The 71,327-nt window shown below is 42.6% G+C and overlaps 1 long non-coding RNA gene across 1 annotated transcript; it reads left to right on the top strand.

The window, feature by feature from the left end:
* The first annotated feature begins 11,047 nt into the window (after window positions 1–11,047).
* Window positions 11,048–27,899, top strand: LOC134555091 (uncharacterized). The gene is made up of 3 exons (XR_010081369.1): window positions 11,048–11,181; window positions 22,676–22,780; window positions 22,888–27,899. It is a non-coding gene; the product is annotated as an uncharacterized LOC134555091 (long non-coding RNA).
* Window positions 27,900–71,327: the final 43,428 nt, after the last annotated feature.

The following is a 71,327-nucleotide window of genomic DNA, read 5'->3' as shown; positions in this document are numbered from 1 at the left end:
TATTGGGGATTGTTGCTCCTTATAATTTTCCTCTGGTAGTGTTTTGAGCCCAAATTTAAAATCTAGATTGTTCCAAGCCAAATCCAACCTGGCCTTGGACATTTCCAGGGATCCAGGGGCAGCCACAGCTTCCCTGGGCACCCTGTGCCAGGGCCTGCCCACCCTCACAAGGAAGAAATTTTTGCTAATATCCCATCTCAACCTACTCCCTTTCAGTTTGAAGCCATTTCCCCTTTTACAAGCTGTTGTAAAAAATCCCTCCCCACATATCCTGTAGCTTTCCTTTAGCACCTGATTCCAAAATAACAGATCTTGCAGCTAAAACTGTTGTATCTCTGATGGAACTCAAGGGTGAATGAGGATGTCAGAGTCAAGTCAGGAGCCTGGAGGTCCCTGTGAGCCCCTGGCCACCAAGGTGTTAAATCTCTGAACTATTTTTGCTTTGCCATTGCATCCACTGTCTTCTTTCCCCTCCAAGCTCTTGCAGGATGAATTCCCATTGTCTGTCACTCTCACTCCAGAATCCCTCCCTCCTGAACCCCAGTGATGCCTTCAGTTTTAGTTCTCATGTATTTCAGACTCTGAGCTCACAGTCAGGGTCACTCAGCTCTGCACACAGCAGGGACACAGAACAAATCCTTCTCCTGCTGCACACCAAGGACAACTTTCAGCCCAAAAGCACAAACAAGGGTGGCTGAAGGGAGGAATGAGAAGGATGAGACCTCACAGCCTGGAGCTGTAATTGGACAATTAAACCCCAACATGCAAATGGACCAAAACTGATAAAAATGTAAGACCTTGTGACTGGTCAGCCATTTTGTGACCATTTTAGGTCCATTTTGGAACCATTTTGGGTCCATTTTGTGACCATTCTAAGTCCACCTTAGGTGTATCCCTGGTCAGACCCTGTCCTGCCCGAGGTGTTTCCCAGAGATCTTTTACTCAATACCTACTTTATATTTTAGCTGTTTCAGGTCAGCCTTCCCCAGGCACCCCCAGAGCCTCTCAGTGTCTGGGCTGGTGGCTCAGGTTGAAGCCCTGCTGTGCCTCTGCTGCCTCAGAACCTTTCAGAACCTCTCAGGAGACCTGTGCAATGCCAGGCTGTGCTCCTGCAGTGGGGCAAGCAGATCCCCAGCCCCCGAGCCAGCCCTGGGCCAGCAGGTGAAGGTTGGGAGCACAGGGCATCAGCCAAAACCTCTCTCCTCATCCCCAGAAAATCTTCCTCTGAAGTGGTTTATTCCCACTCCAGATGGGACAGAGCCAGAAAGGGAGTGCTAGCTCGGAGGAATCCACGGTGTACACTTAATAAAAAGAAGCTTTCAAGAGAGGAATGTGTGAGCTAATGCAGTCCCAGAGCAGCAGTAACTCGTGCTCTGACAGGTTCTGTGTCTGAGGCCCAGTACCTGCCCCTGCCTGTCCATGCTGATTGTCTCCTGCCAAAGGAGTGTTCATCTCTGAGTGGTCAAGGGGTTCAACAGCTCGGGGCACAGCTCCCAGGCTGGCAGGAACAGGAATCCATCCCCAGGTGTGCAGGCAGGGGGGCAGTGCTGGAATCACACCCATTTAACACAAGGTCAGTTGGTGCCCAAGCTCCCACTGCAGAGTGCACAGGCAAAGAATGGAAAACAGAGCAAAAAAAGGACACATTTCAAATAACAACAACAGCCAAAACTATCAGAGCATTTTATAATGTCCTTGCCTCTTGAATTAAAAATTTCTAAGGGAGGTTTTGGAATCTATACCACAGAACTTTTATTTTTAAAGAAACCAAGGTACACATTTACTGGGGGCAGCACAGATTGATTGTCCAAGGACAGAAGGGTGACTGGCATCTCATGGTCTCTTACACTCCAGTTTTATGTCTGAAGAACACATTTTCACTGCCTGTGTAAATGACATTCTCTAGTTTACCTAAAGAGATGCTGCCTTTCAATTGGCATCCAGGTATCCCAACGTGCTCAGCCATAAACTCCTCCACACAGATCACACATCTGAGCTATTAGAAACTCCTGTTAAGAGGGAAAAAGTGTGCTCCTGAGCTGTTGGAACGTTCAGGGGGTGTAAAATACTTCCTGCTTCAATGAACATTTGAAAATCAAGTGTTTCATTACAATGGTCGTTTGGAAGCTGGAGCTGGCAGCTCTCACTTTGGGGGGAGAAAATATTGTGACAGTAATGAAATAACAGTGAAAGTGTGAGATAGCAGAGTGTTCATAAAAACGTTATTCCCTCTCAAACTGAACTTTCAATTCAGTGTCAGCTGACTTCCTGGAGAAAATATTAAGGCACAAATGAAAATATTCCTAGAGAAGGCTTGATTTGGGGGGCAGAAGGAGTACAGGGGAGAGAAGGAGGATGCACTCAGGGCTGGAAAGGATGCCAGGAGAACTCTTGTCCAACCTTCTGCTCTGAGAGGGTCAGCTCTGGGATCACACTGGGTTGTGCAGGGCTTCCTGTGGTCTGGTCTTGGAAACCTCAAAGGGTGGGGGCTCTCAGCCTGCTCCCCTGACCTTACCAGGGAGAGATTTCTGATGCCTTGGGAAGGCTGAGCTGGAACAGAGACTGGACAGAGCTAGAGAATAAAATAGAGATTTATTGAAAGGCCTTTAGGATCCACCTTGGGCAGGACAAGAGCCTGGGCAGGACTACACCCAAGGTGGACTGAGAATGGTCCAAAAATGGCTAAGTCACTAAGTCTTACATTTTTATGAGTTTTGGTCCATTTGCTCATTGGGGTTTAATTGTCCAATTCCAGCTCCAGGCTGTGAGGTCCCATCCTTCTCATTCCTCCCTCCAGCCACCCTTGTTTGTGCTTTTGGGCTGAAAGTTGTCCTTGGTGTGCAGCAGGAGAAGGATTTGTTTTGTGTCCCTGCTGTGTGCAGAGCTGAGTGACCCTGAGTGTGAGCTCAGAGCTGCACCCAGGGCAGCACAGAGCCTGAAATACAGGAAAGATAAAACTTCAGGCATCATGTCTGTCAGGCATTTGACTCTAGATACTGGAAATCAGGAGAAAATGTGACCAGTGGTGGTCTTTGAGGCAATCCTCTTCCTGTGGAGAGGCAGGAATGTACAGCTTTGGTGTTTGGGGGCAGAACTTTGTCACTTGCCCCCTCTGTTTTGGGTGAGTGTTTATCCAGCCTGTCCCGATGGAGCTAACCAAGACATCTCTAGGAAGAGTCTGGGCACTTTTGGGAAGACAGCAGACAGGAATTGTGGCTGGTCTGGTGTGGAAACACTGGGCAGGTTTACTGTTTGTTTCCTATTCACTGCAAAGATGCAGCAAAGGACAGAAACAACACTCAGGTTTCAATTTTAATCACTGAAAATTGCTGAAGAGCAGCAAGATGAAGGTCTGGGGGAGCAGCCTGAGGAACCCAAGTGTTTGGCACAGTCTCAGGATGCTCCAGCACTGCTCTTCACACATTCCAGATTCAGCATCAGTTTAACCACTGCTGACCAAAGCCAAGAACTCTGAATGTTGTATAATCACACCTCAAGTTGGTACCTGTTAAAGCAGGTGTGTATTATTAATGCTGGATGTCTGGAAGCAATTTCAGCTCTGTTGATAAGTCCTCAGGGTTTGTTTTTCTTTATTTATGCGTCTCTTAGAATATGCTTAACTGTTTGTATACAAATATCAAAGTTTATTTGTCAGTGGGAAAGTAGGCAGTAGGAATTTGGGGTTTATTTACTTGTTGATGCTGACCTCTTTTGGGGATTTAAAAGTAGTATGTAGGCATCCAAAATATGATTAGCTTTTCAGAACCTACCAGGCATTAGGTTAGACTTTATGGCTATTTAATAATTTCCTTGAGGAGAAGATATTTTTAATATAAATTGTCACAATGTGATGGTTTATTTTGATGGGGGTTTTTTTCCTATGCATAATACATACTGAATTTAATTGTTGTTTACACAAAATTTCATACACTTTCACAAAGTCTGCTGAAATATCTATTACCAGGGTAATAGCTGCATTTATGATTGATTTTTATATGTGAATTTTGACCAGCTGGGAATAGAGACTGGTGTTTTAAAACCTGTTTCTCATATCCAATGCTATTGTAAATGGAAATTTTTAATTTTAAAGCATTTAAGGGAATAACAGCAAGCTTTAAAAGTGTGTACTCAACTGAGTGGTCTTTACCTTGAAAACCCAGTTACTATGGATGAGACTCTCATATGACTGGAGGTTGCAAGACAAGCTCCACAGAAAATACTTGATATATTGAGAGAATATTCTGAGTTCTTCAAAATGTTATTCAAGATATCCTAAAGCATATTTATAATTTACTGGGAATATTTGCTGTTCCCAACTTATTCTTCTTTCTGTATTGATAGTATTTGATGTGTACTTACTTAAGTATACATCTTGCAGTAACTCAGTGTGTAACAGATATTTTCCATTTCCTTTGGACACTTTCAGGTTAAGTAACCAGAGGTTAGGATATATTCTCTATGGAAATCCTTGGCTTGTGGCCAAGGAGATTTTGGGGACACTTCTTTGGTCCCAGTCACTGTTGGTTCAGGTGGATGGTTTGGGTTGGGAGGGACCTTAAATCCCACCCAGTGCCACCCCTGCCATGGCAGGGACACCTCCCACTGTCCCTGGCTGCTCCAGCCCCAGTGTCCAGCCTGGCCTTGGGCACTGCCAGGGATCCAGGGGCAGCCACAGCTGCTCTGGGCACCCTGTGCCAGGGCCTGCAACCCTCACAGGGAGGAATTCCTGCCCAAGATCCCACCCAGCCCTCTCCTGTTTCAGTTTAAAGCCAACTCCCCTTGTCCTGTCCCTCCATCCCTTGTCCCCAGTCCCTCTCCTGCTCTCCTGGAGCCCCTTGGGCACTGGAAGGGGCTCTGAGGTCTCCCCCAAATCATATTAACTCCTGGTGCTTGGTTTCCTGAAAAAATGCTTGAGAAACTCATTCCCTACAAAACCACTTTGGGTCACAACACTGAGCTATTGACTCCTTTGATAATATTTAAACTTCTCTCTTGAGAGAGCTGGTTAAGAACCAGCTTTGCAGTGCTGGGCCCATCCATGGGTGCAAACACATGAGCCCAGCCAGCATTTCTGTGTCTGTGCCTGTGATTAATGGACCTGGGATATTTCTGCCCTGGACTGGGCTGAACCTGAGCTGACATATATTTCAAGCAGACTTATCAAAGCAAGGAGCAGCCTGGTGTGGGGGAGAAGGCACAGAATCAGACCCTTTACCTTCATCCACCTCACAGCAGACTCCAGAGATTTATTTTATTTTGACTGTGCTGGTGAAAACAAATTCACTGCTCATGCAGTTTGAGATCTTATCAGGCAAACCTTAGTGAAAAGCACATTTTACATTCAAGCTATGAATGCTTGAAAACAGAGGCTTATAAGGACATTGCTGCCAAGGTTTGGCATTGCAGCAGGGTTGATGCCAGCAGGGTTGGTTAAAACAATCTTGTTTTTAAGGTAAGGATTTGTATTTGGTTTTACACAGTAATGCCTTGAAAAAAACAGAGGGAAAACATTACTTAGGACGAGCCATAAAAATGCTTTAAAATGCTATTAAGATTTAAGGCATAATGCAGATCCTAGAAATCTGCTCTGCATTCTTTCACTGGGAATGACTGACTTTTATGAAAACTAGGGGCTGTAAATCAGGATCCTAAGTAAGGGGGGATTTTGACATGTAAATATAGATTATACATTAGCTGAGCCCAGACTTGACTGCCTCCTGGTTCCAGGGGGGCCACACAAAGCAGGCATTTATTCTCCTGAGCAACACTTTCACCTTGTAAAAGCTGCTAGGCAAAAATATAGTTTATCATTCCTCTGGGGAGAATTTTTTTTTCCTAATGATCTGGGGAGGGGATTTGCTTGCTCTTTCACTCAGCCCTGATTTTCTGCCTCCCTGTTCACTCATTTCTTGTTTAGGGCTGTGTGTGTGTGTGTTTTGAGGAGATGGCAGTGTTTCTGAAAGCACTCCTGAGGCTCTCTGAACACAGGTGTTGAGTAGAAGGATAAACCCAGCTGAAAGGATAAACCTAGCTGTAAGGTTAAACCCAACTGGAAGGTTAAACCTAAATGGAAGGATAAACCCAACTGGAAGGATAAACCCAACAGAAAGATTAAACCCAACTGGAAGGTTAAACCCAGCTAGAAGGATAAACCCAATTGGAAGGTTAAACCCAGCTAGAAGGTTAAACCCAACTGGAAGGTTAAACCCAGCTAAGAGGGATAACCCCAACTGGAGGGATAACCCCAACTGGAGGGATAACCCCAACTGGAGGGATAACCCCAACTGGAGGGATAACCCCAACTGGAGGGATAACCCCAACTGGAGGGATAAACCCAACTGGAGGAATAAATTCAATTGGAAGGATAAACCAAACTGAAAGGTTAAACCCAGCTAGAAGGATAAATCCAACTGGAAGGAAAACCCCAACTAGAGGGATAAACCCAACTGGAAGGATAAACCCCACACGTGGGCTCACACCCTCTCCTTTTTCAGTCTACACTGGTGGAGTTTGCCCTTTCTGAAGCCACTTGAAGCAGCAGCTTCCACTCTAAACCATCTTTCAAAAGTCCAAGAGCCTTCTACCACCTTATCACCAGTGCACTTGGCCATGTGCATCTTTGGCCTCAGCTCAATCCCTTTTGGTGTTCCTCTGGTCTCCAGCCGTGGCTGAATCTTGCTCAGGGAACTCTCCCCTGTCCCTGCAGCTCCTTATCAGGGCAGCCCTGGCACAGCAGCCAGCCTGCCTGAGCCTTATCTGCCCCTGGCTGCTGTATTTAAACAAGGAGGGCTCTTTGTGGCTGAGCTAATATCAGGCAGAGCTCGACTGGAAGCCTGGCTTTTAAGGAAAGGGCATCTATCACTTTTATGTGGCATTTCAAAGCAGAAGGCATTTAATAACGCTGAGAGACAAAGGAGGGATTCTGCCTTAATGCCCAACCAGCCAGCTAATGATTAACTTCTCTTAATACTTAATAGGTTTATGTAGAAAGAAAAAATCCCCAGCCAGCCCAGTGCCATGGCACAGCTCAGAGTTGTGTGGAGGAGTTGCTGCCCTGTGTGCAGGGATGTGAAACCTGCCTGCAGCAGGTGGGCAGGAGCACATCAGACACTCAAAAAGTGCATGAAAGTAACACGCAGCAGCCTTTGAAAGGCTTTGAAATTTTTTTTCCTCTGTTGCATCCGTCCTACAGCCTCCAAACTCCAGGTGAGTTTGCTGTCTGCTAAACTGGATTTTGTCTTTGCATACACTTGAAAGCAACTGTCAACACCAGTCCTGAAGTCTTCTACCCCCATTCAGCCCATCAGACACAGCTAAGCCTAAAACCACAGGGCTGCCCTGCCAGCTCTCCTGCATGGCTGGGGTTTTACAGCCACATCAGCCCTGGGGGTGACTGACAATTCATGAAACCCTACAAGCTGGGGCTGGGAAGGGCTGTGAGACAGCAGCTCTGTTTCCCTGCCAGGGTGGGACGTGGCCCAGGTGTTGCTGTGCCACTGGTGGGTGTCATCATCACTGCATTTTTGAGCCCAAGGCTGAGCCCTGCTGGCTCTGAGCTCCACCACCTTGCAGCAGTGGGAGCCCAGCCTGCCCAGGTGTTCCCTAGGCTGGGATATCCTGGTGTGAAATGCTGTGATCATCCCTGTGATCAGCACAGGATGAGCTGGGCTGCTCACACAGGGCAGGGCTGCTCTTGTTGGTGACATTTAGACACCTGCTGAACCTGCTGGGTGTGATAACTTAATCTGCCCTTGCCTGTGGTTAAGCCAGGGAGGATTTTGTTCATTCATTCTGTTCATTCACAGTTGGGTTCTTCCCCTCCCTAACAGTTCAGCACTGTGCAAATCACTTGGGTCTTTTATTATGATACCTTTTGCAGAGGACATTTCAAGCTATTCATTAGCAGGTAGACATCATAACATTTTTCTTCAGCTTGTAGAATTAGGGTTATTAGGATATTTTTTGTCTTTTTTTTTTCAAGCAAAAATGAAATTCTTTTACTATTTACTCTTAACTAACATGTCTGACACAAAGAAAACAGAATTAGAGCAAACAGTAACTCAAGTTTTACCACAACATGAAATCCTGTTTGCTCTCTGCACATCAGCTGTTGACATTAACTGGCAGATATGCCACTTCCATGCCAGGGTTTCATTCTTGGGACATGAGCTCAGTCTGGCTCTGTGAAAATAAACACTAAAGAAAACATGCTCATTAAAGTGCTCAGCTCATAAAGTGCTCAGTGCTCAGGACCCTGGGCAGCTGCTGCCACCCCACCAGGCTTGCTCAGCTCTCAGCTCTCCAGGCTGTGTTTTTGCAGGTAACCAGCCTGGTCCCACTCCTCTTTAGGGTCTCAGGACTCCAATTTCCCCCCAGCACTGTGTATGGAATGACCTCTTTTCTCCACACTGCAAGTGTCAGCTCTTTTGCTATTTTTCAGCTCTTTCCATGTCACGATAACCTGGCACTTCCTTGGCCTGTTTTGTTACAAAGCTGGAGATTTGTTTTTCTGGAGCTGTTTCCTTCTCTTTTTGAGCCTCCCCAAGCCCAGAAATGACCCCACAGCAGGGTCCAGCCTCCTCTGTGCCTACTCCTCCTCCACAGACTCTTTTGCAGAAGTTAAATGTGGCACAGGCTGTCCTTGCCTGGAGCTCAGAAGATGTTGGGACATAAGAAGCAGGACACAAAAAATATGAAGAAAAAGGAGAGGGAAATCCTCTTCCCTAGAGTTAAATTAAAGCTGAATGGGGAGTCCTGAGTTGAAAGACAGAGGAATTAATTTTGTTTCAGGTGGAGCTCCTCTGGAGGGACATGTTGAAATGAGAGAGCTTCGGCGTTAAGTTTTTACACTCAACTAAGTGGTAGCTGAAAAATTGCTTTAAATAATTTCAGTAAAACCTGTGAGCAGGGAAATTAATTTCCTTTCAAAACGGTGCAGCGGAAAAGGCAAAGCCTTGGGTTACAGCTCAGACAAAAAGAAAAAGTAAGTGCTCTCCATTAAACTCCTGGTGCCTGTCATCCCTCTGCAGACATCTCTGGGATTGGCCGTGCAGACGCGCGGGTTTGGAGCTCCAGCTCACCTTGCCTGACCTCCCACACAACCCAGGCCTGGGGCTCTGACCCTGCACCTTCTGCATCTCTGTCTGTGTGAGCTGAAACATGTCCTGAGATATCCATCAGCTCCCGGCTGGGGGCTGCAGGCAGAGGAAATCCATCACATCCTGAGGTAGCTGGGCTTAAATCACTGAGATAAGCCTGCACATCTGAGGCTCTCCCTGGAGAAAAGGCAGCAGCAGGAATTGGCTGGGGCCAGGGCTCGTGGGAGGGTGGGAGGCTGCAGGTCCTGCCAGTGTTTCCCTGAAGATGGGAAGTGGGGAAAATGCAGAGTGTTGCTTTAATTCCAGTGAAACAGAAGTGCAACATCGTTCTGCAGAGGGAAATGTACTCTTCAGGAAGCTGAAGGGCTTTGAAAGACCAGTGGGCTCAGGTTTATTAATTATCTCGTTTTCAATGATGAAGTTGTTTGAGTGGCCAGGCAGTAATGCTGTAGAGAGAACAAATTAAAAACACTCTGGGAAAAGAGAAAGGATTCTACCTGTGAAAACAATTCTATTTGGTTTTGTATTATCTGAGTATAGGTCACCTTTTTCTGTCTCAGCCCTTTCGAAAATTTATTTTGAAAGTATTTTACTTATGGGTTTAGCATTTGAGGGCAAAATCTGGTCTCTATACCAAAGACTTCAATGAAATTTAAGCCAAATTAAAAAAGAACAAACTTGCCTGAGGTGACACTACATGGAATAAATTTATTTCAAGCTGACAACTTCCAAATGATGTTACAAACCCACATCTCAGTTTTGTTGTTCTTTAGATTTATACAACCATAGTCAGAGTTCCTCAGACCTGAACATGAAGTTCCATCTGGGATATTTACATTAATATTTAAGAATGTAGTTTCTCAATTATTTAAGTAATATGGTTTTTACCGAAATTTGAACATAGACACCCACTTATGAGACATCCAATGGCTCTGTATGTTTTTTGTATAAACATTTTGATATATTTTAATATATTGAAGAAGTTTCTTGTATTTTCTCCCCTCTTATGTACTATATCTTTACTGCAAACCTCTGATGTTCCTACTTTTTTGCTTCATTCCTTTTCCATCTCCCACTTTCTTCAGTACAGATCTCCTGTTCCTAGCTCAACATTTCTCCCTCCTTATCCAGAATTTCATTAACAGGGATGTAAAACAAAGTAGAATGTGCTGGGTTTGTTTAGGGGCAATTATTTCGAATGCAGTTGACCTGTGCTTTGCGAGTGAAAATACATTTTTCAGACTTTTAAGTAAGGGGCTAGAACAGTGTGTCTTATCATTAAAACACTTACTATGCCTGAGGGAAAAAAGAATGAAAATATAAGAAAGATGAAAGATGTCTGAGTACCTGTGGTATGAAGACCAAGGTGTCCAGGAAGAAAAGATGAACAAGAGAGATTGGAAAATTATGTTATTCATTAATCTATCAACATGGTTTTTTTTTTTTTTTTTTGGGGGGGGAATTCATTAGGAAAAATTAAGCAGGATATCCTCTGAGGAGAAATAAAATGTAAAAATATATAAGAATTTTACCTTTCAGATCAGTAATGTAATTAAGGAAATATATTTAGTTAGCAGCCTCATTTCAGGAATATGGACTGGTCTCATTAGTCTGAGGCTGCTGCCTTGACCAATCCATTATGAGTGGATTTTTGTCTGCTTAGAGCTGCTCTTCTGAAACTTCTATTATCGCCCCTACAATACTGGGAATCATAAAAAACCAGGGAATTTAGGGCTCCTATGCATAACACATTAAAAGTCCTCATTCTGAGATCCCAATGCTGCTTAAAATTAACCCAACTGGAAGAGAATTACACAGAATTTCTGCACAGAGGAGCAGGAATGTGCCCTTGCAGAGCATTTGGCTACAGAGGTGTTCACTTCAAGGCATCTATTGTACCAAAAATGTAAAGACTTTCTTTTTTTCTCGCAGGCAAGCAGGAAAAAAAATGAGCAGACTGCTGTCCTGTGGAAGCTGCAGAGAACTGAAGGTCAGGAGCACCCTGGTACCTCCAGGGCCACCTGTGCTGCTTCCAGTGCAGAACTTTTCCATGAAAAAGAACTTTTTTAGCTTCACAGCAGAGGTAGGGTATATTGTATGAGCCAATAACTGCTTAAAAGTTGGGATCCTCTGCCAAACTGATTGCCTGGTTTAGACAAAGAGGCAGCAGCTCTGCCCACCCATTTGTGGCTGGGCTCTGGGGGGTTCTCCAGTGCTCCTCAAGCTCTCTGCACGCAGGAGAAGCACAGGACCTACCATGTTGTCAGGCAGAGCATTGGAAATATGAAGTAAAATGTTTATTTTCCAAAAGCAATTAGGTGAGAGTGAGGCCCTGTCTGGTTTGGGCTCTGCTTCTAAAGGAATGGGCTAGAACTTGGCAAGTGAACGACAATATTTAAAAGTGAAAGCCCAGGGTTTGGAAAAGCAGCATCCAAATAACTCCCAGTGGCTTCTAAATCATATCTTGAAGAAAAAAACAACCTTATGCTGCTCTTATAATAAAAGAGATTAAATTAAAATTAGTTTTAATTAAAGTAGATTAGTCTAATGTAATCCTCTGACTTCCAGAATACTTTGGAAGTCCAATTTAGCTATTAGACCACAATAAGGATTCTGAAGAAAATTGTGTACAGCCTCCATCTGCATTAGGCTGGAAATATTTTGGGTTTGTTTTTCTGTGCCCTGCTTTCATTACTGCTTTTATTTTGACTGTTTCTTGGGGTATCAGTAATTATTATGGAAGCAAAATGAAAATAAATCAAAGCTTTTCCAAAAGGTTATAGGAAGTATAGACTCATAGCCTAGGAAACCTTTACCAAATTCATGTCAGCTATACAGCCTGTGACCACAGAAGTGTTTTAGGAAATTTTCTTTCATTTGTCTTAATTTTAGGTATCACGAGGTGCTTAATAAGATGCCGTGTGCAATGCCTGGGTGACCTCCTCTGCTTTTCAAGTGGAATTAGCTGGGGTTTGTGCAGTTGTGTGCTGGGAGGCTGGGAGGATGCAGGTGGGAGAGCAGCCAGTGCCAAGCATCACAGCAGAGCTCCTGGAGAGGGAGGTGGAGGTGGAAAACACCTCCACCTCCCTGGGTCACCTTTCCCCACCACACCTCCTGCTCTGGAGGGAAGCTCAAAGCCTCACATTGTACCCACAGCCTTTGCAAACACCATAAAACACCTCTGCCTCGGTGTGGGTGGGCAGTTAAAGGGAAGGCAAACAGGCAGCAGTGCCAGCAGCTGTTTGTTTAAGCAGTGGGCAAGATGCTCTTCCAAAGGAGCCACCACCAAGATGTGGGAAACACCTGCAAGGCTTTGTTGCATGGCACCCAACAGGGGCCCAAAGCCCACCTGCAAGTTCTCTGCAAAGCAACAGCATCTGTGAGGCAGGAAAAAGTGCACCCATTTATTTATTGGTCATGTTTTGTTTGTGCAAATGAGATGGGCACACAACAGTGTGAGTGAAAATCACCTCCCCAGCATCACTGGGGAGCACAAGGATTAGGAAAAGGGCCAAAGGTGGTGGCTGTCCCCTCCAGAGCAGCCCAGGATGGCACACCTGCACCATGGGTGTGGCACAGCACTGGCTGTGTACCTGGGCTGCTCTAAGGCCTCTGTCTCAAGATTTGCTTGCTGAGAACCCTGCAGGTACAGCTGGGATCACAGATGTCAAGCTGACAGCACATTTTTGTCAAACACACCTTGTCTAGTTTCATTTGATGTCTAGAAAAGATCACCTCGAGTGGGGGAGAGAAGAACTTGTTCCATAGGAACTTTATAGAACAAGAATATAACCATTCCTAGATTAAGGCCAGAAGGGAATATTTGACTTCCTATGTAATCCAGGGCAGACTGCATTATTCCACAAAAGGATATGTTTTAGAAAGACATCCGCTTTTGTTTAAAAATTGTAAGTGATGGGGAAACCATGCACGAGAAGTTCTTGCAGTGACTGACTGCTACCGAGGAAAAGTCATCACCCATTTTCCACTTTGGATTTATGTGGCTTCAGCTTCCAGTCCTTCACTCTGCCTTTGTTTAATATGTTTTATTTTAAAAATCTTCTAGCATGAGATTTTTTTTCTTTTTTTGTGTACATTTCACTCTACATTAGGGTCAAAATAGTGGCAGGTCACTTTTGGAAGCTTAAATAGATCTAGTTTCCACAGTTATTCAGAATTTTCTAGAGGTCATATTATTCTTTCATCTGTGTTTTGGCCTGTCTCCAGTGTTTCAGTAACAGCACTAATACACACATTTCTTCCAGATTAGGTCTTTTAATTTCTTATTCCCCTCACATTTCTTTATGAACTTGCTGCTGGGCTGTAGCATGGTTGACACCTTCCCAGCTGATGGGCTGCCATGAGGAGCAGCCAGGCAGGGGAGCTTCTGCTGCAGCCCAGGGCTTTGGGAGAAATGAAAGGAAAACAGCCCCTTCTCTCTGGGTGTCCTGGTCCTCATGAACACAGCCAAGAGCACAGTAAATTAGAATAAACAGCCCCACACTGAGGGAGCCCTGTGCCCACAAAGGGGGTTCGGTGCTAGGAGAAGGTTTGGTTTTATTTGTCCACATCTGTAACAGCTTAGGAAAACGCCACGGTTACGTGCAGTGCTGGCTGTTAATGTCACTGCACCCCTATAAAACCATCCCAGCAGTGCTCTGGAGCTGTGGCAGGAGAACAGCTCGGAGCTGAGGAGGTCTCAGACCACAGAGGGAGTTGGTTTTGTCAGGAGGCTTTCCCTGGGCTCTGCCTGCAGGACCAGCACGGATTTGAGTCATGTTTTACCCAGCCTCTCTTTCCCCCTGACCCCAGCAAACTGGAGGCTGTTTGGCCATGATTGGTGTGGCAGTAATTCTGAGGGAAATAAAACAACTGCAGAGAATGTGGGGTAGGTGTGATGTTGGGTTCTGTCTGCCCACAAACACAGTGTGTAGTCATGGCCCCCAGCAAAGTTTCTGGGATATACAAAGATCCATCCCTGCCCCGAGCTGGCTGAAGCTTCTCTGAATCTTTACAGGCTTAAACAAACACCTGGTGGAAAGAGTAGGAAATATTTGTAGGATCACTGAGTGCAATCAGTCCCCCAGCACTGCCAAGGCCACCACAAAACTCATGTCCCCAAGAGCCACATTTACAGGGGTTTTAAATCCCTCCATGGGTGGTGACTCCACCACTGCCCTGGGCTGTGCCAGGGCTGGACAGCCCTTCCCTGAAGAGATTTTTCCTAATTTCCAGTCTGAATCTCCACTGGCACAATCAAGAGATGTTTTAATCTTTTTCCTGTATCTCCTATTTCCTTTGGTCTTTAAATAACCCATGGAACTGTTTAGGAGGCTTTCTCAGCCCTGTGGAAGTGGAAGGTAAAAGGGGTTCTGGCTCTGCTGCTGGGAGTGAGACTTTTCAACATTCTCTTTATAAGATCTTTTCAGAGAGTATGACCCAGAAAATACCAGGTTTTACCTTTATTTAGCTCTCAGTGACAATCAGGAGCAAACCCATCCTTTCAGTGCTGGGCTGGATAAGCTGGACTGAATAATAATTGCAGGGTAATAAATAGGGTAATTATTCCAGGATCCAATTTTTACAAGTTTGCTTTTAGCAGAAGAACACTGAACACACATCTTTGAGCTTCTACTGTTTTTCCTCTGTTTTCTCAGAAAAAAACCCCAAAGAACCTCCCTTTATTTGAATAATGTCAAACATACAAAATTAAAAAGCCTAAAGAGATGATTTGAGGCTGAGGAGACATTTTCAAACCCTGGGATTTTGATAGGTTTAAAAAAACAGATCAAATGTCTAATCATTTGAGGTCTTCTTTTGACCTGAGAAAATGGCCTTTGTAGGTCTATGTTGATATTTCATTGTAAGAAAGAAAAGGCAGGGTTAATATCTGTCTCCTATTGTGGTACATGGATTTAGGTCACCTTTTGTGATCTGCTCAGTATTTTCAGTGTCCTACAGGAGCCAGAGAGTGAAAATTCTTCTCAAACCTGTCTCTCTCAGGTGGGCTCCCCTGTTCTGTTCTGCTGCAGAGAGAAGAGCTGTGCAGAGCTGTGTGTCTGCCTCCTGCAGAACATGGAATTTGTGGAATTCTCAGTCCAAGGGCTAATCTTTCAGCTGGCAGAGGCAAATTAAGCGTCCCAGCAGAAATGGGACATTATTCTTGTCCTGCTGTTGCTCCTGGGAGGATGTGACTGTGAGCAATGTTCCATCTGGTGCTGAACAGCACAGCAAAGACAAATTAGAAAAGAATAAAAATTCCAAAAGCATAATAAAAGGTAAGTAAGGGTATTAAACAATTCCCTTTTCTCTTTAGACTCTGCAAAATTGTTCTCAAGGAGCGACATGATAAAGATCTGCACCGTCAGGGAGGAGAAAATGTTTCAGGGGAGGTGCTCAGGGGAAATCTTTGCTTAAGGAGCACCAAAGCTGTGTGAACACAATCCTCCAGGTGTAGGGGCGGCTCTCATGCTCTCTCGGTTTAGGAGACTAGAAAATGGCAGATTTGTGCTCATTATCCTGCAGACACGCAGAGAAGCTGTTTAAAATGTTGTCTAAATTCTTTCAGCCTGACAGGCAGGTGATTGCTCTGTTTGGATTGCTGGGCCATTCCTGCAGGATGTCCCTGCAGGCTCAGGCTTTGTTCCCTTCCTCCTGGCAAGCTGCAGCACGATCCAGGTGTGCCAGAGCCAAAAGCATCGTTTCCATCTTCCCCGTGTCACACAGGCAAGTGCTGGAATGCCAAACAAACAAAAGACATCCCAGGGCAGTCAAAACCCGCCCTGCTGGCACTGGAACTGGGCTTGGGTGAGAAAAGGTCACTTCTGTCCTTTTGCACCAAAACTGGCAGGTTTGTAGTGTTAAACTGATAATGTTCATTATCAAATGCATGAAAGGATCCTGATTAGCAACCAGAGATGGGACAATAATAAAAAAAAATACAGAAGATGACAGCAACACTGACGTAAAAATAGCCAGCTGCCTTCCCAGTGGCTTTTGGATGCTGCTGGTGGGGGCTGGTGCTGTGGCTGGGCTCACTGGAAGCTCTCTGTGGGCACCACCAGCAGCTCCCCTTGTCTCCCAAGGGTGACAGGCCAGGAGCATCCCAGGGTGTGCTGAGCTAAAGCCAGCAGTGTTTCTCCTTTGTGGATCAAATGGCAGGAATTGAAATGAGCCTGCCTCAAATTCTCTCTCAGGATCTCCTCCAGGCAAAACTTTGAGGTTTGCATAGCTCTGAAAAGTAATCTGACCTGACTTTGGCAATGAAAAAGAAGCCTCTTATTTGTGCCAAGGAAAGATATATTTCTGTTTAGTAGCATTTTTCACTTCTAATATGTCACTTCTGTCTTTCCCCCCCTTTTTTTTTTTCCCTTTTGCTGTGACTTTCCCCTCTTTTAAGGATATTTTTACATATACTGTTCCAGGCATGCTGAGACAAGAGTAAGATATGTGCAGTAGTTCATCAGAATGAGTGAATTTGGTGGGGTCAAACAAAACATTGCAGTTGCTGGTCTGATTGTGTTGGTGAAAACTTGAGGATTATAGGAATAAATGGAGAAAATCAATTTTCCTTTGTTTCTTCAAGTACTCCCAGAAGCTTCAATAAGGACAATCCAAAAGAAAGAAAAACAAAATAATATAATGTCCTTTGCAATTAATAGGTAAAAATGTGGTTTTAATACAATATAACACATTGCCAGAAGAGAAGTAAAGCAGCTATTATTATTTTTGATCAAGGAAAGGTTTTGTGTGACACCTTTCATTTTCTCATATGAGAAAGTTTAGTTTGGAGCCAGCTACAGCCACAGAGATGCCAAAATGTTGTAAATTCTGCCTTGAGAACTTTGTGCTACCAGTTACCAGAAGGTTTAGTTCAGGACCTACTGGACCTGAAAGTTTCAAGGGACAACTTGAAATATCAAAAGTGGATATTTATTTACTAAAAACCAAATAGATTTAATAAGAGATGTGCACGTCTTCTCAGCGACAGAGCTGTGGCTGCTCCTTGCAACAGTTCCCATGGCGGGCTCTTTTAAAAGCCTTGGCTTTGGAAAGCTCTGCATGATAATCTCAAATTCCTGGTGCTCTAGTGTGTCTTAAAAGTGACCTTATCATTCTCTACAACTCCCTGAAACGTGGCTGTGGTCAGGTGAGGTCGGTTTCTTTCTCCTGGCAGCAACAGACTGAATGAGAGGACACAGTCTCAAGCCATGCCAAGGAAATACAGGTTGAATGTTAGGAAAAAGGTTTATTACAGAAAGAGTAATAAAGTACTGGAATTGTCTGCCCAGGGAGGTGGTGGAGTCACCATCCCTGGATGTGTTTATAACAGACTGGATGTGGCACTGGTGCCATGGTTTAGTTGAGGTGTTAGGGCTGGGTTGGACTTGATGATCTTGAAGGTCTCTTCCAACCCAGTGACTCTGTGAATTCTCTGAAAACATCACAGATATTCCCTGCCTTTAAGCAATCATTCCCCCCTCATTCACATTGTAATCTTCTTTGGGAGAGGAAAGACAAAACTGTCAAGCTGCACATTACTTATTTAAACCCAGAAATGTCAGAGGGGCCAGGGCTAGAGGGGAGCTGCTCAGCCAGGCTGGGAGGGGTCAGGCTGGATCCCATCCATCACTGGTTACAGCCCCAAGAGCCCAGGGGAAAATCACCAAGGCCCAGCTCAGCCAGGCCCCCTCCCAGTGCTGGCCCTGGGGTGATGGAGCACAGGTTGTGCCCTTGATGTTCCAGGTGCCACTGCCCCTGGAGCTGAAGTTAACAACAGAGAGAGAATGAGGGAACACAAGGGGCAGCCTGATGTGATTTATTGGCAGGGCTGCATTTCCCATGACTGGGTAATGGAGAAAAGGGGGTTTAGAGCACCAGAAGTTTTTAGGCTTCCCATGGCCAGGGCTGAGTGTTTGCAGTGGGATGGACAGGCAGAGGATGCCCTTGCCTTACATTGCATAAGCACTCTGCAGAGAAAAGCACCTTTTCTATTCTGTGTGCCTCTTCAAGCGTGCACACTCTAATCCTGCTCATAAATTAAGAGGCAGTAATCACCTGCTGCTTCTCCAAGTTTCCTGCTCCTGTTTGATGTCATTGTGCTTAATTCATCCTTTGCACTGGGGTTAAGCCTGGCTTGCCTTTTTTATAGTGCTGCCTCTATTTAATCTTCTTAATTTACGTGGCACGCTGATATTTGTTTAGAACTCTAAAATAGATAGAAATGGTAAAATGGAGACATCCCTGAAACAAAGAGAACCTCTGTTCAGAAGAACTGGAAAGAATCATCTTTGTCTGTTCTGAGGAGATGACATCCATGAGAAATTCTGTCAAGGAGAAAGGGTTCATTTTTCCTTAGACTGTTTTATAAAGAGAAAATGGAACCTGGGAACAGATTTTTGGTTGGTTTTTTTTGTTTGTTTGTTTGTTTGGGTTTTTTTGGGTTTTTTTTTGTATTGCATAAAAAATACAAAGAATAAAACCCCCTACAAATAGATTACATCATCTAGAACACCTCTGTGTTATTAGATTTCTCTTATTAAAAAGAACATGCCTTCAGAAACAAAAGCTGCATCATTTATTGACAAAACAAGACAAAATCAGCCATCAATTCCAACTCTCCAACCCACAACACTGACTGAATTAAAGATGTTACTTAAAAGAATAATTCTCTAGATTTTCCTGCAATCTTAGGATAGGCAGCTGTATCCACGGTGTTGTTGGGAGAAATGGAACTGAAAATGGCAGAATAACATCCCTCTACACAGGATCCCCAAAGGATATAAAATAAACTCCCAGAAGTGTGGCTTTTAGGCAATCATTACACTGATTTTAGATTGTTGTTCAGCTGAGCTTTGCTAGTTAGGTGTAGATTCCTTTTCTGTCTTCCTAACTCATAAAGTTCCTGCAGTTTAGACAGGATCTAAATCATCTAAAGGATACTGAATTATCTCAACCTTTTTTTTCTTTTATGTTGTCTCAATCTCACAAATGTCCTTTTCCACACCAATTTACCAAGGCTGATTATGTAAGTTCATTGGACCTTCAACTGGTTTTATATATAATTTTGTACAACAATATCTGCATTACACAGAAAGGGAACCTCATTACTCTGAGTAAATTTGTGTCTTTCAAATACACAGTGTTTCTCAAAGAGCCCTCTAAACTCTGGGGCTTTTTGGTTGCTTGTTTGTTTGTTTGGGATTTTTGTTCATTTAGGTTTTTTGTGGGGTTTTTTCTTTGTTTTGGTTTGCTTTATTGGGGGGGTTTTTGGTTGGTTGGTTTGGGGTTTTTTTTTGCTGTTTTGGTGGTTGGGGTTTTTTTGGTTTTCTTTTGTTTGTTTGGGTTTTTTTGGTTTTTTTGGGGGGGGGTGTTGATGATAATTATTTATGGAAAACACCAAGAATTACAGATTTCTGTGTTCAAATCCTGTGCAGCAGAAATGGAGTTCTTAGAGATGGGCAAAAAAGGAGAATCTTGAAACCGCCTTAAAATATTTAGGTGTTTGGTTAATGGTGATTTATTCAGTTGATAAAATTTTGCTAAATAGAGGATAAATAAGCTTCAAGGAGCAATGGGAGAAATAGATGCCCAGGGATAGATATCAGTGGATCTGGTACAGCTGGCAGTGTTCTCAGCTTTTTGTATTCCTTTAGTCCAAATTTGTGTTTGGTGTCACTGAAATTCCTCCCTGGCAGGATGGGCAGGCCCTGGCACAGGGTGCCCAGAGAAGCTGTGGCTGTTCCATCCCTGGAAATGTCCAAGGTCAGGCTGGACAGGGCTTGGAGCACCCTGGGACAGTGGGAGGTGTCCCTGCCCATGGCGGGGGTGGCAGTGGATGGGCTCTAAGGTCGTTCTGTGATTCTGTGCTGTTTCTGGACAGCCTTGTGACTCCTCCCTGGTTTATCCCAGTGACCATTCCCAGCAGAAAGGGCTGGTCAGCTCCTGGCTCACCCCCTGCGTGTCCCCTCAGTGCTGCTGGCACAGGGGAGCTGTGTTGGCTTTGCCATGGTCTGCACTGCCTCTGTGGCACCTCCTCACAGTGACTGCTCAGCACAGGCCCCAGCCAGCGTGTCCAGGACTGAGAGTGTTTGCATGTCTGAGAGTGTTTGCATGTCTGACAGTGTTTGCATGTCTGACAGTGTTTGCATGTCTGAGAGTGTTTGCATGTCTGACAGTGTTTGCATGTCTGACAGTGTTTGCATGTCTGAAAGTGTTTATCTTAGGCTGACACCATCACTGTTAATGACCCGGCCCTGACTGACACTTGCCTTTGACATCCCCTCCTGCCTGGCTAATTGGATTGTGTCTCCTTGTTCTCACTATTTATTCCTGTCCCTGACCAGCCTGAAAGGCAACTCCCCAGCAGTATCACACTCAAACCAAGCTCACCTGCCACAGGAACCAAGGCACAGGTTCATTTTTACACGTCCTGGAGGAGCTGGGTGAGCGAGGTGGGAGCTCTGGTGCCTGGTGGAGCTCTGGCACTTCTGGTGTCACCCACGACTTTGAGAGTCAGTTCTGCTCCTGCCTTTGCTTTCAGCATAATTATTTCCATCAAGACAATATGGGATTTTACAGGCTTCCAAAGCATTAGCACTGTATTCTCTCAGGATATGTAAATGAACACATGAATTGTGGAATGTTTAAATCATGTTCTCGTTTAGAACATGTAACACGCCCCTCACAATGCTATTTATAAACATGGGGGGAGCAGTGAATGTCTCAGTTAAAACAGCCAGCTGACTCTGCTGCTCACAACACAGAAAGCACTTTCCTCATAGTGTTTGCACTTGTGGGAATATTTCTTTTTCCTACACTTTGTCATGCACTGAATTTGAGTGACTGATCTCTTGCACGATAACTGATGTGGCTGTGGTACAGCTGGCAGGCAACCTAAGACATTCTTTAATTTTTAAATAAATATGTTAAAATAACAGTGATCGAAAACGTGGCTATATTAAACTTGGTATAAATAACCTGGATTACATAAAGACAGCTATAACTTCATAACTTGAATTCATCTATGGATTCTGTATCACTTAATACATTATTTTAAAAACATTTCTTGGGAGAACATACTAGCTGACTCCCATGGCTTTTCTTGGAGGGACTGAGGAACTTTTTGCCCCTGAAGTCACCTGTAATTTCTTAAAAGTGTAAAGAGCAACAGGACATCATGTTTTGCTATATACAGACAGGTTACTGAATAATGAAACCTCTTCAGCACTGAGATTATTTTTTCCACTACAAGAAACACGTAATATTTCCACCAAATGCCTGCATGAAGTCACAGCTGGTGTAAATCAGCAAATTCCCATCCACTCCTTGCTGGATGCAATGCAACTTTAGGAAGTGCCTGGCATTGTTATCAAAAGGGTAAACAAGAGATCAGCCAGAAACCTCAGACACAACTAACACTGTGAATTCAGTGGGACACGGTGCAGAAATTTTGTGTGAATTTATCTGAAACAGCTAAAGTGTGGGTTGGGTTTTTTCCTTACTCCAGAAATGGTACAGCCATACCATATGCACTAGAGCAAAAAAATATATATAATTTAAGAAGTATATATTGCTTAACACAAGTGCTATTCCAAACATGCAGCATAAATCCTGCTCCTCGTTTTAGCAGCTGTAGCAATCCCAGTTCCCTCAGGAGCAATGGAAGTCTTGGCTCACCCTCCCCTGTCCTGCACCTCCCACCCCCACCCTTGGAGTGGGGTGAAAGGATTTAGGAGAGATTTACTGTGGCAAGGAGCCTGAGCCCATCTATTTAATTCCAGAGCTGTTCTCCCTTTGCAGAGGGAAAGCTCACAGCCTTTGTGTGCACAGCACTTTGTGGTGTAAAACTTCCCTTGATTAAAGCAGTGTATTAATTAACTTTTGTGCTCACGTCATTGGCTGGTTACAGTGATGGTCCTTCTGCTTTATCTGCTCCTGCTGGGATCTCCAGGGATTTCCATCGTGGGAAATATTTGGGTGCTGTTAGATTTATATCTGAGTGAGTCTCAGGTTGAGATTTTTCATACTGTTCAGGGGAGTAGGATGCCAAATTCCCACCAGGCTGGTGAGAAAGTGACCTCTCCCCTTCCAGAAGGGCTCTGGTGTCTCAGCTGAGGGATTTCACCCACACTTGGTGAAACCCTTGCAGGTCAGAGACTGTTTTCATGTCTGCTCATCAGATGCTGCTGTCACAGGTGAACAGAATAAAAACAGGTGATAAAATTCCTTTCTTCATAATCAACCTGGTTGGCTGGACTTTGCAACTTCTGAGGAGGTCTGATGGATTCCTTTGAGTGCTGCACTGCCCTTCCCAGTGCCAGCTGCCCTTCAAAATGAAAAAAATCTCTAAAATAAAGGTCCACATGCTGTATCCTGTACATAACGTTGATTTCTGCCTCCTAAACAAGATTAATGCTTGGGTGAAAAATCACTTCTACCTATAATATTCTGTGGGAAATAATGAACTGGGCTTACATGTACACTCTCTTATTTGAGTGGAAAAAGATAAAGGTGGCCTGTCCAATTTTATTTCCTTAAAATTATTTATTTCCTCCCCCTTTCATGTTTTTGTGCAGCTTTTGTAATCCCTGGAGGCTCTGTATCTAACTGCATCAGGCAGAAACTATTTCTCCCCTTCGTCCCTGAAGCTCAGCACCAACGTTGTTCCAAGCACCTGGAAGGTAAGAACAGGTGGTGTCGTTTTTCTTCAGCACAATTTCATTTTTTTTCAGAGTTATTAATAATTAGAAAGGTAAATTTCCTTCCTTGTGTTCTGGTTTGCTTTCAGAGCTCCCCAAAGGTCACAAATTATCTAGAGTTTCAAGAGAGACTCCTGTTTCTTCCACGAAGGCTGTGCAACTGCTGAAGCTGTGAAATTGGGTTGTACCCGGATGGGATGGCAGAAGGATATTTTTATTGAAGTTTCCATGGGAAAAAAAGAGAGAAAAAGAAGGGAACTAAAGCTCTGCTCCAGCATCCTCAACCTGCTGCATGTGAGGCTTTGATTTACTGATCTCTCTGATTTACTGATCTCGTTGTGAGCACCCACACCAACCTTTGCTCCTGTCGAGCAGAACTGAGATGTGCATAAACAACGCAGCTGCTTTCAACACATAATGAGAATAATTTATAGATCAGGGCCTGGGGATGACTTTATTGTACAGTCACCAGCTCCACGAGGCAGAGGCTGCTTGGAACAGCCACAGTCATGGCATGGAACATCTCACAGAGTGACCACCACAGCTCCTGGCCACTTGCCCCTGGCCATAGGAGCCTTTGTAGGACCCTGGTTCTGGTAACTAAGCAAATGAGGGTTTGTTTTCCATATTTTCCCTGGTTTATTGCCTTTGGCAAGCACTTGGTTGCTGCCTGCATGCCTGTGATCTTCTGTAGAAGCTGGTGTGATAAATCCCTTCCACCTTCATCTCATCTGTGCCATGGAGCCAGAGCAGAGCGTGCCAGGGGTGAGTTAATGTTTGTATAAAGGAGAGAAGGCAATCAGAACTAGGCAAGCTCTGAACTACCAAGCTGACTTGGCTAATTGACAGCCTGTTAATGCAAAATGCAGGCCTTGTTAATTGTTAAATGTACTGGTCATTCTCTCCAAATTCTCACCAAACTAAAGGAAGTAATTCAACTTCAGCTTAAATGGAGATACTCCTAATTTAATGTGTGGGTATTTCTTTCATCATTTGTGTGTACTCCTCCATTCTCCATGAGAGAGAAATGCTGGATGAGGCATCAGAGCAAAACATCCTGGCTGCTGCTCAGTGAGCTCCCCCAAAACTGCACAGAGACATCCCTTTTATGCAGAGCTGCTGAGAACTCATTCTTTAATTTGTCCTGCTTTTTGGCAATTAATCCTTACAGGAATCACAGTTTGTTGCACTGAACATGGCAGCCCAAACTCTGTGACCTTCCCAGTAACATCAGACCCAGCTGAAGGTTTGGATGCCTTGCTATAGCCAAATTTGGGACACATTCTTTGGTGCAAAATCATTAATATAATGGCAAGGATGTATTCAGTTACAGGTACCTAGAGCTACTTCCTTTCTGGAGCACAGATGTTAATAGCGATTGCAAAAAAAAAAAAAAAAAAAAAAAAAAAAAAAAAAAAAAAAAAAAAAGTAAGTAATGTCTTCAATTTGTTGTAAAAATAAAATCTTCTCCCTAACTTTTAATAGCGTGATACCCTGTGCTCTTTCCAAGCTTCTATAAATGGTCTCAAAAAGGAATCCCTGAATCTGTGAAATGTGGAGGGTTCATTTAACATCTGGAAGTGCTCTGAGGACAGTGAAAAACGAGGCTGGCTGATTCCTTGACACTCACACAAGGAGTCCCGAGTATCATCAGTGCTACTCAATAAAAGATTAAATTTTCTGCACATTGATGCTTGAAATTTGGGGTCTGGGCATTTCCTGAGGGCCTGTTACTCATGCAGAGTGTTGGGGGCTGTTTGTTTTCAGTCTGTAGCTGGAGCAGCCAAGCTGATGCTCATTAGGTAATCTCTGCTGGACCATCTCTGCTGCATTTATGCAGAATAGTGCCCTTGTTACATGCCTGGCTCCATTTATTTCATCTGTTCAAATTAGATATTTCCACTGAATTAAAAACCTCCATGTTCTTGGCTAGCAGGAGTTGAAGCTAACCATTAGAAACAGTTTCTAAAGCAACTTTTTACAAAGTTTATTATTTTCATTTCTTTTGTCCAGGAACAAGAGCTCACAACGCCTGTGGTACCCTCCCCTGGAAACTGAAGGAAAGGATTACACTGAAAATCGTGATTTAAAAAAAAATAAAAACTAAAGAAAATAAGCAGGCAGAGCCCAAACAGGTAAGAAAGTAAACACTCAAGCATTTCATTCTAGATAGTAAAATATGAAGATTTTAAAAGTTCCAGGTTGAAAAGGCCCTTTGTATCTTCCTGTTAATAGGGTTGGGGTTTGGATCTTAATGACTTTAAAAAAAAAACATAAAAGGGAAAAAAGATAGAGAAATAAAAGAAGCCATTCTGGGCATTTTTAGCAGGTTAATTCCCTCTTTGAACATTTGTTCTGTGCTCTCTGATTTTCAGCCTCCTGTTTCAGAGACCCATAGTGAAACACCAGCCCTGATGAAGAAATAGGACCTTGGTGTGGCCACAGCTATGTGACTCAAAAAAATGGCTGGAAAAAGCAAAGCACTTCCAACTAAACATCCAAAGAAATCAAATAATTGTTCAGACACCTTTGTGTTGAAAATGCTCACAGGCTTACACAGAAGGCACGGAGAGGTGCTGCTTGTGTCCTTTTTGTTAAATTTGGGGTTGTGTCTATCTTATATTTTTCAGCTAAAGCAGTAAATACAGAATATCTTTCTCTGCAGGTATTTCAGGAGGAAAACCCCTGCATTTTAGTGGCTGTGCTCATCCAGCCAGCCCTGTGGGCACAGACACTTTCTCACACACATCATTCATAGCAAAACCCACCGATAAAAGGCCGGGAGTAAACTCGATTTCTTTGCTAGATCCCGCTACAAGGAATTCAAGAACAGAGTGTTTAATAATTATATAATCTTGGCTAGAGCTCCACGGCTAAATCAGTGAGCTAGAGGATATTAAACACAGGGGGAAATACCCAGATGGACTGGCCCTGTGCAGCTGTGCTGAGCCTCCTGCTGAGGCTGCTGGACAGGCTGGACACAGGCACTGACCCTCAGCTGGTTACACAGTGACCACCAGGCCCAGCTGATGCTCTGGTTCAGGGGCTGAGTGGTGTGTGTGTTGCATGAAAATCATCTAAAATAACAGATATTTCCTATTTATCTCTGCAGAGTCACAGCTTCCTCACTGAGGTTGTTTTCTGCTGGGGGAGACGCAGCCACAGGCACAGGGGTGGTGTGTGCTGGTGCTGCAGGCAGCTGCAGACCTGGCCATACAACACACACAGCCTCCAGCAGGGCTGGGAGGGATTTCTGCCAGTAACTCCCCCAAAAATGGGAATAACAGCCCAGGATCTCATGACCTGTGCTGTGAACTTCACTCATACCCTCTGCTGAAAGCAGTTTGTTTGTAGAGATTTTCTTTGTATTTACTGATCCAAACAGAGGAAGTTCTCTGTCGTTTTCCTTTCATTGCAACATTTTCTTGGAATATTCTTTTGTATGTTTTTACTTTCTTTTTGTTTGTATGTTCTCTCGGAGGCACGGAAGAAATTTCCAAACAAAGTCTGAGGCAGGCTTTTCCTTCTGAAGGTGACATGCTGCTCCTCAGAGGACCCTCCTCTGCACCTGGGGCTGCACTCCTAAGGCAGAATTCTTTGGAAGCAGCCACAGCTTCAGGGGTTGTGAGTTTGGGGTGTCCTGTTTGGCACAGATGTCTTGGGTTGCCAGAAGACACATTGACTTCTCTGCTGAACCCTTCCCAAGACAGCTATTTCAAATTGAGACATCTTAATAAACACCTCGCCTGAAAACAGTGACTTACCAATGGAATTGTCCCTTGCAGGACAAATATTCCTTATTCCAGCGTGCCCTGTTGTGCTGCATTTTCCTCACAGTGGAAATAGGACCAATTTTTCCCAGCAGATAATGGTGTCAGGCTCAGAGGGTGACCTTCCACAGGACCCACTTTGCTGAGGCACCATCACAAAATCCCTTGCCATTGCCCACCTGCTGCAAATGACACTAAAGGCAGAGCTGAGACAACAGTTTCCTACAAAATGTGACTGCAGGCCCATTTTTCTTCATTAATCTAATGTTAAACATAACCTATTACAAGGCTTCCATTTAAGGAACAGATGGTAAATACAAGTTAATGCAGATACAGATTAAATAATATTGGCACCAGCTAATGCATTTACACAAAGCACAAAGCTAGTAAGTGCTGAATGTTCTTTCAAACTATGCTTAAATCATGGAAAAATTAATCCTTTGATAGATTTGTTTTTAAGTTTCTTCAGTGGCAAAGTATTTCGGTGAAGTTACAGGGTAAAGGGCACCCGGGATCTCTGCCTCTGAAACGTCAAGATCCACTCTGTTAAGTATTTTGAAGATTTTATTGGATTTTAGGTTTTTCCAGAGTTACAGTATCAAACAAATGCATTGATTGAGCAGGGAAGCCAGGAGCTGGATGACAAGAGTGGAAGCTGATGTGCCTGGGCTTTTCCAGAGGGAGGAAGTGCTGGTTCAAGAATAGCACAGCAATTGTTTGCCTGAGAAAAACCCCAAAGAATCCAACTTCCACAGGACAGAAGTGCAAACTGTGCTGCGTGAGGCAAGGTGTTCCCCACACTGCAGCTGCACATCTGGACACACCAAAATCCTTCCTCCTTCCCCTGCTGATCCCTGAGAATGGCCAGGGATTCTGGGGGGCTCACAGCCTCCTCCCAGGGAGCATCAACCAAAGCTCTTTTGTAGCCAAACCCTGTCCTCGTACTGGCTGGGAAGGAGGCAAATTTCTTCACCCCACTCCCCACTTCGTTGTTTGGCTTGGTAAGAAAGTGGCAGAAATGCTCCTGTTAAAAAATTGTTTTTTTTTTTTAATGTTAAAACAATGTCTAAGGGAATTCTCACATTTAATTAAAAAATAAAGCAGACTCAGCTGACTCTGCAGGACCCTATTTCTGTGCCTGTCTCTGGCTGCAGCCAAGGGAGGGAGACAGAGGGATGCAGGATGTGTGTGCACAAAATCACCTGCTACATAGCTGGATCTTCCCAAGTTCTTCTTGAGAAGCAGGGTCTCAAGCTCCTTGAAAATACCACAAATGCAAGTCAAAGAGCTGAAGTGATTCAAAGAGAAAGATTCTATTTTCTCTGCTTTTCTCCTTTAATCTGCTCTCCTCATTCTCTCTTTGCTGTCTCATCTCCCTGTCTTTCTCTGTGTGTGTTTTGAGGTATGCAGATTTACACAACTATTTATACTTCATCAAACAAAACCTCTTGCTTTGAAAACAACAATTATTCAAACATCTCGGGAAGAGAAGACAATGAGTGGATGTTGCTCACTGAAGCAAAATAAAGCAAGACAAAGAAAGCCTAGATTTATTACAAATCAGGGACCCAGTGCTTGCAAAACAATTTGCTTTAAGTGCAGTAATAATTCCTTGAGGCAGATTATACGAGGCTCTTGCACATGAGTTACATTTCAATAGTGAGATCCAACCCAGCCCAGCAAGGAGATACAGCTCCAAAGTTTAAAGCAAGTAGGCTTTGGCTAGAAAATGTGCTTTATAGAGTCACTGCGGGATCTAGGAGGATTGCTCTGCAATTTTTCAAACACCCAAGGTCACGGAGTTTTTGGTTATTTATTTTCTCAACTTAGTGATGAGATACTGCAATCTTAGAGTAATGGCATCATGTAGATATTATTCCACTAGAGGAATGCAATAATGTAGGTATTATTTTCCATAACTTGCGTGTTTGTTGATTCAGGGAATTCAGCCCAAGGAAAAACCCTTGGAGTTCAGCTGGGCTGGCTTGCTGGCCCCTGCTGCCTGACAGGCATTTGAGGATGGAGGTCCTGGTGGTGTTGGGACAGTGGTGTCCCCTCTGGGGAGTACCACACACTCTGGTGCCCAATTCCTGCTCACACTGACTCACTGTGGAGCTTCTGTGGGGTAAGAATCCAACTCAAAGCATTTTCCTGTCCCCCACCCCATTTTTCCTCTCCCCTGCTCCTTCTCCAGTTTGTGAAAGCCTGGCTTGAAATCACTTAGAATCCATTTTACTTAGGTGGGTTTTCTTATACATATATAACATAGCACTGTTACAAATAATAAATTCTTTCCCTTCCTTAGCAGCCTCCAGCACATATAATTTTGGCAAGCAGCTTGAATAAACATGTCTCTTCCCATCAGGGCTGCATAAACATATTGGGTGCTGCCTGATCCAAGACACCTTTACTCTTTCCTAGGCATTTCTGCAGTCCAACATGCTGCAGGATGCTTTGGAAAAATTGGAGTTTCCAACATGACTGGAAGTGCTCCCTCCAGATATTTAATGTACAAATGATTTTTCTTTCTCAACCTCCCTCGCTCCTTCTCTCCCATGTTCCCCTTGGAAAGCAAACCCATCAGCATTTATTTTATGTGAGCTCCACTTCAGAACCAAGTAGGACTACCATTCTTCTTGTTTATTTTTTTCAGTCTCATCTCAGTTCTTTGGTGCTCTTGGAAGGCTTTTGGTCTCATTTTCCCAATTGGCATTGACTCAGGAATTGATTTTTTTCTAGTTTTCTGTCTCCAAGGCTACAACACTAAAAAACCCCAGAGGAGTTGGGTACTTGACTGGAAAGACACCAGCCATGTGGAGGCCCTGCTTCTCCTTCTCAGTTAGCAGAAATCCCTTTTTTCTGGGATTTCCAAAGGGAAAAATACAGGGCTGCAAGCACCAGCTGCCCACGAGGTGTCTGTAATCCCTCCACCCCCTCTGCAAACCTCAGGATGTGCATCCACCTCCTGCAGAAATCCTCCAGGACCGATGGGGAAGGTCCAAAGGGCAGCTTGTGGTACAGCTCTGGCTCCAAGCTGTCCATGGGTCCTGCTGTGCTCCTGGGCTGGGGGACAGGGACACTTGGACAGGGTCAGGCTCTGCTCACAGCCACCAGCAGGGATGTGCACTGCTGCTCTGGAAAATGCACTCTCAAATGGAAGGGCTGGGATTATTTAAGTGAATAAACCAAATGATTGGGCCAGATCTTCTATTCAGGTTAGACCCTTTGTGCCCTAGGTGGAGTTTAAAAATGTTATGGTAACTTACCTGATGATCTTTTTCTGGACTTTAAAGCTTGTTTGAAATGTTCAGATTTTTCAGGATGAAAACTAAGCTTTCTGAGAATTTTCTCTGAGAAAAATCCGTGTTTAGCTCAGAGTGGAGATTTTGTTAGTGGTAAAAGGTACCAGACTAACCAATAGCACTCCTGGCTTGGTCTTGAGGACAGGGGACAAGACAGTAAATCAGACCCTAAAGAAAGTGTCAATCTAAGCAGCCTCATGGCTGAGTATCAAAATAGCCAAACGATTTAAACCCATATTATTTACCAGAGTAAATCTAACAATGGGGCAATTTTCACCCCTATTTCCTAATGTCAACCATTTCACCACCTGAGTTTAACCCCAGAGGTTCCTCTCTTCCCTGTGCTTTACCCAAATGTGATTTTGTGGACAGGAGATGGGACAGAGACACCTCCAATACTCACCTGCTAAAAGGTCAGATGGCATCAGCTAAATGAGACCATTTTAAATGTCTTGTCCATGTATCACCTTTGAAATGTGAAGGGATCAAAGCTAAGATTTAGGGCAGAATTACTCAAGAATTGAGCTGACAGCTTATTTACATTATTATTAATGGTAGCATTAGCAGGACAGTCACACCCGCAGGGAGCTTTGCACTGTACACACATGTCAAAGGCAAATTCCCAACCCAAATAACAAACAACTGAAAAGAATTCACTTCCTTGTCTCTTTATTTCTGACAACAGTGAAAATTTCAAATGGAGACACTGAAGATTGAATTCCAGCCTCCAGTGCCACGTGCAAGATCAAGAAGTACTTTTGAATATAATGCAATCTTCAGGAAACACAAGGAAGCATTTTAGATTTATGGTCACCTGAAAAACTGCTGGTGACACACTGACACAAATAATTCCTTTTATTATCTGTCCCAACCTGCTCAATTTTATCCATCAGTGCTTTTCCTTCTGGCTGCATCACTGTTGGAACTTATGTTGCAGTGATAATTAATATGTGTTTCATGTAGATTGAGCCATGAAAGTTTCTGGTTATTGGGAAATTCTTCTCATTGTCCTGATTTTAATTAAACTGTTCCACCTTTCAGTCGATTTTATTAAAATAAAATCTCGTATTGGAGAGAATCTGGATATTTCTAACCAAAAAGGGGAAAATTGATGGGGTTTATGTATTCCAAGAATAGAAGGCTTTAAATTCTAGATCTCTCAGATGGATCATATCACCTTGGTCAGACCCACTCAAGGATTAAGAATCCTAAATGAGATTTAGGCATCATTTAGGGCCCTATTTCCAAGAACAGGATGCTCTACCCTTCACAGGGATCTCCAGATGTGGAGAATTATTTACACTTTATCTACTGGCCCATTATTTTGGTCCTGAGGTTCTGTGATAATGCAGAGTGGAGCTCTGCCTTGTTTGGAGTGCTGATCCATGATCAGCTGTGGTGGAGCTCCAAGGACATGCCAGAAGATTCTGTTCTAGAGGAAAACTGTGTCATGCTGACCTGGGTAGGACTGGAGGATACTGTGGACTTTTCCAGTCATATTTCAGCTACGGCTCTGACCAAGTTCTTTGGATCAAAACGTTCACTGATTTTGGATATATGTCAGGTTTCTGACCCATTTCCCTAAGGATACATCAATTTTAATTAGAAAAGTAAATATTCATCTGAAGGTGGCAAGAACTGTGGCACCCTACTTCACAGCCCCAACTACAGATTAATGCTTCTGTATTATTTGTATATTGCAAAATGATGTTTATGTTATTATTTGTCAGAGAAAAACATGGATTACATCATGCATTAGAAAAAAACCCCAAGGATATAAATATATAAATCCCTTCCAGAGGGGAAGTGAACGTAGAGCCAGTGACCACATTTCTCCAGGAAACTCCTTTTTACTTTGAGCAACACTTCTTTGAAATACAACTTCTACAGAAGGTGTTTGTTCCATGGTGTTGATTTACTATTTTTATTTTCTTTTCATCCACATCTGAACGGATTTTATGCTCTCAGACTTTCCTGGGCAGGGAGTGGCAGCCCAAAGCAGGACCAGCCAGAGAGGAGGCAGCAGGAGCAGCGAGGGGCTCTGGGCAGAGGCTGCACCCTGGGATGGGCTCTCCATCCCTGGAGATTTTTGGGTCAGGGGCACATGCACAGCAGCCCTGTGGCAGGTCCACAAGCCTGTGCAGAGACAAATCCCCGTGCCCAGCCACCTCCCCAAACCAAAACCCGGGACTGGCAGAACATCAAGAACCAGAATTTGTTCCATGTTCAAGCCAATGCAGCATGGCAGGTGTACAGTGGAATTTAGGTCAGGCATGGGCTGTAAATTTGACTAATCAAAGATTTTCCAGGAGTTCAGTCCTGGCAGTTGAAGTGGCAAACAGAATAATCACATGTTTGGGGAAAGCATCCCCTTGGGTGCTCACAGGCAGCCCAGATCACCAGGAAGGATTGTGATAAAAAGCATAATGGAATAACCAGGTTGGCTGGCAGCAGCCAGAACATCTACTGCAATAATCAGAATCCAACCTCTGCAAAGAGATTTTTGGGGGAAGACTGAAGGACAAGGCAAGGAAAAGTCCGTAAGGAAGTGCAGCTGAATTTGGGAAACCAGAATTTTAAAACTCCTGTATAAAAATAAGAACAATCTGACACATTAGATTTAGCAGACAACTCAGAGATAAACCTCTTAATTTTCATGACAGATGTAAAATATTTAAAAATACTGCTTGGAAAGCTGCTCTTTATTTCAGGCAGGTGTTCAACGAAGCCTTTGCAGCAGCATGAAGATGTCTGCAGCAATCTAAAGCACATAAATCCAAGGACATAGCCCTGAGGTTAAGAAGGAGGATGTAATGTAATTTTATTCATAGCTGGAAATTGGTAATTAGTCATTTGGTGACAGAGGAGACAGAAAACCCAAACCAAGCTCATTAAGGGGTTCTAGGCTCTTTTTCAGCCAGGCTGCAAAGTGACAACCAGAGGGAAAGCCACACCACTAAAGAGTGGCCCTCATGTTCCCTGGGAATGTGGAATCCTGGAAATGAACTAGAATGAAAAGATTCAAATAAATATGGGAAACAAAAGTGTATAAAGATAAAATAAATGTATTTTCTTATAATAAATGTAATAGACACTATAGGAAAAAAACCCCAAATTATTTTAAAAATTGATGGTTCACTATACTTAGAGGAGTTATGTTATTTAACTAACACCTACTGGATCTTGGGAGCTGCTTTGGTAAGGATTCTTTGTTTTGAAATAAGAAAATCAGAAAAATGCAATGAAACTTGGACTCTTTATAAAATAAATGAATATATTTTATAAGGCCACCCTTCCCACAGCAGGGGTGTTGAAACTAGAAGATTTTTAAGGTCCCTTCCAACCCAAACCATTCTATGATTCTATGATTATAATTCAAATAAAGAATTTGTAACTTGTTGGGCTAAACTTTGGAAAAAGTGTAACATTGATAAAATGGGTTTAAAAAAGCTGCAGAATTTAAATTTTAACATGAAAATGCACATTCATTTAAAGATATTATTAGGAACAAGGGCATACATAAATTTATTTAAGCTGTTAACTTATTGCAACAAGTTGATTTCATAGACTCAAACTGTGCAACAGATTTAGGGCAATGATTTCCTAGGGGATGGAGACCTCCATTTGAATTTTCCCACAAAAAACATGAACGAGGGCTGACAGTCTGGAATAGTTTTAACAGGCCTGTGTGTTTGTTACCTGCAGTTTGTTACACAGAAGAAAAGAAAATGCATACAAGCTTGAGAGCAGCCACAGAATAGCCACAAACTGTTAAAACAGGGCACATATATAGGTCAAGAAAGAGTTTCCATGGAGTGGGAAAGGCAGGGAAAGAAGATTTAGGAGACAGAAATAATGAGTGAGGGAATTTTTGGCATGTGGACACTGTCAGGATGGAGTCAAGCAGCCTCTGAAGCAGAGCTGGCCAGGTTTTGCTGTGTGAGCAGCACAGCAGCGAGGATCATTTTTACAGGGCTGAGGGAGGAAATGAGAAGATTACACATAAATCAACAGAATTGGAAAAATGTAATAATATAGAATTCTGACAAATGCTGGTTTAAAACACATTCACTTATATAAAAGCTCTTACCAAAGCTGCACATAAACCCCATAAGCTACCAAGAGTTCGAATAAGAGGCTCTGGGGTTTTGCTCATAAAAATGTGCTGACATGGTCGGGTCAATTTTTTTTTATTTCCATTAAGTTTAACAGTAGGATCAGAATGTACATCCATGCACGCCCTGAGAAGAAAAATGTCCAATTTGAGAAGTCTGGTACCAGCCAGCGAATGAGATTAAGAAAATGAGATCTTAACACAGGGAAAAGCTCCTGTTTTTCTCCCATAAAAAAAGAGTAATCACACTGTCAGCAGCAAAAACGATGCTGTTCTAGTGGATGCTGGAAATATCACATTGCATTTACTGTGGCAATGCAAAGCTGACAAAGATTTACACATTTCCTTCCTCCTGACATGATTTTCTTTATTGTGTTTACTTTTTAAGTAGAAAAGGTTGCTTGCAGAGAGCAAAAAACAAATGGAATGAGAGCAAAAGAATTAATTGTGATCAGCCACCTCAATTCATCCATTTTTTTTTTGTTTTGTTTTATGTAAAAGGACCTGATCACAAAATGGGAATTTGATTTTAGTTCCATCTTAAACCAGGGAGTAGAATGATGATGTTCAAAGTCCTGAGTAAAACTATAAACCACCATTTAGATGTGTAAATAATGGTCCTGTGAAGTGTAAATGAGCACTTGGGCAGTCAGATGCTCCATATCTCTCCAGAATGGCCTGTGGTCAAGGAGAGAGATCCATTATCTCCTCCAACAACTCACACTGTAATTAATTTATTTGTTCCTGCCTGCAATTACTCTGGTGGCACTCCTTACAAGCTTTTATCAGAACTACAGTAAAAGTATTCTCTGGAAATGACTCCTGATTATGTTCAATAACCAGAAAGCCCTGAAGACATTTGCATTGAAAAAAACAATTTTCCAGAACTATTCTCAATCTTGTAAACACTGCACATATTAAAATGTGCCATTCCTCTGATGCCTGAGGCACTCATGTAATGGCAATTTAAAATCCAGAACTTATAGACTAATCATGGTGTCCTGAAGGAGCTAGAAAATGTGATAAAATGTTGCTTTAGGATTTTCATGGGTTGATCATACCCACCTAAAATGGTCATGTATATCCCACTCCCAGCACATTACATTATTTATAAATAATGTTAATAATGTAATAATAAATAATATGAATAATATTATTTATAAATAACATTATTTATGGTGTTATTATAACAAAATAATTCCCATGAGGAAAATTGCTGTCTGATCCTCTGTTGTGGTCACCTGTGACATCCCTCCTTTATGAAATGGGCAATGATTTGAGGAGTGACAAAATGTCACTCGTTCAGCTCCCACATGGACTGTCCCAGGAGAGAGGCAGCTGACAAGGGCAGTGGCAAGGTCTGTGAAGTCAGGAATGATGAGATTGTGGATGCTGAAGGTTTCAGAGGAAACTGGAGATGGAATTCCAATTTCATGGAATGGGAATCCACTGAGGGTTGTTAAATCATGGAAACCTCATCTGAAGCTGGGAGTGGTCAGAAGGTGGGAGAGTTTGAGTGGGGAAATTGTCTGTGCCTGTTCTGTTCCTGCTCTTTGCCTTTGGGTGCCACCAGAGAGGGTGGGCTGAGGTGGGCAGCCCTTCTGTGGGATCACTTCCCTCACATTTTTATTTAACTAAGCCTGTGGAAGCTGCCATCTGTTGAGATCTGCATGACTGGAATCTTTTACATCCCCTCTGGACAGAAGGGGATGTAAAAGCCCCTCTTCTGTATTTGACACCTGAATAGATGTTTGAACAAATAAGTAGGCACAGGTTTTATTTTTAATGCCTGAAGTTGTAATTTTATGGGGACTGTTTTTCAAGAGCCAAAAGAGATTAAAAAGATTTGAAAATAATTGCTAGAAAATACAAGTTAGCCTGTTCAAGGAAAGCAGGACTTTGCATATTTTGCTGTCTGAGAGGTTTCACATTTCTCCTTCTTCAACCCCTGAGGAGGTTCAACCATTTGCCTGTTCAGAACAAGGACAATAAAAAAAAAAAAGGGTTTGTGGTAATCCAGTGGTGGGAGATGCATGAATGTTCAGATAATGATAAACCACAGAGTGACCCCAGACCCACGGCATGGTGTGAAATTCAGGTTTGCTCCCACCTGCAGGGGTGCACAGCTCAGGTGAGGTGGCTCTGCAGCCCTGGGGCACCACAGGCTCAGGAGAAAAGCTGATTTTAACCTCTGAGCTTTCCCATCAAGCCAGAAAATAAGGAATTGCATTGGAGAAGATACTTTCATCACAAACACAAGGCCAGATAAGAAAAGATCAAAGTTAATTCTTCACTAAGGAGGGGAGCTAATAAATTAAAGGACTAGATAACACCAAGAAAATGCTGGCTGTAGGAAAATCCAATAGGCAGGCCAGCTGCTCAGCAATGCCAGAATTAAATTCAAATATTTAAAGACAGAGTCATCTGGAAATTATGGGGACAGAGATTAACCAGTGACTAAAGAGAGGAGATTTTTACCAGGACAGCGTCAGAGGTGGGAAAAACTTCATTTTATTGATCAGAGCTATAAATGTGGCTGTTGTGCACACACGTCTGCCATCTGCAGAGCCTGGGCTGGCTGTGCAGGCAGTCCCATTATGAATTTTCACATTATGAATGATAAGAAAGTGACACAGTGGCAGCAGTGGCTGGTGGTGTGCTCCACCGTGCAGGTGCTGTTTACACACAAGCGCCTCTTTGGAAAGAACACTCGAGGTCAAAATACTCCAGGGAGCTGTTTGAGAAGAGAAATAAACAATATTAGAACAAATATGAGCTCAGTGCAGCCCTTCCTGCCCCGGCTGCTGTGGTTGTGGCAGGTTCCCAAGAGGAGCAGGTCCCTTGGGCCTGGTCAAAGGACAAGATAAAGCACCACAGCTTTGGCAGAGCAGCACACCCTGAAGAGTTCATAGCTGTTACCACCAGAATAAATAGATAAATAAGAATATAAGAATAAAAGAATAAGTTTCATGTCCAGCCTCGGCTTTCAGCCAGAGTTACACACCCAAATGTGCCTTTCACTGTGATCTAGAGGAGACAATCACCACCAAGGTGAATTAGGACACACTGAGTTTGGTGAGATCAGCTCTGCAGTGTAACAACTGCATTTAAATACACGGACAATCTGTGGGGTGGAAACAAATCACACAGCCCAGAGCTGCCTGAGGGACAGGTCTTTGAGTCTTTGACTCTGAATGTGGGATTTAATGCTGGTTTCGAAGAATGATTTGCAGTGGGATGAAAAGCTGGTCTAACATCCATTAATAAGAATCAGAATCTCATCATTCTAATACCAAATTATTTTGTGAGACTATTTTCTTCTGTTTGGTTCTGCGTTGGGCTAGAAGGAAAAAAATATGTTTCCAGTTTCAGTGAAGGCAGAAGGCACTCTTGGCTCTTACATTTTCTGAAATGCATCCATCTTCACAATTAACTATTTAATTTTAATGTGGATTTGGAAGCCTTAAACTCAGCCCTGTGCTGTTTCACTCTTCAAGTTGTATTTACAAAGCTCTCTGACCAAGGACGCCTTGTAGAAAAGATTTATTTGGGGAAACTTTCTTGTTTTGTGAGTCTGGAAGAAAAAAAGCAAAAGTGAAAACCTAAAATGTCGAACTTTCATCATTACTTTTGAATTGAGTGCAAATATTTGAGTCAGCAGAATATAGACATCAGTAAGGAAATAGCTTATCTGCCCAAAATACTCTTAAAAATACAATGGCAAGAACATGCTGGGTAGTTTAAGATACTTATAAAAAATAAGTGCATGGGAAAGATGAACAGTAAATGATAAGGCAGATGTTTATACAATCTTTTTTACAGAGTCCAGAGCAGAATTCTGTGTCACTGATGGTTCCTTTTGGTAAACACATTCAATTGCTCAGTATCAGGGAGCCTTTACTAATTTTCTCTTTGCAGGCAGCAGAGATAAGAGAAGTGCACTGCCAGCTTTTTTAGTGCTGCCAGAGCCTTGAAGTTGCTTTTTCACAGAGATGGTGCACACAGAGGTGGAACAGTCTCATATTTCTGTCTAATAATAGCCATCACTCGTAGGGAATGATATCCTCAAAGCGCTTCTCTGCTTCTCATATACACATATTTACATATAGATACACATAAAAATAGATTAAAAAAGAGAATTCGTGTGTATGAAAAGAGACCACTGAAGGCAGAGTGCTCAGCCTCTCCTTTAGCAGACTTCCTGGGGGCTGAGGACAGAGCGCGCCGTGCTCCGCCTCGGGGATTTATTTCAGCTTGCATGGCAATCCACTGTGAAATCATGATTTTTCAGCACTGAGTGGCTGTTGCTGGCAGGAAATGAGGTTTATGAATGCTGATGATAAATGGTTGGAGCCCACCACAGGGCTCTTTTGCCTGCCCTGCAGAGGGAGGCTCAGAGCTGTGTGCCAGCAGCACTCGGCTCGTTCCCCACCCTGCACCACAGGGCTTGGAGAAAGTCCCAGGGTCTGCTTAGGATTAACTTTGGGGACTTCTGGGGTAGAAGTTTCCCCCTCCACCCCAAATACATCAAATAAATACAGGCAAACCTTAGGGGAGGGGCTCATCACTAAGTAAAGTTGAGTAAAGGGATCTAATCATTCTTGTTCCACTGCAGCCAGAAAACCTGCCACAATATCCAGAGATCCCAGACCATTGAGGTCCAGCCTGAAAAAAGATGATTATTGGATCCAAGACACCAATTTTTTTCTAGTTTCCCTCCCTTGTCTGCAGGCAAAGTGATGCCAACAGATTACAAAACACACCAGGAGAGCTGGTGAGAAAATTGACATTACTATAGGGAGACCTTGACCTTAGATGCCAAGGACCACAAATGAAACCTAGTAACTGGAATTTGTCTTCTTGAGAACATTGGACTCAATGATTTCCTTGCTAGTTTTTGGTATGTCACTGGAGTTTTGACACATTTAATATCTCCATGACAGCAGAATGTGAAGGGCACATTTCTCTGCCCATCAGGGCTAGAAGGCAGCTATCTCTGAGTTAAGTGACATAAAATTGATGAGCACAGTGCTCATATTTTTTAAAAATTTCTCTGGTTCTGACTTGAAGTATTCTGGATCACTCTGTGAAAACTCCAGGTTTCCTTGTCTGATACTGATTTTAACTGCAGATAATTAGCATCAGGTTGTTTACATACCCTGTTGGTCTGAGCATGGGAGATTGATGATAGCTGTTAGATGATTTATCTCCCAGCTGTTAAAAGTGTGTGGTGTTTGAAAGTTAATGTGAAAAGAAATGGAATGGGAGGAACAAAAGACTTAGTTTAAAATGCTGTTAAGTGCCACAGTGGTTAAATCCATAGCAAACCAACCTAAACCATAATTTTATAAGGTTCCTTTTCACCACTTGCACCCAAACTTTAGAACACAATCTTATCCCTTTATTGTTAAATGACACTTTTTGAAGCACAGTCATTTAACTTCGACTTGCCATGCTTATTTGTGAAGTTAAGGGTGCTAAGGGAAGTTTAAGCCCCATATAATTGAAAACATCAAATTATATACCCATGAAAATGGGATTTAGAATGGAAATGGCAGCTGATGCTTAACTGAAACAGATATGGTGGAGTAACAGTTATGTACCTGATTTTTAATTCTTCAGGTGACTCCTTTATGCAGGATTTACCAGTCCTGTAATTTTGATAAAAGGTGAAGGTCAAACATCTCATTTGCAAATCCATGTTCCTTGGTTATTGCATATATATCTCAATTCACACTTACATGTAAGTAATAAACCTGGAAATTTTTTAAGCTGATTAAATGAAAGTGGCTTTCATATTACAACGTGCTAAAACACACCTACAAAATAAATAACAAGCCCCTGAGGGAAATTTAAATAGAAAGTGATTAATACCTTAAAGTGATGAATAATACAGCTTTATAAGAGTCATGCTAATGAATCAGACACCTCTGCTTGCAGTCCATGTGGGTGGGCCTGCAGCTGGAGCACCCCGAGCTGGGTCTCTGTGTGGGTGGAGAGGTCCAAACACACCCAAATGTGGCTGCAGAACAGGGACTGACCCCCAGCACCCTGCAGCCATTCACATCCCACTGGGAAAACGCCAAAGAAGGCCAAGTATCATTGACCTCAGTGTTTGTGAAGAGTTTCTGCCAAGTTCCAGCAAATCTAGAAAGAATAAACATGATTTTAGTCAGACTCTTAGTCACTTCATTAGCAGAACCAAGCAGTAATTATGAGTTGTGACTATTTTCTTAACTTGGACACATTTTTATCTCTTTGGTTTGTTACTTCTTTTAATTGCACATCTCAGTAAGGAACCTTGGGAAAGATGAAAGGGTCAAAACAAGGATCTTGGAGGATAAACTGTTGTCTTTAAAAGCAATCCCTACTGGAAGAAAATATGATGATTGAGAGGCCAGCGGTGCTAGGGTAAGCACAAGATAAGTCACAAGCCATTTGAAGGAATGTTTCCTTTGATCTGCCAGGCCTAGCAATACATAAGGAAATTCAGTGGAGTGCTAAAGGCTCTGCTAATCTTCCTAATGATATGCTGAGGATGCTTAAGGCTGAGGTTAAAGAGGCCTCTCAGATTTGAGAACTTTTAAAATACAGACCTATCCTTCCCTCTCAAAGATGTTTGCAAAGCAGCTGCTCACATTAGCAACTGTGTGGAGGAGCCCAGGCCAGAAAAGTTTAAAAGAGAACCTTTAGATAAGCTTTGCCCTTAGCAGTGCTGCCCTGGGCAGTGATATCATGGGGATCCCACAGGGCTTTAGGAACAAAGTGTGGCAAGAGCAAGGGTGGTTTAAAATTCTTGAGGAAAACAGGCAGTCAGGAGGCTGGGCTGGTCCAAATCTTTGGCAATTATTATTTGTCAGGCTGGTGGGCACAGCACAAATGTGCTTGGGAGGGCTCAACATCTCATTTTTAGGTCAAGCTTTAACATTACCTTGGCATTCAAAGTCAGGCGTGAGAGCAGAATCAACATTTGTCTAAAGAGCCTGGAAGTAAACTGCGGAGCCTTAATTTGTCAAGAAAGTTCAAGAATCATTCACAGGGGGGAAAATAGAAGGTGATAGAGAGATGGGTTTGATCCACGTCAGCACCATGGAGCTCTGAGGGGTTTGGTTTTGCCTGGTTCACACTCCCTGTGTGCCCACAGCCCTGGACACAGCAAACAGAGCACGTCTGTGCCCTTCAACCCATCTGGGGTTCAGAAGGTGAGACCTGTCCCAGTCTGGTACTGGGACTTGTTAGCTTCAGACTGTGCCCAAACCTCCTCGCTGAGTCTGGCAGTCATGGCAGCTTTTCCCCAAAAGAAGAGATCCCGCACACAGCAGCACAGCCAGGTCTCCTCAGCAGCCCAAAGGACACTCAGGGGCCCATAAAGTGTCCCAGGCCCTCCCAGGTACAAGGTGAGGCTGTTGTCACCAGCACAGGTGAGACCTGGCTCTGCAGCTGCCTGGATGTGCCTCTGGGGGATGCCTTGGTGGCATCAGAGGTGGCCAGAGACTGATGGAAGGAGCACACAGTGGGGTGGGACCAGGGCAGGGGCTGCAGTGGGGATGGGGCAGGGCTGGTGGCCCCACAGCAGAGCCAAAATGAGCCAGGTGGTTGCCAGGAAGCCCTGAGGCCCTGGGGCTGGGGAGTGCAGGTCCAGCAGGGCTGGGGTAGCTCCCTGCAGCTGCAGCAGCCAGAGCCAGCTCTGCTCCTCAGACAAGCTCCTGGGGCTGCTCACTCCCTCCCAGCTTTTCTCCAAGCAGATTTTCCTAATCAGTCAATTAAAAAGCCCAGCATGGAGCTTGTGGCACTAAATAGAAAACCACCTTCCTCTCTTGGCAACACCTGCCAGCCTCCCAGCCACTCTTCCTCTGAGGAAGAAGATTAATATCACTAAACACAGGCTAAAGTCTCATTTTCAGACCCTCTCAGTTGTCCAAGGGTTATTTGGTGGCTCCATGCAAAGTGAAATACCTTTAACATGAGAAATTTCCCACCACACCTTCCAGTGGCTTCAGAGCAGGTCTGTGGGAGGTGAGGGGTGGCTCACTCAAGCCAAAGGAAAAAGAATTATTCCTCACGCTGCAGGTAAGAACTTCAATTGGTGGTCTGCAGGCAATGATTTAAATACAAGTTTAGAAGCACTGCTTTGGAATTCAGCTGTCCTGGGTTTGCTATTGTCATTATTTATTTGGGGACTTGAGTCACTGCATTCCTGAGGAAAGTGCCAGCATTTCACTTGGAATGACAGGGTGACATTCAGCTGCTTTCAACTGGCCTATTTTTATATCTGATTGCACATGAAAGGAGGCCTTTTTAACTCTGTAAAAATGGATAAGTTTTGAGCAAGTCTACCTGGAACTGACAGGCAGAGAATCCTATGAAGCCAAATAGGCTTAGGGCTGAGAGAGGAACCAGTCCTAATGCTGTTAAGGCTCATTTTCTGTGCAGGAGCAGGGATGGAGGTGCTTTCAAAACTTCACTGGCAGGAAACAAATACCTATGCTATTAGACATAATGAAAAATTAGACAACTGGAAACATTTCTTTGATTTTGAGGGGCCAGACTTTAGATGTGGAAATCAGTACTTGTCTGCTGGTTAATGCACCTATGTGAGACTTCAAAAATTCAGATTCATGGTTTATTCCACCAACATTTTGAGTATGGAATACTCCAAATATGTATTTGGGAGTTCTAGCAAAAATAGAAAAAAATGTTAATGCTTCTGATTCATTGCTTAGAAGAGTTTTTCTGATGAATAAACCTCTGTCTAGAGTCAGTAAAGAGACACCTCCACAAACCATAGAGTGAGCTGGTGAAGGGCAAATATCCTTCCCCTTTTAGCCATCATGACTGGTGGCTTTACCTTCCCCAGCTGTAGTCCACTGGATGAAACAGAGAGGAAATCCAGTCAGAACCTCAAAACCATTAAAAAATGCACAATTCCCAGTTTTTACTCAGGGCACACACACTTCTTGCCTCACTCTGAGCAGGTTTCCAAGGGCCAGCTCCATGCAAACACTCACAGAGGCTAAACAGGGCAGCTAAGTCAAAAGGTGAGATCATGGAAACCACCAATCATTTACTGCCTCGCCTCAGAGACCTCTCAAATACATGTGGCTGCCACTTCCAGGCTTTAAAGTTTCCCCTGGTTTTGAGGCTTCCTGCAAAGCCAGAATTGCCTCAGCCCTGGCCCTGCCAGCAGCCTGGCACGTCCCCCACCCCACTGAGTCCCCAGAGACCCCCAGGTCCCCCTGGAGGTCTCCAGGAAGGGAATGTCCCCAGATGATGTCTAGGACACTGTTATACATCACAAAAATGCATGGGGGCTGCCACCCTTTAACAAAATTTAACCAGAGGGGGAAAAAAGTCAGATTTTTTAAAAAATAGGTCATTTTCTGTTCATGCTAGGTGAGATTAGGACCATATCTCCTCGTGCTAAGCCATGACCAACAGCCAGGCTGCAAATCCTCCCGACTCTGGGTCCCTGTTCTCCTCACAGGAGCTCCTGGTGCCAAGTGTCTGGTGGTCAATGCCATTGCTTTGGGCACTCATAATTCCTCTGAGGAGCACGGGGAGCTCCACATGCCTCTTTCTCAGAGACAGGAGTTCACCACCACTGAGAAATATTTGGGAACGTTTATTTGTGTGGATGTGTGTGAGTGCAGAGATAAGTGTGTGGGTGCGTGTTTGTGTATTTAGTTATGCAGAAATAAACTTTCTGGGTGGAAGCTGATAATGGTCCAATCAAAGCAAGCACTGAAATGATTGCTAAAATAAACAAAAGTCATTTTTTTGTCCTCACAGAACAGCTCCTTGCTGATACTGTTAAATGTTGAAACCTATAACTAGTTCATGGAAACATGGAAAATTATTCTGCATCCCTTACTTCTGGATAAGACAGAGAACATTGATTGAGCCAAATCTTGTTGTTATTTAGATGAAGAAAAGAATAGTTGAATTTAAAGAGGGTTTCAGCCCAAGACAAAACAGCAAAGAAAGGAGCAGAGCTGAAACAACACCCAGGATATGTTCACCATCATAATGTAACATGGAGGAGGCAACAACCACGGCCTGCTCACACTGAAAATGGAACAAATCAGAAAAATTCAGCATGTTGTGCTGAAGAGGCTGTGTGGTTGGATGGGAGGAGGGAGTGCCAGGACACTGCTGGCATCTAGCACCAGCAGAGGATCTGAATCACCCTGCCTGGTCTCGAGCTCTTTGTGTTTCATGGAAACCAAAATGAGCCAGGCAGAGCTCACTGGAAACCAGCCTTGCTTGGCCTCCTCTCCAAGGCAGGCCAGGAACATAAATATTTCTCTGGAAAGTACCTAATGGTATGTTTAGTATGAAGACACACTTTCAAAAACCTCCAAAGAACAGAGTTTCTGCAAAAGTACTCCAGTGGTGCTGTGGGCAGTTTGAGGGCAGTCAGTCCCCTGAAACTTCTCTATCCCCAGTAACCTTAAACCTCCAAATTCCCACGAGACTGACCCCTTATTGATAGCAAAGATAAAAGGGGCTGTTTTCTGAGCCTCTCTGCATTTCATTAAGGCCTGAACTGCAGAGGAGCCCAGAACAGGAAAGAAAATCCTGTGGGGGAATATTTGATTCTATGGAAGGCAATGGCCAATCCTGGGTCAGGTTCTGTGGGGAAAACATTTCTTGCTGTGCTTTCAGATATGTAAAAACGCGTGGCATGAATGAAATTAGAAATTACTTCACTGGGCTCTGGTAACAACAATAGCAATCTGATGTAAGTTTGAGGAGAACCACATCTGAATGACTCCTATCTTCAAGTGATATTGATTTTCCACAGTGGCTGTTGCTCTCTGATTGTCTGCTGTTATTTAATGCCTTGTGTATCTCTGGTGGTTGCTTTGGCTATTTTTAAGTGCTGTGCATTTTTATGCTCACATGCAGTGCAGTCTTGCTGTTTATTTGCACTGGGGAGTTCTGGGGAGTGTGCAAATCTCAGCTGTATAATTTGGGACAACAGCTGTGCAACCATTGTGTTGAGTGTGGACTCCACCTTTTGCTTGGGCTTCTTCCATCTGACATTCCCTGCCTACTCACTGAGGGGTTTTTTCTTGCTGCAGAGTGCCCAATATCTGCCAAACCTGCTTGAACTCGGGGCCACGTGAAAAAAGCTCCCATCTCTCCACTCCATCCATCTGTGTTTTCAGAGCTGTTTTCCATCAGTGGGGCAGTAGGTGGAGGACATGGTGGAGCCCTGTGAGCCCAACAGCTGATGTACAAAAGGCAGTGATGCCAAAGGCATCCTTCTTGTGGGAAGGGAATGCAGATGGGGAGATGTCTTCCTGAGGCCAAAGGATGCACTTCCCAAGGACAAGGAGCAGCCAGAGTTATTCACTGGCTTGATGCCTCAAACATGGCCAGAACAAGGGAGCTGCAGTTACCAAGGAAAGTGGCACTTCCCCAGGGAGCAGATAGATGTAAATGGAAATGTGGAAAAGCCCTGGAGACAGCAAGCTTTGGGATTAACTGCCTTGGGTGACATTTGGTTATATTTAAATATTTCAAGGGAGGCTGCCTGGTTGCTTCTCCCCACTGTTACACATCTGCAGCCTCAGGGTTCCAGACCTCTATTTTGTATTTCTGCTAGTCAGACATGAGCATAAGTGAGTGTCCCAGCCTTGTCTGTCAGAGAGGGACAGGCATAAATACAGAGATAGAAATTTCCCAAATGCATTTGTCATAAAGTCAGACAAGTGGAGAGAAGCTCGATCCAGCTAATAATTAATAGCAGGCTTTTAAAGCAGGAAAAATCATCTTGTTTGTTACAATTCATTGTTAGAAAATGGAACTGTGTTCTGCTGAATTTATGAGGGAGATCCTCAAACCTCTGTTTATTTTTTAGTGCCAGATGAGTCAGTTTTGTTATCCTTAGCAATAATTTGTGATATAATGAAAAATTTGGTATGATTTATTCAGAAGAGTTTATGTCTTCATCATAAATAAACTGTTCATTTTGTGCCATTAAGCTGAATCAAGAAATACGTGGTTTAAGATGCAGTTTACAAGCCAGTGAATATCAGAAATGATAAATAGCACGACAGTCTTTTTGGAAAGGATGTAAGTCTTCATGATTCCAGGACATAAGATAACCTCTAATTAATGGGGGCTAGTAAGAATTCTTTCCTGTCAGCAAGTTATTCCATAATTGCCTTCTGTAAGGCTTCCTGTGCTTTCCTCTGAAGCAGCTGCTGTGCTTCTGCAGGCACAGGATGATAAAATCAATAAACCCCTGGCCCACTCCTCTACCCCTATGAATGTCCTTTTTGATGGGAACTTTTCACCCACCCAAGACCCAGGTTCAGTTTTCTTTGTTTGCAAGGCAAAAACTGCTGAATGCCAAGGCAGAAGAAATTAGTTGCTTCCTTTAGTGATGTCTTCACTTGTGACAGGAAAAATAAAGCCTAAATCCTTCCACTCACGTGCTGGCACGTAGCAAGGAAGGTAAATTTTTTTCAGTAGCTTCACCTGGAGAAGCAGTTGGTTGTGTTGTTAGTATGGACCCACAGTACAAATATCCATCTAATAGAGGGAGAGAGAAGCTCAGTTCTTGAGAGGTTGTCTGGTAAAAACCTCACCCCAGCCATGCTCTGAGCTTTGGAGCTGTGTTTAGGAACCCTTCTGCTTTGCCCTGGCCCTCAATTCTCTTGTTTATAATTTCCCCCTAATATTTCCACTTGTCTTCACCAAAACTACTTTTGGACTAAAGCCTTATTTTTGTTGTGTGATAGGTAGGCCTCCAAAATGACCTGATGGCTGCAGCCCCTGGGTTCTGAGATAAATGGAGGAAATGGCTCTCTGCAAGTGCCTTTGCCCTTTGGTCTGTCACATAAAGCAGCTGAGGGATTGGCACAGGCTGAGACAGGCTCAGCTTAACATTCGACTAATTGAAAGTTGGTGCAATGAATCACCTCTAATGTGTCCTTGGGAAGGAGGTTTCTTGATCTTTAGATAATAATGCAGTCTAAGATAATATATATCCACTTTTGAAAAGGTAGGAAGTAGGCTGGGAAAGGGGATGTTTCTAAGGAGTGATAAAAGTGCAGATGCACACACCTGGTTTGGGAAGGTGGTCTTCCTGCAGGTCAGGGTCTGAGCCAATTAAAGGAAGCCCTAACTGGACAAGAATGAGCTTTGTTTTTTTGTCCTCTAGGCAATCCAGCAACAGGACACTTTCCTGAGGTGTGTTTGCAATTCCCTCCCTCCCCTCCTTCTCCCATCTGTGTCAAATCTTGAATTATATTGTCTTTTTTTGGTTTTTTTTTTTACCTCGTTTGGACATGGACCAGGAAAAATGAATTTATCCATGCTTCAGATCCCTGAGACTTCTACAGTTTGCCCTCATCTTCAGCTACTACCTGTAAATAAAGCCTTCAAAACCTTATTTAAACATCACTAATTATGACTTCCTTAAGTAAAATGCTCTTGAGCTATAATTACCCATAAGATTATACATTGGCAGTGGCACAGGAAATTGTATTACAGGATTGTACCAGGGGGCTGAGCTCACCCCACTGCCTCAGTCAACCAAATCTGCTGAGAAGGACAGTGGAAAACCATCCCTGTGTTCTGCCCAGCCCCAACAGATGCAGAAAACTCATTTAATATTCAGCGTGCACTATTCAGTTTGCAGCCCTGCTCCCAGTTCTCAGCTGATGCAAACAGATGCTGATAAACTGAATATTGATTTCCACCAGGTCAGGTTTCAGTTCCCAGTGCAGAGATCTCTGCCCCTTGTGTTTAATGTGACTGTGTTTAATGCACTGTTCGCCACCACCAAAAAGGGAAACAACTCTAATGCAGGTTTTGGGGTTTTTTTTAAAGGAAATGGGGAATTTTGGAGGGCAGTTCTGATAAAACAGACACTCTTGTCCTTATGAATGTTCACTGCTCATTCAATCCCTCTGTGGCATGAAACACACAAATTAAACAGGACTGGAAATTTGGAACACGTTCAGACTTTAGAATAGATGGAGGGTTGGGGCTAGAACAGACATTTTCCTGTCATCCTCTGTAAACCCACACTCCCTTCCAGTGCACCATCAGGTAGTTTTTTCAATAAAAAATACATGAGAAGCATAAAACCTCCTATTCCTTCTTGTTTGAATTGAATTTTGTTATTTTCCCCTACAATCTGTTGGTTTGGCTGCATGACATTGATCTCCAGCTAAAACAATTTACTCACCAATTACTTTCACAGACAACAATTTCAAGTAATTACTAGAATTAAGAAAGTGTTTTCATACTGTTAAGATATACATCTGTGAAGAGCTCTTAAAAGATGCAACATGAGATGCTAAAATTCACTTTGTTTTTCCTTAGATATCAGCAGGGGAAATCATCAGAACACCCAGTAAATGTTTTATGCTCCCCCACCTACATCTGTAAGACAGCTACCAGAATTGCAACTGCTTTTAAATTGGAGACTGCCTGATTTCTTCCACAAAACTGCTTTGTGGGGTTTTTTTAGTTTGTTTTTTTGGTTTGTTTATTTTATTTTTTTGGTTGTTTTTGTTTTTGTTTTTGTTTTTTTGTTTGTTTGTTTTATTTTGTTTTGTTTGGTTTGGTTTTTTGTTTGTTTGTTTGTTTTTGGTTTTTTGTTTTTTTTTTTGTTTTTTGGGGGTTTTTTGGTTTTTTGTTTTGTTTTTTGTTTTTTGTTTTTGTTTTTGTTTTTTTGTTGTTGTTTTTGTGGGGTTTTTTGTTTTGTTTTTTGTTTTTGCTTTTCTGTGGTTTTTTGTGGGGTTTTTTGTTTGTTTTTGGTTTTTTGTTTTTTGTGGGGTTTTTTGTTTGTTTTTGGTTTTTTTGTTTTGGTTTGGTTTTGGTTGTGGTTTTTTTGGTTTGTTTTGTTTTGGTTTTGGTTTTTTTTTCTGTTAAATAACCCACTTTTGCTGCACTGTGGATGAAAACCATATATATCAATATATGTTCCTATAGATATATGGGATGTATCTATTCCATGCATGTTCCTGCTGGATTCCACGAGCCTGGTGATGCTGCAGGGTTTGCCTTTGGCCCTGCACACAGCTCTGCAGAGCACATCCCCTCTTTCCTTTGGGCAGAATTCAGGACTAAAATGGCATTTGCTGAGGGGTTGATGGGAATTAAAGCAGATTTTGCATGTGCATGGAGCAGGGGTGGAAAAGCACACATAAAGGCATTTATGTGGGAATGAGGCACAGGAAGGAACCAGAGCTGTAAGCATCTGGAATTAGCAGACACAATTCTGGTGTAAAGGGTGCCTCAATTTAAGTGCAAATTACTAAGTTTGGTGGGAGTGCCTTAAAAATTACTAAAACATTTCATGGTTACAAGGAAGATTTTAATTTAGGGGACAATTCCCACACTCCCACCTGAAGGCTTCACCATTTTTCTGTCCACCTGTGCCCCTCCTGTCCCTTTAATAAGACTAAATTGTGGATTCCAAACACTACTCTTGGCTCTTGTTTTACAAACTCTTCGTCCCTGATTGTGGCTGAAAGAGTTGCATCCTGATTTTCATGGATTATTTAAGAGGAGTTAAAAAGAGCAGTGAAAAACTCAGGCCCAGGATCTCACAGACATTGCCGTGAACTCTCTTGCATCCATTTAAAACAAATATTTCTCTTCCTTGGGATTCTGAAAATGTGTACATTTGACTTCTGAACACACAAGAGGTGCAATGTTGGAACCAGTTTTTCACAGGTGTGACTCCCTTGGTTTTGATGGAGTTTCTACATATTCACAGGCAGGGGAAGTGAATAAAGACTCTGGAGATTTGAAGACAGAGCTACAACAGGAACTGACAGAGAGCAAGTCTTCTTTTTGAAAGTGAAGCACAGGAATGAATTTAAAATGTGTTTTTATATGTATACATACAGACATGGGGGAAAAAAAAAATCACAGAAAGGGAGAATCTTTTGTTGTGAAGTCAAAATTCCCTTTACAACCATGACAGATAACCCTGGACTGACAACAGCCATCACTTTTGTAAATACTGTAAAAATACTTTGGAAAATCTTGTGAGCTGAGTGCATAAAATCTCCCAGAGATCGGTGAGGTGCATTCATTCTCCTCCCACTGTTTCACCTGAATCTCTTCCTCAGAGACTTTCACAAATGTTGAAAAGATTAATGTCCAAATATAAACAAAATGAGAACAAACTCGTCATTGAACTGGTCTAAAAGAAAAGGAAATAGCTGATTTAATTAAGTTTTTTTGTGATGATTCAGACCAACATAAATCTCAATGAAAGGACAAAAATAATTACAGGTAATTAATGCCAAGGTATCTAAAGCTCAGGAATTTAGTTAGCCTTGAGCACAGTACATAACACACCCAGTTCTTTCTGTAGATAACACAGTGCATCCACTAATTTAGGTTATGGAGTTTCTTTTACACTTGTAATTATTTTTAATACTGACACTTCTTTGGCCATAAGGGAAATGGTGCACAATGAAGCCAACCTGTCTAAAACACAGGAGCTTTTTTGTTTTGTTATTCCTGGAGCTAAAATGGCACGAGTCAAAAACAAATTAAATCCATCATTCTGCCACTGGATAGAACAGTATAAAACCAGTGGGATGCAAACAGAGCTAGATCCCTTTTTTTTTTTTTTCTATCTCCAAAGGGAGTCAGGAGCACCAGTGCAACCCACAGAATGAGCCCTGGCAGGGCACAGCTGGAATATTCAAACCAGAATATTCATTGCACTGGGGCACAGCAGGAAAAGCCCTCTGTGGTGTGGCCTTCAGCAAGATCCCAGCCCTTCAATATGGCCAAAATTTACTGCGTTTTGGGGAGAGGTGGTGGAGGTTTGTTCCCAAATCCCAGCAAAGGGAAACTGTAGATGAACGCCCTAATACCTCATTCTTTCAGAGCAGAAGCTGTAGAATTAAAAAATATCCATTAAGGGGGCCACAAAACATGAAGTAATGAGCTCCATCCTTCTGAAGTCCAGCATTCCACAGAGTAAAATTAAAGGGGTTGTGAAAGCAGGCACTGCCCAGGAGGAGCAGCCACGTCATGGATCTGCTTTGGGCAATTCCAAATCCTTCCCTTCAGCTTGTGGAAGTCCAGAGAGGGACTTCTATTTTGACCATCTAAAACTCAATGCCTACTTTTAAAATTTAGTCTTCCTATTAGAAATTAGATAAAGATGTTCCTCTCTCTTTGTTATGAGTATGATTTTTAAAGCCTTCCTGCATCAGAATTTAGGCACAAACTGAGCAAAGCACAAAACCTCAGAACATGCAAATAAATCAATCATTCCTGTGTTATATATCTTCAGAATACGATCCAAAAACAATTCTGGGTGTAGTTTTCAAGCTTCAGCATTGAATAAACTAAATACCCTGCAGCACAATTGGACTGACATGAATTACAAAGTAAAATAAACACACACTGGGATGTGTCTTTTGTTCCTGTTATTTAACTTTTCCTTTTGCCTTTCAAAAGTTGTATTAGAGCCCATAATACTTGATAAGTGAAAATTAGAAATGTCATTGAGAAGAGGGAAGTAATTTAATTTTCTACTGTAGATTTCTAACATACATCTATGGAAATGTTCTTGCCTATCCCAGTGATTTCCCTACCCTCAAATATTTAAGCAAGGATAGGGCATGCCTGAAAGATGCATGTAAGAGCTTTTTTAATAAAAGAATTTAACCTCTGACTTTTACAAGCAGAGATTTGATTTCTAGATATGAGTTCTTTGCCTGCTTTTCAGTAAAAATTTCTTTACAGTCATTTGGAACTCTGTACCCAAGTCTTTACTGTGCACGACACTTGGAGTCCTTTTTTATTGACTTAGGCTGCTTCTTGCCAAAGTCAAAAGGTTGGAAGCAAGGCCACTGGCATAGGAAGAAATGTGTAAAGAATAAAACTACATTGGTTGGAAAGGTTGGAAACAAGGGAATTCAAATGATATAAAAGAATTGAAGCAGAATAAAATGAACTTTTCCCTTTTTATGGTCATGTTTGCTTCACAGGCAGTAATGACAGACCCAACCTAAACTCTCTGCCATGGGAAACGGGCAGGAATTTCTGTGCATCCAGCACTTTTACTGGCTACCAGAGTCCTGGGATTCAGCCCCAGACCCTGGATGTGGACAGTAGGGAGATCTTTATCTCAGCACCCCTTAGTTCTCAGATTTTCCTTTGCTTTTAGTTCCTCACAGGATTTTCCTTTCCCTTCAAGACCTTCCACCTCAGTTTCCCCATTTTTATTCTCCCCTTTCCCTCTTTTCTGAATTCATGTTGGCTGTCTGAAAGTATGAGTTATTTGGAGGACTTGACTTATTGTAAGGTTATTTTTGTGTAACCACACTTTTAAATGACTGCTTTAACTTATATATGTGAAAATCCAAGTTCATATCCCCTCAGTTCTATCCAAGCAGGAAAACACAAAACCTTTCAGAGATTTTGTTTTACCAGCTCTCATTCTTTCCTCGTGTAGGAGATGAGGAGAGGGATCTGATGAGTTTCTAACAATGCCAAAAAAATCTCAGCTTGTGTTTGCTCAGTTTTTCTTAGCGTGGCCTCAGGTTTGCAAATGCACCAAGCCACAAACCCACAGCTCAGTTTGCAAAGGCCAGAGCACAAGATTTAATATTGACAGACAAACAAATATTTTATACATTTCTACTTTATAATTGCTTGGCTTAGGGAAAAATAAAACCACAACACCATCAGCTTTAAAGGCAAAATTGAATAAAATTGACAACTCTCACCTGTGTTCATATTGAAGTCAATCCAGACTATGAGTTTCACATTGTTCTAAAACAAAACAAAAAGAATCTGTAGCTGACTCATAGAAAGACTTGAACTGATACAAAATCCTGCTGTTACAGAACTCACTCAAGGTATTCATCACCTTAGAATGTACTCAGGCTGGCAAACCTGGAAAGAGACAACATAAGTAGAATTACACAGTTTTTATTTTCCTGTTATTACTCTCTGTGTCTTGGGAATTTTTCTGATTTATAAAAATACCTGTATGTTCTTACAAATAAGTGTACCTGGACCAATTACTCAAGGTAAAGCTGCATGGATAAGTTATTTTTAATGTACAGGTTGGTAAGAAATTAACTCCCTCAAGTACCTCTGCACTAAACTATCAGTCTAGCCAGACAGAACAAATATTAGGAATATGAAATCAATGCAATTTTTGACACCACATCTCTCCTGCAGAAAATCCAGTGGGACAAAATCTAAGGGGTCTTCTGTCCAACAGAAGCCTTTTCCCTGCTGTTGTGAGGGATTTTATGCTCCAAGAAATGTGGATCTGTCTGCACTGTGCTGGATCATGGGGTGACTGTGAGTGCTCATCCAGGAGTGAATCCTTGACTAGAGAGGTTTAAAAAGTAATATAAAAGCTTGTGCAATAATAAATAAGACTGCAAGGTCGAAACCTAAAGGTTTTATAGACAACAGAAATCAGAACTCTCCTCTATCAGTCATTTTGGAGTGGTAAAACTAAAAATAACACCTCACAAAGAGCTGCTCTGTTTCCCTCTTTCCTTTTTTTTTTTTCCCTTAGAATGAAAACATTCCATTTAAAATTAACTTGTTTTGACTGACCAACACAAAGGTAAAACAGAAAAATAAAATAGTCCAGCTGAAACTCCTATAAATATTGCCTGGGCTGTATGTGCTGACTCCTCCTGGGTTTGGGAGCAGCCTTAGGGGGGTTTGTCTCCCCCACCTCAGCTCCCACAGCAGTGAGAAGCTGGAAAAACAAACTGGGTGTACTGCACACAGGCAGCCAGCCAACTGCACCTGGAAAAGGGAAATAATGTTGGAAAAGGGAAATACATGAAATCCAGGAGCTCAGGACACCACCAGCAGAGATCAGGTGGTAAAAAAGGTGTAGAAGGGAGTGCAGGAAAATGAGAGCCAGCAGTAATGCCATTATTGAAGTACAGTGAGGAAGCTTCATCCCACAAGGTCCAGAGTGCCAGAAAATATGATTAACATTAATAGAATTACAGACAATTTGTGTCTTTCAAGACTGAAATTCATGTTCTCACAACCGTGGCCCTTGGATTTTGATAGGAAAATGAAAGACTGGAAGTGGAATGATTTGTGTGAAGATTCCTTTGTTCGAGTCAGTGACATCTAATAGCCCAAGGAAGAATGAAAACTACATTTTAATGAGAAATAACTTATCATATTAGACAGAGGGAAAAAGAAAATAAACTACCTTTTTAAAAAGAAAGAACGTGGAAATTAAAATACATAAATATAAAGTATGTGATTTCCTGGGAGAAAAACAAGTTGTGTTTGGGTTTTTTGTTTGCTTTGACATTATGATTTTTAAAAAGAGAAGTATTGTATCATTTTACATTTTAACACTGATTAGTTCTGCATGTGCCAAGCAAATGGCTGGAATTCTGCACAGATATCACAACTGAAATGGAAGGGTTCATTCTCACAGAGATGTAGTTGTGTGTAGGGTATTTTTTGCTCAAAGAGTGATAAAAAGCAAACTGAATATGCAATGAATAAATGAAGGTGAAGAAAGGTTTTTTGTACTCTTGATTTATCTTTACATTAAATCTCTTTTTTCCAAGAAGCGGATGTAGCATCAGTTACAGCTCTATCTGAATATTCTCACATTTTTGTAGAGGAGCCAAAGAATATACAGTTTATAGAAATCTCCAGAACTGCTTCAGGTGAGATGACAGATACAGCTACAACTTCCTACCCCGAGTTCCCCCTCTGCCTGACAGCCAAACCAAGCAGCACAAAAAGGGAAACAAATCAAAACAAAATAAAGCAACAGATGGATTCCCAGCTGCACTTTGTATCCAGGAAGGCAGAATGTCAAGAAAAGCTGGCCAGGCTGTGCTGCAACTCCCACGGCATTAAATGGAAACTCACTTTCACTGAGGCAAGTGCATTCAAGGCTTTCATACTGCAACATCAGAAATAGTTATTATTATTGCAAAAAATAAATCTAAAAAAAAAATTATTGCTTTAAAACGGCTTCACACTAATAGGTTTAAATGAGATATTGGGAAGAAATTCCTCCTTGTGAGGGTGGGAGCTGTGGCTGCCCCTGGATCCCTGGAATTGTCCAAGGACAGGCTGGATGGGGTTTGGAGCAGCCTGGGATTGTGGAAGGTTCTTTAATCCCTTCCACCTCAGGCTATTCTGTGAGTCTATGACACTGCATCACAAAACACGATTTTTAGGGAACTGGGTTACATTTTCTTGCACAAATATTTATCCAGAGATGGAATCCAAAGCTCCTCCCTCCCTGCTGCGTGGTTCTTTGCCTGTAGCAATTTTTAATTTCTTTTTCAGGCATGAATGTGGAATCTACAAACATCAGCATTTATGTTGTGTTCGTGACAGGGTTGCTCAATTCAGATACATAAAAAGAAATACTGCTTCCTAATTTTAGCATGGAATTCTGGTGTAGGTGGGAATATCTTGGTTGACTTCATCAGGTTTTGGGCCAAACTGTGGAGAAAAGTATGGGAAGGCAGGGAGGATTAAGCCCACAGAATCCTTGACCTTTCAGCACATATAGGTTGAAGGGTTATGCTAAACCAAATAACCATTTTAATTTGATCTCCACTGGAAAAATAGGAAAAATTAAATGCTTGCCATATGGTGAAAATATGTTAAGCTTCAAAGGAGTAGGAATCATTAAATACAACTATGAAAAGGGGGTTTTAGGTTTGAATGGTATGCCAGTTTCAATATAATAAAACATAGTTATATAATCCTATTAAAGCCTCATTTGAAAAAAAATAAAAGGATTCCTTTGAATAATGCACAATCTTAGGTCACATTTTTTCGCCTGTATATTTATTTTCATTTTAATCAAGGCTGCTATAGTGAGAAAACTTGGTAAGATTTTCAGTGCACATCCGCTGTTTCCTTTTTTCACACAGGTAACATCAACATCAACCAGGCTTTGAAGATAAAGAAATGAAAACTGAAAGCATTATAAATATTGGGCCACTCCATAACCAAAAGGATTATTAAAACCAAAGCCACACCAAGGACTCCACTATCTTTTCCACAACTGCACTGTGCAGAAATCGAGGCAATAAAAAGGAAAACCTGAGCCTCTCACTGCCTTTGCACTCCTACTGTTCTCCCAAAGAAAACTGAGACTCCAGATCAAGGAGCTCTGTGAGTAATTCTGGAATTAATACTGTGAGGGGCTTGCCAAAACACAGCCACACACACTGAATATCCACACTCCAACACTCACAGCCCCTCCCTGAAACCCCCCTGTAATAAAGGGGCAGATGGGCACTTGAATGCTCATGGAAAACCAAACCTAAGGGGCAAAGGAAATGGCAGTGGGAAGGGTCACAGCTATGGCAGGGGGGAGATGTAGCCCTGTTGAACACTTGGTTTCTTACAAGGTCCCTTTGAGTGCAGGGCCTTTTCAGAATTGTTTGGGTTTTGGTTTTTTTGGGGTTTTTTGGGGTTTTTTTTCCCAACAGTAAATATCATAAACAAAGCACTCCCTGCTCTCCTTGATTGTTTCTGTTATTTATTCTCATGTGGTGATGCAGGGACACCTCAAACAGAACAAATTGCCTCGATACAGCTGACCAACATACAAAAATATCAGTTGTGTCCCAAGCATTTTACAGGCTAATTTCTCATTTTATTGGGAGATCCACCTCACCATTGACCTTCAGGACTGAAGAGTGTGGCCATTTCCCAAGCTCCCAGAAATGCTACTGAGCTGCAGAGCCTCCCTCCTCCTTCTGGACCTTTATCCCATAATAAATATGAGAAATAGACTTCAGGATAAGCCATGTTTCCTTTTTATTTCCTTTTTTATCAGCCCTGTCAGTGATTCCATCACTAAGACCATATTTCTGACACTGCTTTTCCTCAGGTTTGGGTCTGGGGTGATTTTAGATGTTTGCACAGCAGCACATCCTCTCTGCTGAGAGTGGACTTAGTCCTGCCTGTCCTGGCTAGAGAAAACAGCCCCTTGCAGTTTCTAGAAGATTCTCTTTGACCACATTTGATGCTCTTTAGGTTCAAATGACTGCAAAATGTTATCATTTGTTACTGCTGCTAAATAACGAGGTTGGCAGATAGAAAATCCTCCAGGAAGGAGCATCTGTGCATCTCTCCCTCAGCATCCACCAAACAAAGAACTGCACTGTTTGTCCCAGCAACACAAATAAAAAAAGGTCAAATTCCTAAAAGTTCAGTCAAAATTTTGGCTTTCCAGAAGGAATTTTTCAAAAGTGTCCCTCGAATATTGGTTTGGGTGGTTTACTTCCCACAGGATGTGCAGTTTATTTATAAATTACAGAGAGCTTGTGTACATGCTGCTGTTTTGGGGGTGGGTTTTCTTGGGTGTTTTTGTTGTTTTTACCTCAATATCACTGGTAAAACTGTTTGCTGACACCTGCTTTCATGCACAGCCATTTCTTTGATCCATTTGAAGGTGAGAATTTTGCACAGGGTAAAATGGGTTTGGCTGTGTTTGGGATTCTTTGTGTCATTTAAAACAGAGAAGGGAAAGACTGAATATCCACAGGTGATGGAGGTATCTAAAAGATAAACTTAATCAGGAACTATCAGATAAACTAAAATATTAGCTGGCTGTTGCAATCAAACTCCCATGTGATTCATGACATTAGGTTTTCTTGTTCTAAAAAACCTTGCAAATTCTCCATAGACAGTGTGCCAGAATCATGTTTTACAGAGTGCTGAGAAAAGCCACCTTTTTTTATATACTGTCCTTTGTGATTAATAACATTCAACTCTATTCATCCAGGAATACTTAACCTCCAATAGCCATAATTGGAAAATCCCTGGAAAAAACGTCACCATTGTCCTGCACACAGAAATGTCAGCCAGCAGCCAAAATTGCCTTGAACAACAGCTTCCCACAAGGGTTAAAGGAGCTATAAAAAGCACTGCTCAGACCTTATGACACCCTATTAATTAGCTCCTTCTGTGGATGTGTTGTATGAACTTTGTAGGGTCATACAATAAATAAGAATAAAAACTCAAGGCTTGCAGTTTGCCAGGTCATTCTGATTTACCCACTAGCAAAGCAGAATATCAGTGGAGCCTGGATTTTTTGGGGAAAGTGCCTGCTCCAGTTCCCATTTTGCTTCATTAGCTGTTTAGGATAAGAAAAGAGCAGGATGAGTTTCTAGATAAAGTATGTAAACTACTGATCTGACCACACAAAACAATCTCTCAGGGAATTAGCAGTTTAGAGGGGAAAAAGCCAGCAGAAATTAACATTAGCAGCCAAAAATGAATGGCAATTACTGGTAAAGACTAAATAAAGCTAAGGAGAAGGAAATGTGCTGACACTCTGGACTACTGTTGATATTTCCCACACACTCCACTGCTGGTGGGAAACTCCTGCTTTTGCTTATAAATGCACTCTCTATAACCCAAATAATACAGAGAGCAAACTCTGAAATCCATTGTATCTATGAGGATCCCAGCACCTAAGAAAAGGCCCCAAAAATGTAAAAAGAGAACTGAATGTTGGGATGTTAGGAAAGAAATAGAGAACGAAACAAGAGAGAATATCTTTGTGTCAACTTTTTCATACTTTGAATGTGTGAATCTTGAATGTTGTCTGTCGTTATAGTGTCTGAGGAAAGGAAAGGAAAGGAAAGGGAAAGGAAAGGAAAGGAAAGGAAAGGAAAGGAAAGGAAAGGAAAGGGAAAGGAAAGGAAAGAAAGGAAAGGAAAGGAAAGGAAAGGAAAGGAAAGGAAAGGAAAGGAAAGGAAAGGAAAGGAAAGGAAAGGAAAGGAAAGGAAAGGAAAGGAAAGGAAAGGAAAGGAAAGGAAAGGAAAGGAAAGGAAAGGAAAGGAAAGGAAAGGAAAGGAAAGAAAGGAAAGGAAAGGAAAGGAAAGGAAAGGAAAGGAAAGGAAAGGAAAGGAAAGGAAAGGAAAGGAAAGGAAAGGAAAAGGAAAGGAAAGGAAAGGAAAGGAAAGGAAAGGAAAGGAAAGGAAAGGAAAGGAAAGAAAGGAAAGGAAAGGAAAGGAAAGAAAGGAAAGGAAAGGAAAGGGTCTGTATACATGTAGGAGGGTTAATCAAGGTAATTCTGGATTCTGCACTGGCAGATCAGGATGACTCAATAAGGAAAAGGGGTGGATGAAGGGCACTATGAGAGAGTACACCTGACTTTCCTGAATACTCACTCTTAGTCTCTGTTGATGAAATTAGGCAAGCAGGCATCAGAAGGAAAAGCTTCTCCTGCAGTGCAAATCTGCTGTGGAAGCCTTTGCACCAGTGTCAAAAGTCTTTAGGTGTTAGAAAAGTGGCTGCTTTAATTCAGAGAGGAGGGCTTAGGAAGCCCAGAGGAACTAGCTCTGATTTCCATGAGGTACCTGGGCATTAAATTGTTGGAGGTTAGGAAAGGACTTCTAAGAAGCACTACCAGAGTCTTTCTGTGCTCATTTCTCTCAGCCACACTTGGAGACAAAGTTCTGGGTTAGCTGGACCCTCCCCTGCTGCAGCTGTACCTGTGTTGTGTTAGATTCCCTTCAGTCCTGTAACAACCATCTCCACTGCCTGCATGAAGAGGTAACACTAAAATCATTTGACACAGCAGATATTTTTAAATTGAAGTTGAGCAGCTGTAAACATGGGGCAAAGTGAAGTGGTACCCTGGGATTGACTGTCTGGTGTTCTTCATGCAGCAGTGAGCACAGAGCTATCTGAAAATGTGCTGTGAGAGAAACATCCAAACACAGGAAGGGAGCTTGGAAAATGAGACACAGAGATCTTCAATTTCAGTCCCCTAATATTCTAAAGACTATGTCATAATCCCCTTTATAAACTCTTCAGGCTTCATTATGATTAAATTTATTTGCCTTCATTTTTCCTGGAAAGCTGTTCCAGAGCGTGACCATTCTGCTGATTAGAAACCTTTTAATTTCCAAGTGAAATTTAATATGACAAGTTTATACTGTTCTGGAGAAGTGTTACAGTTGCTCTCCACCCATACATCACACAGCAAATACCAACAAGGGAAAAGAGCAATTCAAGTTAAAAACAATAATAGCACCAAAGCGTTGCTGGCCGAGAAGTTTCCTCCAATTTCAGATGCAGATCCCACTGCAACCTTTAATTCTTTGGTAATAAGCTACTAGTGAGGGAACTCAGTCTGTTCAGATCAGCTCTGGTTTATATCTACAAGTGCATAATAACCTCTTTCCCACTAATGAATCACTGGGGCTGTCATAACTCTAATGAACACATTTCTTCCTGAAGGTGTTGATAATCTAAAAGCGCTCACTTGCTCTTCCTCTCCTGACTGATGCTGTAAGTGTAAGCACATCTCCAGAGAGTTTATCTGCAGGGGCTGAAGCAGAGAGAGACCCCTGGACCTGGGGAGGGGCAGTGTTTCCATTCCCAGCCCCTGCAGCAGCTGGCAGCTCCCAGGGAAAGCTCACTCACACGCTCCAGGCTGCCACCCTCGGAGGGGTTTGGTGCTGGAACAGCTTCCCAGCAGAGTGGTGGAGTCACCATCCCTGGAGGGACTCAGGATGTGAAGCTGTGGCCCTTAGAGGCCTGGTTTAGTGCTTGGCAGTGCTGGGTTTAAGGCTGGATGTGATGATCTGACAGGATTTTCCAGCCCAGCTGATTCTGCAGTGCTGAGGTTTGGCTGCCCAGCCACAGACCTGCAGACTCTGTCTGGTCTCTGATTCAGGCCAGACACATTCCATGGTGCAAGGATTGCTCCTTCCACATTCCATGGTGCAAGGATTGCTCCTTCCACATTCCATGGTGTAAGGATTGCTCCTTCCACATTCCATGGTGCAAGGATTGCTCCTTCCACATTTCATGGGACAAGGATTGCTCCTTCCGCATTTCATGGTGCAAGGATTGCTCCTTCCACATTTCATGGTGCAAGGATTGCTCCTTCCACACCAGTGGAGTGCTGGACTCAGCCAAAACCTTTGATCACTACAATGACATAAATGTAAGTGGTGCTTGCAGCTCGTTTCCTTGGATTTAAACCCCATGGCTTTGTTGCAGGCACTTCTGTGTTCCTCCAAACACAGCCAGCAGAGGTGGGTGACTCAGTGTTCCCCCAAACAAGCTATGGTCAGCCCCTTTCCTGAAATAACCAGGAGTAAATGACTTTTAGTCATAGTTCCTGAAACTTAAAAAGCATTTACAAGGCTGTTTACCTCATGTTATTTCAAAAAAACCCCATACTACACAACATTTTCAGAACAATGGCGCAATAGAAAAAGTCATTTATTTCTCACCATGAGGTTCAAAAATTTGTTGTTTCCAATGCCATTTCTAGCAATAACGGGAGGCAGATAATTTTGGAGGTAATTAAGATTTCATTACCACTTTCTCACATATTTACTGATCAGGAGAAGACTGACTTAGAGAAACCAATAAAACAGGTTTTTGTTTGAGTCCTATCTCACAGAAATTAAATTTGTTCCCTCACCCGATTCAAATCTCACTTTCCACCATTTGTATTTCATTTTGTCCCACAGCTCTAGCAGCCCTTCAGACCCATTCCCCTTTGGTTTTTCTCATGCCAGTGATGTCCAGACTCAGTCCCTCAGGACATTTGGTCAGGCAATGAGACATTCCCCTAAGGAGAGGTTTTTTTGGATGGAGATGAATTGAATTTTGTTGCCTAAGCCATCTCTCTCCTGGTTGGCTGCATGGGAAGAGGATAACCAGGGCTGGTGATAAATCTCTCCCTCCTCAGCTGTCTGGAAAACTGTTCAGTCCCCACTGAAGATTTGCTGTGTCCCTTCTTTGGTGTCCCAGGGAATGATCCCTTTTCCATAGGGCATCACTCCTTTTATTGGTGTGTAAAAGCAGCACATCACTTTACATCCTCACCCAAAAGAGGAGGCACCAAACACCCTCCTTTCCTATTTTTTGGTCCAGAAAGAAGTGATACCCACAGCAGTGGCAGCTGCAGGTGCCTCTCCAGCCCCTTCTAGCAGAGATTTTCCAGGCTCCAACCCTGATCCTGAGAGAGGTGGATTATGGCAGTGTCTTTCATTAGCTAAGCTGAGGGAATAAGAATTGTCAAGTGCTACCAATTATATTTCAACACAAAGCAGTACCCACTTAAGTATAAGCTAAAGGCCACCACTCTGTTGTTAACAGGGGTGTTCTCACAAAAAAAAAAAAAAAAAGCTTTGAACACACTGGGAGCATTAAAGGGAAGATGTCTCGCATGTGCAATTACTCAACACATCTTTAAAACTGCGAACACTTGTTCACATGTGGTGAAAATTAGAGCTGTGAGCACTTGGGGAAAAAAAAATCCCACCTGGCAGGCACACTCTTTTTCACTTCAGGGTTTTATGGGAGTTCTCAGAGCTTGTTGGTCCGGTGAGAGCTGAAGCAAAGTCAGTGGAGGAAACTGTGAGGGAAGGGAAAGAAAATGCAGAGAAATGTGCTGGTCTTGTCCTAAGCTCAACAGGGTTTTGATTCTTCTAGTCTGGTCCACCCTCAAAGAGAAATAAAGTAAAATTAAAACATGCCTCTCTAGGTCTAAATATAAATATTGACAGTGCCTTGGCCTCTTTCTCCCCTGGCTTGGAATGCTGGGGAGTTTGCAGGATTTTCCACCCTGTCCCACAGGTGGGTTTGCTCAGCAGTGTTCAGCAGGTCTGAGCTGCTCTAAGGAAAATGGTGCAGGATGCAATAATTCCCTGAGAATTCATTTCTTCTGTGTCACATAACATCAGTCACGAGCTCCAATGATCACAGAGAGCTGATACCCTCCTTGGACAGGCACCAGAGCTGGGTAACTCACATTCAGAATATTATTTCCAGGGGACAAAAATGTAACTAATCAGCCAAGAAGCTTAGTCAGGACCACAGCTTTATAATAGATCCTCCAGACTGTCTGTGAACACACCAGGAATTGGGTTTATGTCATATCTTTCCTGGATTTCATCACAGTGTTCCCCACTATACACCTCCTGCCATCATCCCAGGGAATACCTTTTAACTGGTTTGGATTTGCAGTTTAGTATCCAATATTCTGATGTTCCTAATACTATCTTGTCTCTCTGTGTCTTGATTTAAGTGCTGAGGGTAACACAAGGACACCAAACCACATGGGAAAACAGCTGGATATTTATTTGGCTGTCTCAATTTCCCATTTTCCAAGTCAGGTCTAGGAATTTGGGCTTAGGTGTCCTAGGAGGCACCTAGGAGAAGAACACACCCAGGACAGGAAACCACCTTTATTCCATCTAAGAGAGAGATCTTTATTTCACTGACTCTTTGAACTGGAAAAAAAAAATGGAACTGAAGGCAGAGTTATTTATACAGCTCGAAAATTAAGAACTTAAATTTTCCTGAAGAAAAATGAGAAGTGGTCCATGATGAAATCATTGATTTAATCCTTTTTTCCAGTTCAATATCCATTGCCTCAGACCAAGGGCAGTCAGGTAGGGACACCAAGCTCTGGGTTTTGGCAGATCCTCCCAGGTCAGAGGTGCACACACTGCAGGGCAAACTTTCCCCCACATCTCCTCCATCTAAATACTCTGCCAAAGCCATCCCTGCATCCAGTTCAAGTGGATTTCCTGCCAGTGTCCTTCAAAATGACACTTTTAGCAGCCTCTTAAGCTGTTTGAAAACCTTGCAAGGAAGTGAAGAGCTTAGCTTAAAATGGGGCTTAGCTGAGATGAGGACAGGCATTTTGAGCCAAAACGCAGGGAAAGTGTTGACAGCTTAAAGAAAGAAGGAAGTTGGAGAACAGATGAGATTTGACTAATATTTTTTTGGTCCATCCAGAGGCTTGTTACAATTACCCCTTAATTTTCCCTCATGGACTCATTACAGCCCAGATAGTGATATCTGTCTACTGTTGGTCTTCCTTTCTCTCTTCTAATGACAAAATGCTGATAGCCAGACATTATTCCAAACACATTTAGTTGTAATATAATAACTTGGAAGAGCATCTGTGGCAGAGAGAGGCAATTTGATGGGCTCTGTCAGCCAGAGAAACTAAAAGTACAATCCCTGTTTAACATTTCCAGTCAGGAGTGGCCTGGGCAATAACCACAGTGATAGGAGAGCTCTAACAGCCACCATCAAAATACAGAACTTTTATGTTGGGACTAATTGAGTGATAAAAAAATAAAAAGCTGAGCTCTGTGCTGTTACTTCTCTGCAATCTGCCACTGTTTAATTCATGGTAGAGCCCTGTCAGCTGCAGGAGAGGCAGATAGGGAGGTGATTTTGCAAGGCAGCATGACACAAAGCTTGTCCCATGTGAAAGGGCCCTTGTAGCAGCTGAAGAAGGCTCTACGAAGCCCCTGGGAAATGGCAAGCCCCAACTGCAGGCTCCCTTATCTGTGTTGTCAGCACAGAAAGAAGAGCTTTGAGGGCTGATTCTTTACTGTGGAAATTCCAGGAGTGATGACATACGGAGGGAGTCGCGTTTCTTCCCCCGAGACTTGTTTGTAATGCCAATTTGCCAGATGATGTGGCAATTACACCGGGTTTGGTCACATATAAACCTGTTCCTGGATGTGGGTATATTGCTAACAGCTGTTGTTAGTATCGAGAAAAATTTGCATTGCTGAAAACTAAATTGGAGTTAAAGCTGAACGCTCGCAGCCATAAAAAATTAAATAAGAAAATAAGGGCAACTCAGAAACCCTGAAAAAAGACAAGGGCCCTCTGTGTTGGTTCATTCATTAATTTTACTGGGTTTAAATGTAAATGGATCACAAGACTTGATATTATGCTATGCCAGAGGAAATCCCTTGCCTAACCAGCAGTAAATTCTTTTTCCATGTGACATTTGAAGATTGTGGCTCAGAACCTAATATCAGACAAGCTGAAAGATTTTGGAAATATATCACAGCAAAACAAATTGCACCAGAAAGAAATTTGCTCCTCTCTCTTTTTTAGGAACTTAGAAATGGATCTTTTGAAGTGAAAAACATGGAAATTTCTGCATCAGCAGTGGTCACATTTCATTGCCTTTATTTTTTTCCAGTGTCCCACTCTGTTTTTCTGCATCACTTGAAGCAAACAGCATCTCTTTAATGGAGTGTTTGAAATGGATCTAGATAATTTCTGTCCTCTTCCCCACATCTGCTCCCCATCTTTTCACCCCCAGCCTGGACTGACGCTGGGGTTTGCCCTGAGAAGGTGCAGCACCAGCTCTTGGTCTTGTTAAACCTCAGGAGATCCAAGGTCTCACTTCTCGAGCTTGTGCAGGTCCCTCTGGATGGATCCCACCCCCAGGTGTGCCAGCAGCACCTCTCTGACCTCTTGGAGTCATTGCAAATTCACTGAGGGTGCCCTGGATCCCTTTGCCTGTGCCAATAATGAAGATATTAAATATCACTGTACCCCTTGGCACTCTGTAAATCTTCTGCTACCGAGCACTGCATGATCCCTGATATCCATAATCCAAAATTAGAGGATTAGCCATAATTTACTGCCAAAGAACAGGGTGTTTAGATATTTCTTGTTGGTTCAGGACAATTATACTGGGAAGTGATAGCTGTATCCTGACACTGATGGCAGCCTACCCAGTGGGCATCACTGCTGCCACTGCACAACTACCACCGTGCAAGCCCATGGAACACCTTTGACAAAATATTTAACCATTTAAAAAGAAATACCTCATGAAGAAATTTTGAAATTTTTATTTCCACTTTTCTTTTTTTTTTAATTAATTTTTTTCTGTCCAATATTTATTCAAACCCCACTGGAATAGCTCAGCACCTGAGTTCAGAATTGCTGCCAGCACCCTGAGTGCTGCTCGTCCTGGCAGAAAAACTCCCTCAACCACATCCCTGCAAAGCTGCAGCTCCCTGTTTGACATGTACCCTGCTCCACAGCTGTGAGGCAAGCCCACAGATTATTGGGATAGAACACAATTCTGGAACAGGAATTATTGGGAATTCTGGAGCAGGGAGACACACCAAGGGCAGGAGAAGTTCCCACTGTGCAAATTTTGCTCATGAAGTCAAAGAGAAATGAATCATTCTCAAACAGTAGACATCTGAAGGTTGGATGGAACAATTTCTAAATATTAGTCAGACCAAAAACAACACGCTGCTGAAATAATGAGGGTATACATGAAACCAACAAAAGCCAAGAAATTCAAAGTTGAAGCTAAAATTCCACTCTCAATTTAGAACTGTTTTCTTTTTTAAAGAAGAGTGTTCAGCTCGGTTGGGGCCATATAAGGTTGTTTTCTTAAGGTTTTACAAAACACTCAGAAGAGAAAGTTTTTGCTCAGGTTTTGGGGGCTTTTGGGGTTTTTTTTTGTTTGTTTTGGGGGTTTTTAGATTTTTTTTTTAATCCTTCTGCAAATGCAAAAGACATGAACCATTAGGGGTTTGAATTTTTGGTGTGTTCCTTGCTTAGCTCTCTAGGAGGAGAAGGTTTTTTTTGTTAGCACAGACTCAGGGTTTGGTGGAAACAGGTACCAACAGCACACTGCAAACTCCAGAGGGTGCTTCCACCAGAGCAGGGAAAAAACCTGCTCAACCCATCTCCATTTCTCTTCTTCCTCGGGAGCAGGAGTAAAGGAATTTTGTGTGTATTTACCTTACAGTCTGCAGGCTGATTTGTGTTTGCACAAGGCCAGACACGGCCGTGTTTACTCTCGTAGAGCTGCGCATTGGTTTGCAAACAGTCCCATTGGATTGAGCAGGGCTGCTGAACACCAGGAATCACACCAGCAGACTCCAGCAGGACAGCTCAGAGAGCCAAGAAAAGGGCTTTCTTTTCTTTTTCTGGCCCTTTTTCCATTTTCTCTTTTTCCTTTTTCTCGTTTTCTTTTTTTTCTCTTGGAGGGTTGGACTCCATGCTCCTTGTACATCCCTTCCAGCCCGAGGCACTCAGAGATTTGACAATTCTACCACTTTGAGGAGCTGGAATTTTTTATAAAGCCAAGATGCTTTTCCCCCCAGCACCAGGATTAAATCCCTGAGTGCCAGAGATGGGTGAGGACCCACTGACCACAGCAGCAGGCTCTGAGCATCCCTCACCAAGCCTCTGCCCCGTGGAGAGCGTCTCATCCCAGTGCTGGGAAGGGCACAGATCCCTGCAGGGAGGGATGCTCTTGCTTGGAGCCTGTTCTCTCCCTGCCCTTTGTTTGCTCCTGCCAGGCTGCTGGAGGCTGCTGGCTCTCCTGAGCACAGAGGGCGGTGCTGGAGAGCTGTCCTGGGAAAAGGGTTGGGAAAAGGTGAACATTTCATCATCCAGAGCCGTGTTTGAGCAGTGGGACAACTGGAAACCCCGGGAAAGCCATGATGAAAGCACTAACACAGGCTCATGCAGCAGACATGGACAGCTCTAACACTGCTTTTTCCTTTTTTCCTTTTCCAAACAGAAAGTTGTGGAAGTATAAATTTGGTTAAGGAAACAAATCTTGCGTCTCCGCTCCAGGACTGACTTTGTCACTGCATCGACACTGAAAACATCAGTTCTTTGGCATTTTAGAGGATGAATGGGGAGTTTGTAATTAGGTTTCATTTTTAATCATAGAAAGTTTTCAGAATTAAAGAATACACCGTGTATCCTGGGGCTACCTGCATATTTTACAATCGAATTACCTCTAATTCAGCCCTTGAAATGCAAGGAGAGAGCACTTGCACACAACAAGACGAAATGCCTGTCTTAGTCTGTCCTTTATTTGGCTCTGCTCCACAGAACAAGGAGTACTTTTCATTCAGGTGTGTTTATGATGAGTAAACTTGACCAGATGTTAAGTCTCCTTTGTATTTTAAAGTGTTTTATGGCCCACATTAGTCAGCTGGAAAAGGGCAGATCATTTACATTCCCCTGGACTTCTCTTCAGGTTCAAGCTGCCCCAGAGGAGCACGGGACTACATGAAAATATATAGAAGGAAGGAATGAACTATTGCAAATGTAACAATGTACAGCACAGGGCTGAATAAATTGCTTTGATTTACAGGATGGTTTCTGTAAATACTGAAAGTTATGAGACTACAGGTCCACTCCCTCACCCACAAGGGAGATCAGAGCAATAATTGGAAGCACATTCTTTTCCTTGTAGGAACAGTCCTGATGATGCACACAGGTGAGAAAAGAGCTGTTGGCTTTTCACACACACTAACACATCAATGTTCCCATGAAGGGCTCACCCCTCTAAATGTCATTACTGGAGGATATTAAAACACTTATCTCAAAGGGGTTCAGCTCTTTTCCCCTACAGAATAAATCGCTGATATTACAAAAGCAGTTCTGGGATTTCTGCACGACACAAAAAAAAAAGAAATTGAGCTGCAATTTTGTAAAGGAATTTTGACATCCAGGTGTTCTAAAAATGGTTGGCAGCAAAACCCCCACATTTTTCCCTTCAATGGTCAGCACAACTGAGACCAGAATGGAGCACACGGAGGGGAAATGCAAATTTACCTCAAACCAGTTTAACCTGGAGCAGGGTGGGTGCCCCGATGCTGCCCCTCAGATCATGAGCTCCATGCAGCTTCAGAGAGTTCTCCAGTGTAAAGCACATTTCCATCATGCAGAGGTCAGCAACAAGGTGTTTTACTGTATTGCTGGGAAAACTATGCTAAAAAAATGCAACATTTCAATTATTTTTTCTCATTGAAGCTGCTGGGACCCGTGATCAGTTCAGATCCCTTTGTACCTCAGTGCCTGAGGAATCACAGAGTTTATGGGAATAATATTTAATTATTGCTGCTGGAATTTCTGCTGTACTGTGGCTGGAGAGGAACTTTCTACCCTCCAAATAATTTGCAAACAGAAGCAGAGCTTAAAAAGTCTCCCTTTGAAGTTAAAAGAAACAGCAATCTTAATTTTGCTTTATGTATGCAAACCACTGACAAAGTAGCCTTTGAAAGAACCCCACTGGTAAGAGGCAAATCCTCCCTCCACACCATTTTAGAGAGCTTTGTTTTCCCAGAGTCTTTTCTAGAAACATAATTCAGTGTTCCTCTCACCTCAGCTGGGACCAGGAGCACCTCAGGAAAAGCAGATATTCACAATCATCTGCTGAGAAGAACTTTACCTCCATTCCAGCCACTTGGATCAATCAATAAAGAAAAAATGCCACACAAATAAGGCAAAATAATAAATTAATTTACACAGATTAAATAGCTGTTGAAAGAGAAATCAAATGAATGGAATATTTATCTCTATCTTGGGCAATAATAGCAGATGTTCAAGCTATTAGGGGAAAATCTTATTTAACTCAGGTAAATTGCAGAAACTCATTTATTTGTAAACATCCCTGAGTATCTACATGGGCAGCATGACTTGGTTGAGATAAGCCATGGATGCTCTGATATGTAAGATAATTTAAATCCAACAGCAATTATTATTATCACCATCATTATTCTTTTTTTTTAGGACCTAAAACACCAAACATCACAGGACAAATTTACCTCCAAGGCTACAGTTTTCAGACTCATTTTAGTATTTTTAGCTTTTTATATTCCCATCATTATTTTGTCACTGGTAAGGCAATAATAATAGACAAACTTGTAGTGAAGAAGTGATCAGGCTGCTTCAGATTGTATTCATGATGACAGATGTCCTTTGAGAGTATTTTACCCAGTAAATAAATAAAAACAAGACTGTTTCCACAGTCCAAACACTCCAAGAAAAATTTCCACCCTGGCAGCAGTGCAGGTGACGTTATGGAGAAAGGTGAAAAAGGTCATTTTAATCTGAATTATTGCAATAGTTACCACTTCTACAGAAACATTTTGACAATTTGACTCTCAAATTAGGGTTTGATTGTTTTTTGGAGTTTTTTTGTCTGCTGTTCAATAAAAGATTTGCAAATTCAAAGCTTGGTAGAATCGAGGTAATTACTAGACAAAAAGCAAAAATTAGCATCTTGAGGTGCTCACATAGACATCAAGAACTTTTGAACCTGAGGAGAGTAAGAACAAAGAATTTAGAAATGAGGAGTTAAACACATTAAAGAGACAACAAAATGCAGTTGTCCAAGAATCTCCTAGTTCTCTGGGAGTTTTGAGATGTTTAAAGATTTTTGGCTGTTTCCTTATGCAAAAATCCTTTCAGGGAGGTTCTCACCAGCACTGACAAGTGTCCTTCACCCTTCCAGGTGCTCCAAGGCTGGATCTGTGGGTGAGAGTCTCAAATCCATCAGTAAGGGAGTGGCAAAGATCCAGGACTGCAGAAAAGCAGTTTCCCACCTAATTCAGGCATCTCAGAAGCCTTTAGCAGTGACCAGAGGTTTATCTTCATTAAATCACCTGCATTAACCCCTGAGAGCTGCTGTCACTGCTGCTCTCCATCACATCCGTGCTGCCCCTGCCTTGTCCACAAATACACTGGGATAGGAGATAAGAAAAATAACCCTTTTTTTCCAAACTACCACCTTTGAATCCCAAACTCTGGCCTCCTAACTTTGGTAAACATGTCACAACATTCTTCTCCTTTTTTTTTTTTTTTTCTTTATCCGAAGAGGGAGTAAATCTCTTCAAAGAAAATTAAAAAGAAAAAAAAAATAAATCTCCTGGTCTTCTGGCCCTTAATTTTCTACAGTTTGCATGAGGTTTTGAGATTTATGGTTGCTATTAAATGTAACAAAGGCGACCTGGCAAAATGTCCACCAATCTGCAGGATGGAGCTGTAACACTGAGAACACATTATTATTATTTGCCTTTTAATATTATAATTTTATTAACTTAGAGAACACGCTTTGAAATCATGCCAGGAATTCACATTAAATCCCTAAAATGAATAAAATGAGGGAGACAGAGACGTAGCTCTTAAGCAGTTCTGTTGCAGCCTCAAGATGAAAGCACTGAAACCTTGGACCCTTTTGAGACTTCTTGCCTCCAGCCTGTGTTTGAGGGATTATGGGGAAAAAAAAAAAGCTTTTCTTATTCCCACTGGTGTAGAGGTTGTTGGAAAGGGAGGATAACTTGTGATGTGGTTCAGCACAAACGCTGGTGAGATGACTGCAGGTCATTTTCAGGTCATGGACAGGCTGAGGTAGTTCCATGTTCATTAAGGGATAACTCAGAGATGTAGATAATGTGAGAACAGAGTGAAGCTTTTCCATGGAATTTATTAGGGACATTTGCAAAAGAGCAATGCCAAGGGAAGCTACCAGGCCCAGCAGCTTTTGATGTCAGTCAGGTATGCCCTGTTAGAGATGTAAAACCCAGGTGTGATGGACTGAATTTCCACACGAGGTTAAATAAAAGCACCCAGGGTAGGTGTGAAGGATCCAGGAGGTGCTCTAGAATATCCTGTACCAAGACACACTTTCCAGATATTTTTTATTTGTCAGGAAGGTGGGGAACATCTGCTGGATTGGAGCCATTCTGCTGAAAGGGAGCTAAACTGTGCAGGTTTCACAGTTCTTCCTCTTGCTGTGG

The sequence above is a fragment of the Prinia subflava genome, chromosome 9, assembly GCF_021018805.1.
Source record: "Prinia subflava isolate CZ2003 ecotype Zambia chromosome 9, Cam_Psub_1.2, whole genome shotgun sequence".
Classification (NCBI taxonomy): Eukaryota; Metazoa; Chordata; class Aves; order Passeriformes; family Cisticolidae; genus Prinia; species Prinia subflava.
This window is presented reverse-complemented; position numbering and strand designations above follow the sequence as displayed.